Genomic DNA, 72,089 nt, shown 5'->3' with positions numbered 1-72,089 from the left:
GTTTTAAAAACTTACATACAAGCTAAGACCACATACTCTTGGAACAAGGTTAGCTGGATAGTTGGAAGTAGGATTTATTTAATTTTAAATAAATAATTTCGAAAAATAAATAATTAAAAAATATTTTAATATTCGAAAAATAAAAAAATTAATTTCGGAAATAAAATTTAAATTTCGAAATTTAAAAAAAATATTTAAAATTAAACCTACTTTTTTTTTTTAAAATTTGCTAACTACTTTTAAAAATTAGATGTTATTTTAAAAATAAAAATTAAATAAAAATTAGAAAAGATAAATGAAATATCTTTTCAGATTTTAAATTTAATTTAAATAAATAAAATAACAAAATTTAAAAGTTAGCAAAATATCTTACATCTATTTAAAATTACATGATTATAAATATCTTATTTTAAATTTAAATAAGGTCAAAATATCTAAAAAGATTTAATTTTTTTTAAAAAAAAATATCTTAAAAGATAAGATATAATTAAAATATTTTAAAAGATAAGATATCTTAAAAATATCTTAAAAATTTTATAAATATCTTATAAAATCTGACCTTAAATTTTAAAAAAAAAAATATATATATAATCAAATTTAAAAATAAGATAGATTTTTAAGCAAGAAGATAGATACTAATTCTATTCAAATTCAAATTACACTAATATCTTGAATTAAATTTAAAAAATATTAAATTAATTTAAAATGATAATTAGAATTGAATTAGGAATAGTAATAGTATAAATACAAAACTATACAAAAAATTGGAAGTTAATTCCATGACAAAGCATGAAAAATCGAAGAAAAACAAAAAAATTCGAAACTGTACGGACAGATTTGCGATCGCAGGAAAAAATCAGCACAGCCCCGATTTTTTCAAATCTTCAAAAAATCATAACTAATTCAAATAAAATCCAAATTAAGTTCTGTAAAAGGCTAACTTGCTTAATTTTTTCCATACTATCCAATAAAAATAATTCCAGAGATAAAATCGCAATTATTGTTCACGAAAATTTCACAAACATCAATCAATCATCAAATAACACTCAATACAACATGATACCATCCAAAGAACATACAAACAATCGTTTTAAAGTCCAAATTTCTTGCAAGTAAATCAATTACCATGGCTCTGAGGCCAGTTGTTGGAATTATTTTACCAGGATCTTAGATCTACTCACAAGTATGTTTATTAACATCCTAAATATGAACTTTCTAAAACGATAAATTAAACACATATAAAGTTTAAGAAACCTTACATTGGGTGCAGCGGAATATAATGACTCCTTCCGTTCAGATATCCAGCCCTTGATTCCTTTCTGTAGCAGAGCATTATCAATATCTGAACCTGGATCTCTTTCTCTGAATCTTTGATGCTGAAACTCCTTTGCTGACGATCTTTCTTCACGATCTTCCTCACTATGATTGAGGTATCACTTGATGTGTGTGGGCACTACTCTAATCACTAAGGATTTCGAAATTTGAGAAGAAGAAAGGGAGAGTGGGTTCGACCAAAGATAGGGAGAGAGAAGGCTCAGTTTTTCTGATTCAGAAAGTGTCAGAAAAAAAGTGTAATTTTCCTGAAGCCTTCACTATCTATTTATAGCATTCCACTAGGGTTAGGTTTGAATTATTTGGCATTAAAATAATGAAAATATCAGTTTAAATTTCCTACAAAAGTGGCAGGCCCTATACTAGTGGATTTGGGCCTCACTTTTTGCAATTTTGCAGTTTTACCTTTTCTGCATCTGATTTTCTCAAAAACGCCAATTTTCTAATTCAACCATTTAAATGCCAATTCTAACTATTTAATAACTATAAATAATTATTAAATAATATTGTCATTTATCATATTTATTAATTGAACCATACAAAGTATCATAATTAACAAACATGCCCCTATAAAATCTTTCTTTACAATTTCGCCCTTACTTAGTGAAAAATTCACAAATAGACATAGTCTAAATTGAGAATTATAACTGATTAATCAAAACCAATTATATGAGTCTTACAATCAATATTATCTCAACTAGTGCGGGGACCATGGGTCTATATAACCGAGCTTCCAATAAGTAGATCAAGAATTTAGCACTAAAATTCACTAACTTATTAATTCTTCGTTGAATCCACGCATAGAACTTAGAATTGCACTCTCAGTATATAGAATGCTCTATATGTTCCACCATATAGACACATCATTAGTTATCCATTGTTATAATCCTAATGTGATCAATGACCCTCTATATGAATGATCTACACTGTAAAGGGATTAAATTACCGTTACACCCTACAATGTATTTATTCCTTAAAACACTTGACCCCGTATAAATGATATTTCAGCTTATGTGAAATGAGTACTCCACCATTTATGTTCGTTTGGTCAAGCTCGAAGGAGATCATCCTTTGCTTACTATTCGCCAGATAGAAGCTATAGATTCCATGTTTATGTTAGCGCTCCCACTCAATTGCACTACCGTGTTCCCAAAATGTACGTATCACCCTGAACTAAAAGTAGGCTTAACTAACAAATCAAAGAACACGAATAGCCTTTCAAGATTGAGCCTAATCATAACAGGATTAAGAACATTTGATCTAGGATCAACTAGGCGATATTGACTTGAATAGATTTTACGGTAAGTTTAATTAAATCTAAGTCAAAGTTCAATATCGGTCCCTTCCGATGCATACTCCATGCATCCAACCTGAGCTTTACTTTAAACAATGCTCTGGAAAGAACATAGCACTTCTCCAAATGCAAGTAAACTCTGTTGTACATTATCATATCAGTAAAACCCTATGTCTGATAAATCTAGGAAACTTTATTCACATAGTCATGTTTACTTTCCAATGTGTTGACGGCACAATAAACAGGATCAAGTATGTGAAAAGGGTTTCAGATGAATTTATACATTATGTACATATAATCATGAAATAAATCATGTGAACCATGCAACATTAAATGTTATTTTTGATCTATATTAATAAGTAAATCTGATTATATTGAAATGAGTTTTATTTAGGGCATAAAACCCAACAGTTCCAACTTGCCTTAACTACTAGGGTTACTTCCTGTATAACAAAAGAGTAGTTGCCCAAAAGTATAGAATCCAGTATCCCAAAAGAGTAGACATATAGAGAGGAATTTCACATTATCAAGGATTTTGTGATTAAAGAAGAGTAATGGTGGAGAAGAGGTTGTGTTTAATTCAACCTGTCATATCCCATTACGAGGAGTTTACTACTATTACACTTGATTGGTATATCAAGGTGTTAATGATTATTTGAAATGCACTCTTTGTTTTATATTAGTGCAAGTGGGAGTTTGTTGGGTTTTATGCCCTAAATAAAACTCATTTCATATAATCAGATTTACTTACTAATAAAGATCAGAAATAACATTTTATGTTGCATGGTTGACATGATTTATTTCATGATTATAGGTATATAATGTATGAATTCATTTTAAGTCCAGAACATATGAGTTGGTTAAAGATTATAGTGTTGTCAGCACAGTGGAATATAATCTTTATTGTATGTTCAAAAGTTGATTCCCTGATTTGTCAGAACACTGGATTTAGACTGACATGGTATAATCAGCGATAGGTATTCTTACACCTTGGAAAAGTGTTATGTCCTTTCCAGGACATTGGCAAAGTTTACCAGTATCGGATGTATGGAGTATACATCGGAAGGGACCGATATTGAACTTTGATTAGATATGTTAAAATTTACCGTAATATCTATTCAATTCAATATCAACTGTTGATCCTAGATCACATGATCGAAATCCTGATATGGTTAGGCTCAATTTCAAGAGTGTTACTCGTGTTCTTTGATTTGTTAGTTAAGCCCAGTTTTGTATCAGGGTAATACGTACATTTTAGGAACACGGTAATGCAATTGAGTGGGGGAGCGCTAACATAAATATGGAATCTATAGCTTCTATTTGGCAAATAGAAGTAAAGGAAGATTTCCTTCGAGCTTAACCAAACGAAGATAAATGGTGGAGATCTCATTTCACTTAGGTGAAATATCATTTATACAGGGTTAAGTGTTTTAAGGATAAAATACATTGTAGGGTGTTACGGTAATTTAATCCCTGTACAGTGTAAATCATCTATATAGAGGATCATTGATCACATTAGGGTTATAACAATGGTAACTAATGACGTGTCTATATCGTGGAACATATAGAGCGTTTCTATATGACTGAGAGTGCAATTCCAAGTTCTAAGTGTGGATTCAATGAGGAATTAATAAGTTAGGGAATTTACTTGGTAAATTCGGTTCGACTTATTGGAAGCTCGGTTATATAGACCCATGGTCCCCATACTAGTTGAGGTCATACTGCTTGTAAGACTCAGTTAATTGATTTTAATTAATCAATTATAATTCTAAAAGTTAGACTATGTCTACTTTATGAATTCTCACAGTTTAAGGATGAAATCGTAAAGAAAAGGGTTTCTAGGTTTAATTATTAATTAAGAGACTTTGTATGTCTAATTAATAATTATTTTAAATGACAATATTATTTAATAATCTATTTTAGTTATTAAATAATTAGTTTTGGCATTTAAATGATTAGAATTGGAAAAATGGCATTTTTGGAGAAATTGAAATAAAATTGAGGAAACTGCAAATCCAAGTGAGGCCCATATTTCCTCTATGGCCGAGCACTCCCTTTGTGTTTCCCAATTATTATTTTCAATTTTAATTGCCATGTAACTGCTAATCAAAGCCTAGCAAAAATAGGAAAGTGGTGGATCACACTAAATAAGGCAGTTAATTGATTACACAGTAAAAGAGGAAACTGTTTTATTTGGAAAGTTGTGCTCTCCCTTTTCCCTATATAAAGCAACCATGTTCTCTTCTCTTGCATGTCTTTGCATAAGCCATAAGCCACAAAATTCAAGAGAGAAAAAGAGAGAAAATTTCGAAATCCTTGTGAGATGAGTAGTGCCCACACACATCAAGTGGTATCTCAATCATAGTATGGAAGACTATGGAATTTCTGCATCAAAGAAGGAGAAAAGAAGATCCAGGTTCAGATCTTGGTGATGCTCTGCTACAGAAAGGAATCAAGGGCTAGAGATCTGAACGGAAGGAGACATATTATTCCGCTGCACCCACTGTAAGGTTTTCTAACTTTATATGTGTTTATTTTCATTGTTTTAGAATTCATATTAGGTTGTTAATCCAACATACTTGTTAGTAAATCTAGATCCTGGTAAAATAATTTCCAACACTCAAAACCTCTGGACGGAGAAGAACTTGGAATACACCTGGCTGTCACAGAACATGTTGTAAGTGTCGTACTGATCAGAGAAGAAAACAATATCCAACACCAGGTCTATTACATCAGTAAAAGACTCATTGAGGCAGAAAGGCGGTATCCATTGATAGAAAAACTCACTTATTGCCTAATCCTAGCAACGAGAAAGCAAAGACCCTACTTTCAATCTCATCCTGTTCTGGTATACATTGACCAACCATTACGCCAAATATTGCAAAAGCCGAACGCCTCTGGACAGTTGCTCAAATGGGTGGTGGAGTTGGGCCAGTATGAGATTATTTTTCAACCCGAACAACAATTAAGGGTCAGGCCTTGGTAGATTTTATAGTTTAATGTGCGGGTAAAGAAGAGAGCATTTGAAAAAGTAACCTAGAGCCATTACAAATGCTTCAGTCGAGTATTAGTGAAGACAAGCCGACTTGAAAGCTACATGTGGACGGGTCAACTATAGATCAACTATCGGGTGCATGAATCGCCCTTTTCACGCCTAGGGGGCAACACTTGTACGTTGTAGTCAAATTTGGATTCAAAACATCTAATAATGAGGTCGAATATGAAGCTTTGATCACCGGCCTAAAACTAGCCCAGGAGATGAAGGCCGAGCACATTGAGATCAACAGCGATTCACAGCTGGTGGTAAATCATGTATTAGAAGAGTACAAGGCTCGGGAGGAAAAGATGATAGTTTATCTGAGCAAAATACACGATCTACTCGCACAGTTCAAAAGCTATGCTCTCAAGCAAATTCCAAGGGAAGAAAACACAATTGCTGATGCATTGGCTCGACTTCCGAGGGGCAATGTAAATGATAAAGCAAATTTGATTCCTGTCCAGTTCTCGAAGAACCTAGTATCACCGGCACGAAAGATGTTGAAATGATTGATACATCCCCGAATAGGATGACGCCAATAACAACCTACCTCAACACTGGAGAACTCCTAGACAATAGAACCATGAAGCTTGGAAAATGAGGAGAAAGGCTGTGCGATACATCATAGTAGAGGATTTTCCATGCCATTACTTAGGTGTGTCACACAAGAAGAAGCTGCACGACTTTTATCAGAAGTACATGATGAATTTTATGGCAACCACGTAGCCCGACAGAGTTTATCCAAGAAAATTATAGGGCAAGGTTATTTTTGGCCGACAATGATTGAAGATTCCAAGTCCTACGTTAAGAAATGTGATAAATGCCAGATATTTTCAAAGATACCTCGGGCACCGCCCAATGAACTGACTCAGATGAAAAGTCCCTAACCTTACGCTATTTGGGGAATTGACCTGATCAGAAAGTTACCCAAAGGCAAAGGCAGAGTGCAGTACGCAGTGGTTGCAGTTGATAACTTTACCAAGTGGACGGAGGCTGAGCCATTGGCAACCATCATGTCCAAGAAAGTGCAAGACTTCATTGTGAAGAACATAATCTGTCGGTTCGGATTACCGTACAAGATAGTCCCAGACAATGGCAAACAATTTGATAGTCAATCCTTCATTGATTTTTGTGCGAACCATGGGATCATAAAAAGTTTCTCAGCAATGGTGCATCCCCAAGCAAATGGTCAAGTTGAAGCAGTCAAAAATACATTGAAGGACACCATAAGGAAGAAGGTTAAAGATGCCAAAGGAAACTGGCTGGAAGAACTTCCTGAAGTTCTATGGTCATATCGCACAACTGAGAAAACAACAACCAGACAGACTCCATTTGCCATGACATCTGGATATGAAGCCATGCTGCCCATAGAACTCGAACCACCGTCCCACAGAAGATTAACATATATCCAAGAGGCCAATCATGTACTCCTTGCAGAATCACTTGATAAAGTTGAAGAAAAACGAACCGCAGCAAACTTAAAACTGATAGTCCATCAGCAAAAAGTAGCTCGGTATTTTAACAAACAAGTGAAAGCACAGAAATTTTTTGTGGGAGATATGGTCCTAAGAAGAGTATTCCTGAACACCAAAGACAGTACGACAGGTCCTAAGAAGAGATATGGTCGAAGTTATAGAATTAAGGGCATAAAAGTTGGGTAAGTATGATGAAAAAATGTAACTCGTTCTAGTACCAAGGTATTAGAACGGGGAACATTTAAGAAAATACTACCAATAGAAGTACCAGGTCGGATGACCATATCAATTACAAAATAAAAGAACATTTTCTCTTAAGTGAATGGCCTTCTGGGCGGACCACGTCCAAAGGTTCGGATAAAATTTTCAAGTACTCAGGTCGGATGACCACCTTTGAAAGTACGATTTTTCTTTTCTGCAATTTTTTTTGTTCATGTTAAGCTAAAGATCAAGTCAGATCAGCATAATAGCTTTGATGTAAGTTACCACGGTAACAAACATATTTTTGACGAATAAATGAATAAAGATTTTTATTTAAATTCAAATTGACTCGAGTTCATTAGCATGTTATTAATTTACCATCCAGTGCGTACAAAAGGTTTGGTCAAATCCAAAACCCTGAACAGACAAAAAAGCATACTTGTAAAAAAAAAAGGGACCAAGAGTCATAAGTCTGCTCGGTCACTTGGGGGCACCTATACCTGTACAAAGCATTTGGTAAAAAATAAAACAAACACAATTGCATGATGATTATAAATAAAGGATGAAATTCATTAAGAATAGCAAAAGATTTCAAACTCAGGATTGAAGGATGCCCGGTCTGCTAGTTGTTCGAAAAATGAAAAATATATTCCAAGTTTAGAGACCGCTTGGTCGGTCATCTTGTCTTAAAAAAGGCCTTATGGACGAACAGAAAAAAAAAACAATAAAAGAGAAGCACTTAAACGGTAGGAGTCCCAGGCTCTTTGTATGGGTCAGGTGGATTTGAAGGGGCCTGAGAACCGTCATTCTGGTCGGAAGGAGCCTCAACACTCTGATAGGTAGGTGAGGTGGAAATGGTTGCCTCAGGCTCCCCGTAGGCCGCCTGAGCAGCGTAGTAGTCGAGAAACATGTCTTTGGAAGTACCCAAGTAATCAAAGTTTGCCTTAGGATTAGCTCTCCAAAGGTCATAAAATATCTCAAGACCAGCTGTCTCTAAGGCATTTACCTTCTCCCCGAGCCTCACCACCTCAGATTTTTGCTTCTCAACCTCAGCCCCAAGCTCCTCCTCCTTAGCTTTCTTCTCTTCCTCCAACCTACGAAGAAGGGTCTTGAGACCCTCTCTTTTGTCTTGGAGACTGGTCACTTCCCGAGTTAAGGAAGCAATGTCCGCTTCGAGTTGCTCGGTGGATGGCATGTCCTGCAGATCTTTGGTCAGTTTGGCCACTTTGGTCTCAAAAGCAAGGAGCTTCTTATTAACCTCTCCCAGCTCTATCCGCACAGCCCCAAGTTGAACCCGGGCTTCCTCAGTGTCCTTCTTGGCCAAGTCCACTTCCGTTCGCATTGTGTTGGAAATGGCAAGGTTCTTAGCAGCAGCCAACTTAGCTCGGGAATAGGCATACGCCATCTTCAGACCAGTCTGTGCAGAAAGAAGACATTAAAATCCAAACTAGTTAAAGAGAAGTGAAAGGGAAATGGTAGAAAAGACTTACCCGTCAAAGCTCTTTCAAAACTCATCCCATGACCAGCTCTCAGGACAAGTCATTGTTTGCCCCAGCTAGTTGCTCGTTCACCTCAGGGACCGACCAAATCACATAGTGGGTGAGCAACCTCTGCCTTTTTTAGTCTTCTGGTGCAGTACAAGAGGTGAGGTAGGGGCCTTAACCTGTTCAGATCTGCTTTTGATCAGCTCAGATCCACCCTTCGCCTGTTCAGGTCTGTCCGAACTACCTCCTCGAGAATCTTTGGACTTAGTCACTTTTGAGACAGGAGGGTCAACGACAGTTTGTTCTTCAGAGAGGTCAATTACCACTTCAGCTGGTGCCTTATCTCTGGATGGGGTCTCAACGCCTTTGGCCTTCTTTGCCGGAAGGGACAAGCTGGAGCTTCCCCCCACTCTCTTCTTCAAAGCCTCAATCATTTTTTGAGACATTTCTGGACGAAATAAAAATAACATAGTCAAAAAAAAGCATAAGAAATATGAAGGCATGATAATCAAGAAACTTAAATGCAAGATGGAGTACTCTGCCCAATGGCAGGAGCATTTGCCCGAACAAGCACGAACGTGGCATCGTCATCTGACGAATCATCCTGCTCCTCTAGGATGGCTTTCCCATTTCCTTCTATAAGGGTGGATGGCCGAGCAGGTACACCGGGCTCTCTGATCTTTGTTTGTATTTTTAATGGGCCTTTGCCTTGTCGGGAGGGTTTTCTTCTGTTTGAGTGGCCTCTCCTGCTCTGAATATTCGTGAGCCCCATTCTCTTGCTCAGAATATTCTTGAGCATATTGTTTGGCTCCAGCTCCACCCTTCAACTTAGCCTCACGCTTAATTTGAATAAGCTCCTTCTCTTGCTCAGAATATTCCTAAGCATAGTGCTTGGCTCCTGCATCATCCTTCAACTTAGCCTCACGCTTGAGTTGAATGAGCTCCTCCTCTTGCTCAGCTCCCTCAGCCCGACCAACAGTGGACTTTTTCTTTCTCCCCTTCACAGGCTGAGGTATAATGTCTGCTGGATGAAGCCCGTACTCCACAAAGTTTGTCTCAGAGGTCAACAAAGTGATATTCCGAGCAGCATCTGACAGTTGGAGAATCCTTTGGGCTCTGTCCCTAAGAGTCAGTGTAAGGGGTGGACGGTAATATATTGGGATCTGTTGAAACCGAGTATAGGTGGTGTCCATGCCTTCCACGAAATAATACTCGTCAACAAAACCCCTGAGCTTGCCAACGACCTTGTCCACGGTGCCTATCAACCACTTGAAATCTGGCTGAGAGAAGTAGAAGTACCCCAACCTGCTTTGCTTGGGGTAGACTTCAGGTCAAAAAACCAACTGATCTCGTGCGGAGACGGCACACCCCATTTTTGAATGGCGTATAGGATGAACAGGGCACACAAATACTTAATGCCCTTGGGAATGAACTGGGTCGGACAAAGGAAAAAATAATCTGCCACCTTCTTGAAGTATGAGTGCAAAGGCAACATTGCCCTTGCTTAGTATGGGCAACTAACCAAGCAGACATCCCTTTCTACGGGTTCGTGGCTCAGTGATTTGATGAAGGGACGTAACACTCAAGTCCGCCCAGATATCCAGCCTTGTCCAAGGCCCTCATGTGTGCCTCACTGATCTTGGACAAAGGGCTCACCCAAATGAAGCGGTCGTACCCTTCTCTGATGATCTGCTCAGAGTAAAAATGGTGTTGCCCTCCAGTTTTGGAGTAGGAGAATGATCACTACTCACCTCCCAATCTTCAAAGCTCGAGTTAGAAAGTCCGTCACTAGAAGAGGTTGATCCTCGTACAGAAGTTGGAGCAAGTCCTTGTCGATTCGGTGTTCACTTCCCCAAAACTCACCAGGGTTCATCTACAAAAGACAACACACGAGATGAGTGTTTGGCCGAGATATCGAACAGTAAACAGACAAATATGCCGACCAGGAGTACTCAACATATTAAAATGATGAAAAATGTACAAAAACACGTCAAAACCCAGAAGTTTGAAATTTTTGGGTTTACGGTTAAATTTCACGAAACTTCGAATGAACAAGGTGAAAGACAAACAATGTTTGATTAAAGGCAAACATCGTAAATCGTGAAGCGGTACAGACTATTACAGAGAAAATCACAAAGTTTTGAGCCTAGATTTTCTATTTATCTTCTACAACAAGTCGAGAATGTATGTATTAAACCCAGAAATTAAACATGCAAAGTAAAAGAGAAGGAAATTGAAAACTTACTCACTGTTTGATGCCTAAGTGTAATCCAGATGAAGCTGCTCGGATGCCTTTAGTAGAAATCTCACGACAGACTTGAAGTAAAAATCCTTTTTGCTCTGAGTTTGTTTAGTAGAGAAGTCAGTAAAAGTAAAATTATGAAAAAAGCTCAGCCTTATTTATAGGCAACCTAGTGAAAAGAGGTAATTATTTCAAGATGCCTCAAACGCTTCGGTTCCCTCCCAAAAGCAAATATTGGGAAATTAAAATTAATCAAGTGTAACCATCAAAGTGTGATGAGAAAAACTGGGTTTTGAGGCACTAATTAAGTCAGAGCATTAATTAGCCAAAAACTAAAGAGACGCTTGGTCACCCTCACATCGAATCACGAACAGACGCACCTAACATGTGTCACCCATTAAAATGCAAAGGCAGCTCGGATGAAGTCTACGCGCAACTTCAGAAGTCCCGTACAGACTTGGGGGGCAAATGTTATCCCAATTTTGACACTCTGATGTGGAATCACATACTGGGGACACATGGAATCGACTTCACCTATCTGTTTGAAAGAGATATGCCAAACAGAACATCGCATATATCTGCACGGACGAAGCCTTCCTAGTCGGGCAGTGGACAGTCCGAACAGCGTGCAAACACTTATCAACCTCAACACTTGCATCGTTAATCACAAAAGCAATCCCTATAATTCTGGGATCATATCACAGAGATATGGCAAGCTGTCTAAATCTCTTAATCAGTGTATTGTATATTTAATGTGTAATCTTAACCATTACAGCCGTTGTAAACAAAAGGGAAACTTTTCCCTCAAAGCTTATAGCCCTATATATAGTGATCTATTCTCACTGGGCGAAGGGTGGAAAAACTAATCTAAGAGTATATACTCAGAGATATCTTTGTAAGAGCTCTAAGAAAGGAATCATTGCATTATTTGTTCTTAAGTCAATACAAATCAAGAGCAGTAGGCTATTACCGAACTGCTCGGGGTCGAACCTCTATAAAAACTCTGTGTCTTTATTTATTTCACTATATTACATCTATATTATACTACTTGTTGCTTACAATTAAGACTCATTGTCGTTGGCCAAAAGTGAGGTCAACAAGGGGTAAATACCATTTTGGACCCTGTGTTTTGCAAAAGTTACCAATTAGACCATTTGTTCTGTTAAATGACAAAATAGACCTTATATTTTCCAAAATAGTAAAAATAAGACCCTGAGCTCAATTTTTAATAATTTTATTTTTTAATATATCCAATTTTAAGACAATTTCTAACACGAATAAATACAAAAAATATAACCAGTTTTGTCAAAACATCTCTAGATCAGATTATTATTAAGTTTTATCTTGACGAAAAATAAGTTCAGGGTCCTATTTGTACAATTTTAGAAAATACAGAGTCTATTTTGTAATTTAACAAAACAGAGGGTCCAATTGGTAATTTTTTTTCAAAATACTGATCTAAAATGGTATTTACTCAACTAATAATAGCACTAATTTTTTCTATACCACTCTATTTTTCAATATTTTATTTATTTTTTCCTTGTAAATTTAATTTTTATTACGTACCTTACTTACCTCCACTAATAATAATAATTAACTATTTTTCTATTTTTAAAATAATCAAACCAAATACTTATAATTTTAAAATAGGCAAGTATAATTTTAAGATTTTAATTTTTTTTAAAATATAAATAAATTTTTGTTAAGATAATTTATATTTTTAATTAAATTATTTCAAATTTGTCTCAATTAGTGTATTAGTTTAAAGATTTAACTTTAAAATATTGATTAGTTTATAACCATTTCCCATCTATTTAAGTTTTATAATTAAAAAATATAAAAGATAAACAAAATATCACAACTAATTATTCATATATGTTTTTAATTATTTGAATTTACTTTGATTAATTTTTGTCTAATTCAGTAATTTTTTTATAGTTAGTTTTATTTATATTTATAAACTTACTTTTATAATGGTCAATAATTTTTTTTAGGTAATGATCAATTTTTAAATAGTTTTGTTGAATAATTTTTTAATTACTCTTACATCAATTACATCAACTTTGGATATAGAGATAACACAAAAAGGGATGACTCATTTCATGAGTGATAAAAGAATCACAACAAGATAGAATTAAGGTCTAAAGGAATAAAAAAGAGAGACTATTTATCTTTCTTTTTTTTTTAATTATGTCTGCTTTCTTTTGGCTCTTCACTTCACATAATATTTGAAAAAAATTATATAAAAATTAGCAAGGTTAAAATTTAATACAATTTTATTACTAAGTTATTATCAAATAAAAATATAATTTATTTCATATATATAATTTTAAATTTTTTAATCACTCGCGTTGCGTGAATTGTTTACTAATTATTTATAATTGGGAGTTAAACTTATGTATTTATAAAGCAAATTACTTAATTTAAACTCAAGATTTATTCTATCAAAATTGCCCATAATAAATGTACTTTAAAAATGGGTTCCATTACCTCTAAAAATTATTAAGATAGTACATTAATATCTTCAAATTCATTTTTCCTCGCTATCTTTTCTAACATGATCATGATGATCCTTATTTAAAAGCCTAGTTTAAAGTTATGTATAGATTATATTATATATGGTAGTGATAACGTGTAACGCCCTAACTATTAGGCACGCTACGCTAATCAATAATAAAACTCTAATTCCTTAAAAATGGGATTACTAGATAGATATGCGCGAGAAATTTAAACTTTTATCTAAAACAGAATGAAAATAAAACTTGTAATAACTTTAAACTTTACAAACAAAAGTGACATAATTGGGATCCCAAAAATATTTTACAAAATATTACAAGTCCTTTTCACTAGCCGACCCAAGCGGGAAATCCGAGTTACAAAAGTACATCACTGGTAGACTCCAACTCGCTTGGTCTAGTGTGGCCTGAACATGTACAAGAATCGCCAAGCTCCCACACTCATGGTTGATCACAAACCGATTTACCCTTTCCGGCACAGTAGAGCACCCGTGAGCCAAGCCCAGCAAGACAGTAAATACTATTAGCAATTATAATAAACATAGCACATATATAATAATGCCATTCATATTTGTCTATTTAACATAGACCTGTTACGCTCACACACCCAATTATGTCTATGTGACGTAGACCCACGTGTTACGCTCACACGTCTAGATACAATAAGACCTTAGTAGGGTTTATCTCGGTTATAGTTACCGAGTCCAACCTGATTATGCCTTGAACGCACAACCCTTAATCTCTCTATATATATAACACATAATTAATGGTGCCACCGCACTATTTCTCTATTTGATATAAACCTGCGTGTTACGCTCACACGCCTATATATGTCTATGTGGCATAGACCCACGTGTTACACTCACACGTCTATTTATGTCTATGTAACATAGACCTATATGTTACGCTCATGCGTCTATTTACATTAAGGCCTTAGAAAAGTTTATCTCGTTTATAGTTACCGAGTCTAACTTGATTATGCCTTGCTCGCATAACCCTATTCATGTTTATATGTAATCCATATATTACGTTCTTTCGGTGGTTTATCCTAGTGATATATACCAGGTCTAACCTAGTTATGTCTTATACACATAACTCTTAACATAAATGCGTACACTCAATACATAATATAACATATAGAATCTTAGGGAAATAACCCTAGCTTGCATACTAAATAATCACTCCTACAACATATTATAGGATGTTGAAAATAACACCTATTAAGGGTAATAACCCTAACTCATGTCTTCACTTAATCAACAATATTACCATACATCATCGCTTTCTTACCTTCATAATATTCTAGGGTAATAACCCTAGACCACATTTAATTGAACTCAAGGTGCTAGTTTATCGAGTCCAGCTTAATTATGCCTTAGGCGCATAATTCTTTATTCTAACATATTAAGCATGGCATAACATTCAACATCATTAAATAACTAGGGTAATAACCCTAGGCCATATAACCGCTCACTTTACGGTAATAACCTTAATCTTGGTTCTTAATTAATCACAACCATAATATACAACATGAGCGCCACCACGCTTAACTCTACGTGCAAACTACTGTCTTACCTGATGTCCCGTAAACGTGGAGATTCCAAATCCGTGGGTGCTCCTGACCAAGTGTTGGTAATTTTAGTCACAATTCCTGGGATTCACAAGTATAGGGTTAATCCCTAAATCCACTTTCACATAATATCAAATTGGCATTCACAATACAGATAAACATATAGATCTTGGAACGAGCTTTCCAACGATATAAAGAACGTCCAAAACGGAGTCCCGAGTAAAAAGTTATGGCCAAAACAAAATTCAACTTTTCTCCAATACAGTCCAACCGGAATTCCGGTTTGAACAGCCCTGAACCAACCGGAATTCCAGTTGTCTGGGCAGAAACAACACGGAAAATCTAAATTTCTAAGCCCCATAACCTACTCAAATCTTCCCCAATCACCACAAAACTTTCCAGCGCATCAACATATAATATAATAAACATATTTTACAGCTCAAACACAATAGTTGCACCAAGAATCAAAAAGTACCATTAAAGCCACAAGCTTGAGTTCCATGAACTCAAGCTTGCTCTACACAACACCATCCACTAAAAATTGAGTTAGAAACTCACAAATAAAACTCATCACCAACCTGTTTTCATCACTAAAAGCATACTAAACAATCAAGATGCAAACAACATTAAAACTAATATCAAATTCTTACATATATGCATGCTTGAACAAAAATCACAATTTAACATATTTTCTTTAACAAAATTCAGCAAAAACTCAATTAAAAAGGCAGAGAAAATTACCTCAAATCCAAGCATTTAAAGTGCAACAAGAATTACTTCAAAATCACCACTAAATCCAAGTGATTTTCTCAAAATAAAAGTTTCAAAGCCAAGAGTAAAAAGAGAGAGGAAGAAGTCGGTTCTTAGGGCTGGGAAGAATATCAGAATAAATCATTTTCATTACTCAAAAATTCATTTTGTTGGACAATAAATCAAGTGGTCAAAATGACCAAATTGTCCCTAGAGTCTCATAACACACATACATGCATTCAAGGGCATTAAAGTCATTAATAACATAACAGACTATTTAAATAATTTTTAGAATACTCATATATCAATAAAATGCCAATATAAAATCCTAAAAATATATTTCGGCCCCAAACCCGGTTCGATTCGAAATACCCGATTGTGACTATACCGCGCTAACTTGTCAGAAAACACCTGCAAAAGGACACAACAAGTATACTATATAATAGTATAGTCCATAAGCACGAAAATAAATTAAATTTACAGTTTTACCCTTCTCGGGTCAAAATTACGAAAATGCCCCTAGCTCACCAACGGGGTCTTAACACTACATTTATGAGATTAACTCGCATATAATAAATTATATAATAATATAATTCACAAATAGTACACATTTAGCTAGTTAGGGTTCGCTAATCCGTTCTCTTAATCTTAGGGTATTACATAACGGGTCTTTCTAAATTAAACACTAACATCTTAACAAGTTTTCACGAAATAGGGGCACAATAATTGAAATGTAAACAAAAGCAAAAACCTAGAAAAATGATGACCAGGTCTTTGTGACCTGATATTCGCTAACCAAAACGCTTTTCTTACTAACCGTGTTATTTTTGATAACATCCTCATTGCTCAGGAACTTATTCACGCCATTAATCATAAAAAAGCAGAAGAAGTTAGGTTGGGTAGGGCTTAAAATTTATATGGAGAAGGCTTTTGATAAGGTGGAGTGGGAGTTTATTGAGGCCATTCTTCATCATTATGGTTTTCTAGATAGGGTGATTGGATTAATCTTAAAATGCCTTAACACTGTTACTATTAGATTCAACATAAATGGTACTATTTCTGATTCAATAGTGCCTTCCAGGGGTATTAGACAAGGGGATCCACTCTCGCCCTATCTCTTCTTACTTTGTTCTAAAGGTCTTTCTGCTGCTTTTAGGCTCGGGGAGAAATACTTTGGGTTTAAGGGGATATCTATATCTCGCAACGCTACCCCTGTTTCTCATCTCTTTCTTGCCGATGATTTTCTCATTTTTTCCACGGCTTCCCAGCAAGCATGCAGATCTATTAGGGAGGCTTTTGATATTTATAAACTGGCAACTGGCTAGGAGGTTAACTACTTTAAATTGTCTGCACTTTTTTTGCCTAAGCATGTTGGATTTCTTTTATAGCACCTTAAGGATGGAACCTAAGCCCTTTATTAGTAATTATCTTGGTGTTCCTCTGTTCTTTGACCAATCCAAGAAGATTAATTTCAATTTTCTCTTAGATAGGGTTTCTTCATATCTCAATGTTTGGAACCATAAAATTTTTTCTAGAGCAGATAAAGAGGTTCTTTCAAAAGTTGTTATCCAAGCCATTCCTCCCTATGCAATGTCATGATTAAGAATCCCTGTTTGTCAAAAAATTGAAAGTCTTATGGCTAACTTTTGGTAAGGGTCAATTGTGAAAAATACTAAAACACACTGAAAAAATCGATTTTTTCTTTGTAATTCAAAATTTTTGGGGGGTTTAGGCTTTCCATCACTCATTAGTTTTAACCAAGTCATGTTAGCCAAACTAGCTTGGAGAATTCTCTCTAACCCTCAGTCACTCTTAGCATCCATTTTAAAAGGAAAGTATTTTAAAAATAATTTCATTCTTGGGGCATCTTAAGGACATTCTCCTTCTTATACCTGGAGAAGTTTACTTTGGGGAAAAGATCTTCTTAAAAAGGGCCTTGTGTGGAAAATTGGTAATGGGTGTACTATTACGACGATAGAGGATTTTTGGATTACAAATAATAAAACTATTCACTATAAGAATAATTTTCATCCCCCTCTAAATACTGTTAACTATTTTATCAACCAGTTGGGGAACTGGGACTTGGAAAAACTTAACAATCAGTTTGATAATGATACCATTTCTCAAATTCTTCAAGTACCTATTGGGGATATTTCTAACCCTGACTGTTTCATATGGAATCTTCAGTCCTCAGGTGTGTTTTCTGTTAAATTTGCCTATCATTATGCTAATGTGGCTTCTCTTCCCCCTTCCTCTTCAAATTTCCTTTCAGTTAAAAAATGGTGGACTACTCTTTAGAGCCTACATATCCCTCCAAAAATAAAACACTTTATTTGGCGCGCTTTTCATCATGTTCTTCCCACTGCTTCTAATCTCTTTTCCAAACACATTATCCCTAGCCCTAGCTGTTCTTTTGTGTAACTGTCCCAAGAAAACTGTGACACACTCCTTGCTAGATTGTTTCAGAGTTAGTAAGTTTTGGTGTGAGTCTCCTTTTAAAAGTTTCTATCTAAATAATCAACTTTGTGATATTAAAGTTTATTTTTTAATGCTTTTGAGGTGCTGAATAAGGATGATTTGGGGTTTGTGTTGGGAATTTTGTGGGTCATATGGGATAGTAGGAATAAAACTCTTTTTGGTAAAGACTTGCTTCTAATAATACTGTTGTGTGGTTAAGTTCTTATCTTGAAGATTACAGGATTGCCCAAGTAAAGGCCCCTACTGTCACTCAACCATTGTCTATGGGGGATCATGTTACTGGGGTAGCTGATCGGATCTCCTTCCAACTTTACACTGATGCAGCAACAGATTACAAAAGGAAAAAAAATAAGATTGGGAGCAGTAGTTAAAGATGATCATGATAATATAATTGCAGGGTTGGCCGTTCCAATTTCAGGTTGTTTGATTCAACTCATGCTGAAGCTTTGGCTCTCAACTCTGCCTTAAGATGGTGTTTAGCAGTCAATCTTCGAGTTTCAAAAGTGTTTTCAGATTCTAAAATTCTTGTCAATAAGATAACAAATTGTGATCATAATCTTTCTCTCTCTGATTTAGTGAGAAATATATATATGTAATCCCTTATCAAACTTCCCCAAAGTTTCAGTTAGCTTTATCCCTAGGAATAATAATACTGATGCTCATAGGAGTTAGTGTGGAATGGCTCTCTTTCACCTTGATTGTACTGTAACTTGTATCTTCACTGCTTCTTCAATGAAAGTTAAAGTTTTTCAAAAAAATAAAAAAATAATGATCAGGTTCTCCCCAACTGCGTTAATGGTCACTGTTCAGCTATCGGCATCAATTGGAAAAATTGAAAGTGATGTATGAATATGTAATGTAATCACTCGCCCCTTTTCTCTATTATTGTCTAAATTTGGTAACTGCCCCTTCTCTTACCTATTGATCCAGCAATAAATGTCATCTATATATATATACTTAATCAATAGTACCGTTTGTTATAAGGGAAACAATAACCCATTTCGTGAGATTTACTTACTACTTTATTCAAGTAAGAATTGATAAAAAGGAAAAAAATAACACTTTTTAATAATTAAGTAAAATTCATTTCATATTAAATGTTATGTTTTTTCCTCCAAAAAAAAATATATATTATGAACTAATCCGTAGTACTTTATTACCATTCTCGCCGTTTACATAATTAATAATAATGACCTCTAAATCCTTATTAATTATTAAAGTACAAGAGAAACTATATAGCTAGACATCATTTCAAAGTTGGCATGATATATTTATGAATATATATATATATATATGGACAATCTGAATATATTATCATAGTACCATTATTTGTGCCAATTAATGCTTTCAAATCGATCACTCACGAGATTGAAGCTCAACCATTTTTGTTTGTTACATATCTAGATCTATCTAACCGATATAAATCTTATGCAAATTATAATGTGCTTTGGGTTAATTTTGTTTTTTCTTTTAAGCTGCGTGATACCTTGAAAATTGTTCAGCCAAGTAGAATTTATAGTTTAATTATTCAGTTGGAAAAGAAAATGTGTTAGAAAGACGAAGCTGCAGGTTAATCCAATTGGTCAGATCGATATTGACCATATTTCATTACATCAAGAAGCTATTTTAAGTTGATCGGGACAGAATCTTATGTTAGCACCGAAGTAGAGATGAATTGATTAAGGCAGTACATTATTCTGTCCTTACATTTGTGGTAATTCTTTAATAATGGCAAAAAAAAAAAAAAATGCCCATCCGGCGATTTATTGCTATTAGGGATGCATATATTTTTTTTTCATGGGAATGGCCCGACCCGTTTTTAATAGGGCGGCAATTTTTGGGGACGAGATTATCTTTCATTTTGAATGTTAAACGGGGCACGGACGGGGTTCACATTCCCTACCTTAACGAGGATTCGTTTAGTATTTTATTTTACATTTTTAATAATATTTTTATAATTTATAATTTATATTTGCATTTGTTAAGTATGTTAATATCTTTTTATGATTTTTAAGTTTGATTTTAGATAACAATTAGTTTATTCAATAATAATTAATGTGTAATATTTTAATTTTTATGTATTTTAATATTTTTATATATTTAACATTTATTATAAACTTTATTTTTTTTATTAGAGGATTTCTCACCCCGTCTCCGCCCCGATAAAAAATATGCTAGGATGGAGATTAAAATTCTTAATGAAAATGGGATTGGAGGAGTACTCTCTACTAATTCTTCGCCCCGTGTACATTTTTAATTGCTATTTATGTATATATATATATATATATATTTATATATACAATGTTACGTACCAAGGCACGTATGCTTAGTTTATTTTAAGTTATATATATATATTTTTTTTAAATATTATATGTAAATTTATATTAAATATATATAAATTTAGATTGATAATTGTACAAAGCATGATAGTTATTTTAAAAAAAATATTTTAAGTGAAATATTTTATAAAATTTTAAAAAATAAAAATTAAACTGAAACTGTTAGTATAGTAAGCAATAATAGTGTAAGTATAAAATTGTGAACAAAATAATGTGAAAAATGTTGATATTCTTTTGACAAGTTGTTTAGTTTTATTTATTTTTAAGATATTTGACAAGTTTGAAAAATATTAACAATTAAATTAAGTGAAAATAGATATAAAACTAAGAATTTAGGTGGCGTTTGGTTGGAGATAATGAAATAAAATGGAATGGAAAAGAAACAATTTTTATTCCATTCTTTTATTTTGTTGCATTTTAAAATATTGGAATGGTATTCCAATGGAATGCTATTTCTACCATTTTAGTGGAATAGCTATTCCATTTTAAAAAGAAAAGAATGACCATTCAAATTTAATGATTTTTTTATCAATTTTTTTTTATGCATTTTAAATTTTATTCCATTCTATTCCTATTCCTATTCCCCTTCTCATTCCTATATTTTCATTCCTTCTAATCAAACGCCTCCTTAGTTTGAGCTGAATCCCATTCTATTTGTCTCCATAATATATTATAAGTCGATGCTAAACAACAGCTAAGATAATCAATTTCAAATTTAGAGAAATTCATAACATGACTTAGCTGCATAACAATGTAGCTATTAATATGGATAGACAATAGTACAGAGCACTAGAAATGAGTCAATATATAGTTCCACCAACAATTGGATTAATTATTCCAATTACACATTTGGTAAATAAACATCAATAGTTTGGTAAATAACCATTTGGATCAAATCTCTCTGCATCAAACTCTTAGCACCTCGCAAGATGTTGTTCATGTAAGATCTAATAAATATTCATTAATGTGATATACATGAGTTGTGCAAGACAAAAGTTGTTAGCCACATAACATCCAATGCCTACTCTTAAGTAAAGACACCATGTATGTAGGCAGGCAGTGCTGTGAAATTAGTATAGAAATTTATTGCCTCAAAGATAAGAAATATACCATGATGTTCTCTTTCTCTTTTTTTATCTGGCTTGCCTACATAATTAACTGTCATATGTATTTGTTCTTAAAAAGGTAAACATAAAAGAACTTTAATAAATAACTGAGTTAATGTGAACACAACAAGAGTGTTTATATACTACATATAGAGCTCGTTTGGAACGTAGTATTAAGTCGTATTGTATTATATTATATTCAATTTCATTATATATCATATTTTTGTATAATACTATGTTAAACTTTAATTTATACTAAAATATTATATAATTAGGTGTCCATAAAAGTTAATACCACATATAATTTTACATAAAAATATTACATAAAATACAATTCAATATAATACAATACAATATGACCTAATACGGCGTTCCAAACGAGCCCATACAGTACAATAAAGCTTTAGAGATGCAATTTCCTTAACAGCTTCAAAAGTTGTCAAAAATTTCACAAAACAGCATCGTGCAAGAGAAAACTACATCCATTTCATTCCTGCAACATCAATACTATAATAGCAGCTACAAGGCATATTAGTAGCCTTAACAAAATAGTTTCAAGATGTGGTGCAATGTATTTTTAATATTTACATAGACACACAAAACAACAATGTGTGCCATGGAATTTACATGCTGAAAAATATTACAATAAGTATTTTATTGTGGCTATCTAGAACTCAGAGCAGCTATGAATGATTTATAATATCAAAAAAAGAATGAGAATTGGTGCACTCTAGCAAACCTGGCAAAGTTACTATTACTCCACTTTCAGCAAATAGCTTAACCTGAAACTTCTGAACTGCACTTTTCACTTCTTGGTGTACCTCTGCCTAGGGAACCGCCCTCACAATTTCGCTCGAACTGCAACTTGAATCTTTTGTGAAAGAAAAACTAATCGCTCCCCCATAATCATCGAACGAAATTGGTGACTTATTAAGCCCAATGCCCCTGAACTTATACGACTCAACCTTGTTCTGTTGGTAAGTATAAACTCTATCCCCAAAATCATCGTCTTGACCTAAATCATATAAGGATAATCAGATTATCAATTAGAATCAAGGGATTGATTGATACAGAGCTATGTCATGGAAATAAAAATATTCCATAACCTCCATAAGAAAGTTTGGGTTTGTGAAACAGATTTACCAACAAATTTACCAAAACTATTCAGACTCAAAATTAAATAATAGACATTTAGCATTTGTACCCAGATTTCTTCTCTAGTGTTCAATCAACTTACCTCAATTTTATTTCAAGCTCCATTAAAATTAAAAACCAAATAATAGACATTCAACATTTACAAAATAATTATTAAATTATAATAAGATATTCATATGTATATTTAGGTCCAAATGCTGTAATAGTTTGCAATGCATGAGAAAATTGTATTTGTTGTTACTAACATTATGATGTCTTCTCTTCTTTAATCTTGAAATCATTAACAAGAGAAGTGTGTCTGAGTTAGATTGACAAGGGAAACTAATTTTAGAAAATTAAATAAAAATTGAGAAAGCGACCGTACCAAGTAGAATCTGATAGCAGTGTAATAGAAATCTCAAAATGAATTAGATTATCCTTTACTATGGATTAAGAACCACTTTCAATTAACCTAATTTATCCACTGGTATGGACATGTTACTCAAATACATAAAATAATTTCTAAGTTCTCTTTTTACCTTGAAAACCTTCATTGACAATGGAAGAAACGGGGATGGTATCCAACATCTTCTCCAAGGTCAATTGAATATTTCTTTTCTTTTCATTTTCCCCCAAGTTTCTTTCCATATTTTGAACCGAGAAAACTGATAATCTCCTTGTTCCCTAGTACTTTCAGTTTTGCGATAGATCCTCGATGACAAAAATTTATCGTTGTTTCGATTGGTTATTAACCCATTTTGTAGGAAGAAAATTCGTAACATTAAGAGAAAAAATGACATAAAGTGCTCAAACTGAGTATTTCTCCGATTGAAATTTCGTGGCTCGGGTGCGAAGGAAATGGGAGTGAAATTATAAGGTCATTTTAAATCATGTGGAGAAAGGTATAACGTCAAAGTTTAACCTTTACTCTATTTTTATTAAAAATGAGAAAAAATAATTAAAAAATTGTTAAATTTTTTTTAACAATTTTATCCTTTTTCCTTGAAGCATTTATCTCTCATACTAAGAGAAATGCTAACCATGCTGCTCATGATTTAGCTAAACATACTTTAGAGTTGGATCAAGACGTTTGTTGGATAGGGGAAATTCCCTTTCCTATTTTCACTACTGTTGTAAACGATTGTTGATTTATAATATTAGTGAACCTTTCTCAAAAAAAAGAAGAAAAATTGTTAACCGTTAATAAATTGGGATTTTTACACTTGGTGCCACTTTTTGCTAATTTTTTTTTTATATTTTTATCAATATTCGGTTATTTAAACATTTATAAAAGTTTTATTTTTCAATTTTATATTTTCAAAAATTTCATAATTACAAATATGCATATTCATGCTTATGTCATGGGTTTTCCCTCTTCTTACACGCCACCCCTGCCATTACTTCTCCTTTCTTATTTTTTTTTTAATTTTTTTTTAATTTTCTGTTACTCTTTCCTTGGTTTTTCTGTTGCCACAATCCACGATCATCCCGTTCGAAGCCCTAACCTACGATTTTTCAACCTCCCATCTATGCCACTATCCCCACTATCTTCCATAACTTCTATTAGATTTTCCTCCCACATTTTCTTCTCTTCTTCTATAAATGGCCGCCACTAGGTCGGGTTCGAAGTCAACTTCCCCAGCTAAAAAAATTTCAAAAAATACTAAGAAACCTCCTTCGAAGTCTTCTAAAGTTGATCGTAAAATGGGTTTGAAGCGCATTGCGAAGAAGGGAATGGGTGATGTTGCGGAGCCATCTGGTTCTAAAAAAAGATCTCTTCCAGATAAGATTGAGTCTCGCAAGGCAAAGAGAACAAAATCTTCAAAATCTGCCAATGATGTAAGTTGGGTTATGTTGTTTTTTAATTTTTTTAAGTTTTTTTTCTTGTTGTTGTGTTTTTTCGTATGATGTTTTGTGTTTTAAATTCTTTCCCCCTTGTTGTTTTAGTTTATCTCCGATTCTGATTTGGAGGATGAAGTCCCTGATTTGGAAGTGAAGCCTGAAGTTAAATCCAAGGTATGTTTACCTTGAATTTTTTCATTTTCTTAAGTTGAAAATTTTTAATCACCCTTTGTTTTCTTTTTATTTTTGTTTTACCTGTTTATAATGACGGTTTTATGTTTTGTCTCATTTTTTGTTTGTTTCTTTTATTTATTTTTGTTGATGCTGTTTTTGTGTTGTTTTTCAGTTAATTTTTGGTTTTGTTTCTGCTATTAAACAGATTATAGCATTACTGGTATTGTAGTGTTTCATTGCCTTGTTCTCAACAATTGCTTAAATGTTTGTTTTTAGTTGTTTTCATGTTGCTTAATATAATTTCACGGTTGACAATTACTATTGTAATTTCATGTTTTGCATAGTGTTGTTAATATGTTGCTTGGAAGTTGTTCATCTTTTAGGCTGACCATGTTGGAGTTATTTTTTAAATGTTGTTTTTTGGTTTTTTCATGGTTGCTTAATTTTTGTTTGTCTTTTACTTATTGCTTGCAAATTATTTATTTATTTGTTCAAATTTGTTGCTTATGATTTTTATTGTTATACCAACTTTCAGGTCCATCCTAAGAGTTCAGAGAAGTTTGAAGACTTTGACATACCCAAAAAAAATTCTCCTAAGTTGTCTATTTTTTTTTATAGTACATTTTTGTTTTTGTTTCTTGTTTTGTATTTTGTATTTTAGTTTCTTAGTCTTTTATTGTTTTCCTCATGTTTTTTGTTAGAACTGTTGCAGGAATGGGATTACATATATGACCAGAAGAATCTATTTCTTGTGAAAGCTGTCTCCACTGCTTCATACAAGGTTATAGATAATATTAAGCCTTTCACCTAACTAGCTTGAAATATTTTCAAAACTTGTTTTGGGCATTTCATTCAGCTTCTAGAGTTCAAAGTTTAACCGCAAGTTTTTCATGGTTGTTGTTGCGGGAGGTTCAGCAGCCTAATGATGCTGAATTGTGGGTTATGATTCGCGGTGTTAGGATTAGGTTTAGCATTGAGGAGTTTGCATTGATAATTGGTTTAGATTGTGAAGGTGATTGTAGTGTGTTGGATTTTAAGCAAGACGTTAATAGTCTTTGTTTGAAATATTGACCAACTTCATCCTTTATTACTAAAGAATCTGTTAGGGAATGTTTTACCACAAAGAGGTGGGGTGATTCTGATGAGGATGTTGTTAAGTTGGCAGTTCTTTATTTTGTAGAATGGTTTTTGCTTAGTGGTACTAAGCATGAAAATGTTCATCGGTCCATTTTAGATGTTGTAGACAGTGGGAAGTATGATGAATTTGCTTAGAGACGGAGTTCTTTTGAATTGACTATTTCGTCGTGGAAGGGTAAGCTTGACAGTTGGGTTGAAAGTGCTAGAAAGGCGAAGAGTTTAGGAAAGAGGTTGAGTGTTTTTTACACTTTGATTGGTTGTCCTCATGTATTTCAAGTTTTATTTTATGAGTGTTGTAAGTAGATGAATGGTAAGTATTGCCAAAAGAAAAATTCTCATATTCCAAGGATTATTCAGTGGACTTGTACCAGCCATCCGACTTTCAAAATTTTGAAGACTACTATTTTTGATGTCTCCAAAGACAAGGTATTTTTGTTTGTTGTTTTTTGGTTTTTTATTAGTTATTTTGCTGTTGTTTTTTATTTTAAGGCACACTCTTATTGATTTTTTTTCTCAGCTGCAACTAGCAAATATGAAACCCACTGCTGCTGAGTTTAAAGCTTTGAAATTGAGTAGTTTCAAGTTTGATACTGATTACAATTCATACAAGAGTATTCCTATTCCGGAACAACCTTCTTTGGTTAAGAGTGACATTTCTATCAAGCTTGATGGTTTTTCTAAAAAGTTTGATAGTTTGGAGATGAATATTGATTTGTTGCATACTTCCCAAACAGAAGATTTCTTCTGATTTGGTTGAGTTGAAAGAGTTTGTTTCTGCACAGTTTGTTTCCTTTGCTGCTCAAATGGCTTCAATGCAGACATAGTTTTATACTATTTTTGCTAATTCTATTGCTAAGGTATGTTAGTTTTTTATGGTTGTTTTCTAGTTTATTTTTAGTTGTGTGCATCTGTTTTTTTATAATATTTTTATTGTAGGACAAAGGGAGTGACTCTTCCAATGATGATGGTGGAAGTGATAATAAAGAGGATATTGATTCAGATGACATTGAAGAAGCAGATGACAATGAAGAAGAAGATGTAGCAGGTGTAGATTTGGATGAAGGTAAAGGTGATGAAGAGGAGGAGGGTAGTGACGAAAAGGAGAAGGATGATGATGATAATGAAGATTCTGAGTCCAAAGGAAAAGATAATAAGGGCAGTGATAATGAATGCACTAATAGTGAGAAGAATGTAGATAATTAGACAATGTAACTAGGTTTTAGTTACTTTGTATGTTTTATTTTGTTGTAAGTTCATTTAGTTAATTGATTTGTACTTCTATGTTGTTGTTATGTCCTTTTGTATTTTATAGTCTTTTTTTTGTTTTAATTTACCACTAATATTCATACTCGTATTCCTTATGTTTTTATGATGGTTATATTATAGATTATGGTGTTTGTATTTAATGTTGATCTTCTTATTTTTTCTTACGGTTTTTATATTGTTTTTTAGTTTTTTTTAGTTGTTTCTTAGTTTTTTAACTCTTTTTTTAAAAAATAACTTTTTTCCCCTTTTTTTTGTTTGTCTTTTTTCTTTATCAAGAATTTTGTTGATTTCAATGACAGAGCCACTCAAATAGATGTTGAGGCTACTGTTCAGTCGAGTGTGAAAGCATTTGACATTATGGTAATGTTGATTGTTTGATATTTTTTGGTTGTTTAATGGTTGTGATTCTTTAGATTTTTTTCTAATTATTTTTTAAGCTATAAAAACAGATGTCTTCAGGGGGAATTTGTGGTGATACTGGTAACCAGGTTCCATTTTCTGAAAATGTTGAGCCTACCGATGGTCATGGTGTTTGTGTTGAGGTATGGTTGTTTTACCGTTTTTGTTAAGTTGCCCAACACTTTTTGTATTAACACTAACTTTATTTTTCTTCCCCTATTTGTATTTATATTTATTCTTAGATGGGTACAACAGGTGTCAATGTTGATTCTAATATTTAACTTGTTGAAGATCATCCAATTGTCGTTGAAGAAACTCCTCTTCTTGACAAGAGGAAATCTAAGAAACCAATAGCTTTGACGTCTCCGTTAATGGAGTTTGACTCTTCTCGATCTGCCCATTTGTTTTTTTTTTTTTTTGTGTTCGAAATCTGACATTGATTATGGGTTTGTTGTTATTTTGAGAACATTTTATCTCGAATGGTTGGAAGGTTTTAGATCTAAATTTGTTGTTTGAGATCTGATTTTTTTGTTTAAATTTGATGTGATTTTTTTCTGGTATAATTTGAATATAGAAAACAAGTTTTGGTGGTAATGGTGGTGGGTGATGCTCCTAGGTGGTGGGTAGAAGATGTGGAATTTTTTTGGATTTTTATTATTTTTTTATAAGTTAAATTAATTAATTTTATTTTTATTTAATTTTTAAAATAATTAATATATATTTTAATTTTAAAATGAATTATTTACAATTTTTAAATAAAAATATTATGTGGACCAATCTTAATATGTCACGTGTGTACAAAAATGTACACATAAGCAATCAATATTGGCAATTAACGATAAGAAATGGATGACACCTTAAATTTGCTAACAGTTAAGATGTTTAGAGGGTTTTACCACTAAAATTTGAGTTTGAAAGGTTAAATGCTAATAAAATCATAATTAGGAGGGTTTAGCCGCAAAAAATTCCTTGTAATATATAAAGATATGATATAACATGTTTATTAAAAAAATACAGCACCCATTTATTCTCTCTTAGTACAAAAGCGAAACTTCATCCGCAGTTCAACCTTAACCTTTATTTTCAAAATATTTAATCTAATGGTTGATTTTTTTTAAGGGAGGAATTCCCTCAAGGGAAAAGAAGAGAAACAAGATTACCAATTCAAATATCAACTTCATCTAACCTCAAAACTAACTTTTGCAGTTCGTGCGCAAAGGTGTTAGCCGTACACTTAACGTGGGAGATTGAGGCATTCAGGTGAGATAAAGTCAAACGAATCTGCTTGATTAGGTGTCCAAAGAGGGAGAAATCTTCTTTGTTGGTTTTCAAGGCGCTAGTGATCATTTTGCAGTCATTTTTGATTTGATGGATGGGAAAACATTCTTGAAGGCACCACTGTAGAGATGTGAGTATAGACTTTGCTTCAAGAATTGTTCCATCTCCTCCTCCACTATGAGGCAACACTATTGCTTCCACTACTCCTCCTTCGCTGTTACGAATCACTCCTCCAAAACCTGTTTTATAATTGATGTGCAGACACGCCACATCCGTGTTAAGCTTAAGGAGGTCGTGGGGGGGGGGGGAGGGGGGCTCCAAGAGACCCTGGTAGCTTGTGGAGCATCTAGACGTGTTGTGTGTTTGGTTGTAGTTTTTTGGAATTCTGTCAAGAAGTTTTTCGCAAGAGCAGGTATGGCATGTAGCGGGTCCGTACGTTGATGCTTGATCGCCTTATTCATGTTGTGCCAAACAAACCAAGAAATGCAAAGAAAAAGGTCTACATCTCTTTTGTTCCTGCTAGTATAAATATTATAAGCAATTTCATGAAAAGAAACATAATTAGGAAAAGAAAGATAAAGATAAAACATACTACCTTTCCAGATTCTTCGAATTCTCTTGCAAAGGAATAAAGCATGAGGGATAGATTCTTCTTCTCTATTGCAACAATCACAAATAAGGGTGTAGGTAATCTTTCTTAAAAAGAGGTTTTGTTTAGTTGGAAAGGTAGCAGTGGAGGCTCTGTAAGTGAATTGTTTTAGTTTAGAGGGGAAATCAAAATGCCAAAAGGCTTTCTACCAATGCGAAGGGGAAGACGGGGTGGGATATCAGTTGGGGAGGTATTGGAGTAACTTAAGTAATATCTCGATTTGGCCGAATAAGCTCCAGATTATATAAGCTTCCAGATAGACTTGTCTTCCACGGGCTGGAGAGAGGGAGGGGGATTGAAAGGATGTCATTGACAATGTGAGGTGGGTAAGATTGACTTAGGTGAGAAAAGTCCCATGTCATGTTCTTAGTAACGAAGTACCAATATTAATTTCTCAAAATTTCTCTAGATGCCATAATACCTCGGGCCCCAAGAGACATTGAACTATGTTCCTTCAGAGATCAAAAGGAGAAAGAGTTTTTGCTATACATAGACAAAAATGTACGACACAAAAGAGCCCCATCTTTCGAGGCCAACATCCACCCAAATTTACATAACAAAGCCATATTAAAGTCTTCAATGTGCCAAGAGAATATCAACAACTGAATGCTCAATTCTAGTTGAGAAGATGACTTCAAGAATGAAAGTGTGGAGCTCTAAGAATCTATCTTTTGCTGGAAGAACTGTGTTGATTAATGTTATTTCAAAATTTGCTAACTACTTTTAAAAAATTAATGTTATTTTATAAATTAAATATTCAATAAAAATTAAAAAAGATAAATAAATATCTTTTTCAGATTTTATGATTTAATTTAAATAAATAAAATAACAAAATTTAAAAGTTAGCAAAATATCTTATTTCTATTCAAAATATCATGATTATAGTTATCTTATCTTAAATTTAAGGTCAAATTAAAAAAAATATATTTAATTTAAAAAAAAATTTAATATCTGACCATAAATTTAAAAATAAGATAAGATATAATCAAATTTAAAAATAAGATAAAAAATCAAGCAAAAAGATAGATTTTTACTTGTTTTTCAAATTCAAATTACACTAATATCTAAGATTAATTTTAAAAAATTCAAATTAATTTATTTCTGATATTAGAATTGAAAATTAAAAAATAAAAATCTAAATACAAAACTACACAAAAAATCGAAAGTTAAATCCATGAAATAGCATGAAAAATCGAAGAAAAATGAAAAAAAAAAATACGAGTTGTACGGACAGTATGCTGTGCATACTGTCCGCCCGCGCGCAGGGAGGTGCACTGCCGAGAAACCTCGGCGCAGGGATGAAGCTGCAGCATGTCCGCGTGCGGAGAGGGGGTTTCAGACAACCCTGGGAGTGTTGCTCGGACAAAATCTTGTCCGAACACGCATATGACCGAGGATCACTTAGTTCCGCGCGCGCGCGGGTGAGTGCTTCATCCCGATATTTTTCGAAACTTCAAAAAATCATAAATAATTTAAATTAAATCGAAATTGAGTTCTGTAAAAAAGTAAATTGCTTAATTTTTTCGATACTATCCAACAAAAATAATTCCAGAACCAGAATTTCAATTATTTTTCACGAAAATTTACAAACATCAATCAATCATCATATAACACACAACACAACATGAAACAATCTAAATCACAAACAATCGCTTTAAAGTCCAAATTTCTTGCAAGCAAATCAATTACCATGGCTCTGAGGCCAGTTATTGGAATTTATTTTACCAGGATCTTAGATCTACTCATAAGTATGTTGTTTAACACCCTAAATATGAACTTACTAAAACGATAAATAAAAACATATAAAGTTAAGAAAACCTTACATTGGTTGCAGCGGAATAATGTCTCCTTCCACTCAGATCTCTAACCCTTGTATCCTTTTTGTGGCAGAGTATTATCAAGATCTGAGCCCGAATGTCCTTCTCTTTGTGTGTGATCATTCACAGTCTTCCAATCTATGATTGAGGTACAACTTGCTGTGTGTGGGCACTTACTCTATCACTGAGGGTTTCGAAATTATGAAGAGGAAAAGAGAGAGGGTTAAGTTCGGCTATAGAGAGAGAGGGAATGCTCAGTTTTCTGAAAAAGTAATTTTCTGACAAAAAGCTTGTTGAAAAACTTGTTATTTGACTGAGCCATCACTTTCTATTTATAGGCAACTACTAGGTTTAGGTTAGTAATTATTTGGCATTAAAATAATGAAAATATTAATTGGAAAAAGCTATCCAAGTGGTCGGCCATAGGTGTTAATGGGCCTTACTTGGATTTTGCAGTTTTCACAATTTTTATTTCTATTTTCTCAAAAATGCCAATTTTCCAATTCTAACCATTTAAATGCCAAAACTAATTATTTAATAACTAAAATAGATTATTAAATAATATTGTCATTTAATTTAATTATTAATTAGACATATAAAGTCTATTAATTAATAAATAAACTTAGAATCTCTTTTCTTTACAATTTCACCCCTGCTTAGTAAAAATTCACAAATTAGACATAGTCTAACTTTAGAATTATAATTGATTAATCACAAATCAATTATTGAGTCTTAAAAGCAGTATAGTCTCAACTAGAATGGGGACCATGGATCTATATGCTGAGCTTCCAATAAGTGAACCGAATTTACTAGGTAAATCCCTACTTATTAATTCCTCGTTGAATCCACTCTTAGAACATAGAATTGCACTCTCAGACTCATATAGAGCATATTATATGTTCCACGATATAGATATGCTATCTCATTTAACCATTGTTATAATCTTATTGTGATCAAAGATCCTCTATATAGATGATTTACATCGAGATGGGATAATTTTACCGTTCTCACCCCTCAATGTATTTTGCCTCTTAAAACACTTAGCTACCTGTAAATGATGTTTAGTGATCTAAGAATTAGTCACTTAAACAAGAGCTCATCCATTTACGTCTATTTAGCTAAGCTCAAAGGGAATCATCACTTGACTTCTATACACCAGTAGAAGCTATAGATTCCATATTTATGTTCAGCACTCCCACTCAATCATACTATCATGTTCCCAAAATATACGTATCACCCTCACTACAACATTCAACACTAATAGCGGCGGACCCCTCCGCCGCTATTAGTGTCCTTTCTGGCCGCTAAAGGGCAATAGCAGCGGACCTCGGCCGCTATTGGTCCGCCGCTATTGTTTGGCTGCTATTAATAGTATTAGCGGCCAAAAAAGGGGTCCGCCGCTAATACTATTAATAGCGGCGGGATCCCGCCGCTAATGCCCTTTGTCAGTCTCGAGTTTCGAGACTGACAAAGGGCATTAGCGGCGGGGTCCCGCCGCTATTGCTCCGCCGCTATTACCCCTCAGAATAAAAAAAAATTAATAAATATTTATAAAAATTTATTTATATATTAATCCTATATATAAATAAATAATTAATTATTTATGTAAATATTTAATAAATAAAATCTAATTAATATAATTATAACAATTTAATAAAATTTATTGATAATTTAAAATTGTCTCCAAGGTACTTAACTTTAACATATTAATCCTAATAAAATATTTTCTCAAAATTAAACTAAATTATTACAAAACATAAATAAATTATTTATTAACATCTTCATTTAGGTCTCTAATTATAAAGTCTTGATCCGGATTGTTTTCGTTACGAGTCCCCGAAGCCCGTGGCGGAGAAGGCACATATGCTTGGTCTGATGATAAACCCAGCGTTAAATTACCGAGCTCAGCTTGGTTGAAAAGGGGAGTTGAATAAAATTGGTTCTCTTGCGATGAACTTCCAAATAATCCAAAATCAACAAAGTTTGAGCCGAGCGGAGGAGACTCTGATGGTGTTCGGTATAAGAACTGATTTCCCAATGGCGGAGCAGACTGTTGTTGCTGCTGAGGAAACTACTGAGGAAAAGATTGGGGTTGCTGCTGCAAAAAATTTTCAAATTTCTGCTGTAACAAACTTTGGAATTGTTGTTGCGAAGACAGTTGTTGTGGTTGAGGAGGTTGTTGTTGTTGTTGCGGAGGAGCGGCATAACTCTGAGAAGATGAACCACCAGGCGACTGCGACTGACTATACGTTTGAATGAAATTGTCAAAGCGTTGGTTAAATATATGAGGACGTTGTTCAGGCGTCAAATTACCCCCCAAGTGGCACGCATAGCAGAGAATATATCTGCCACAGTGCTCATCATTTCAGTAGTTGGTGCGGGAGGCACCGTCGATTGAGTTTGAGGGATTGGTTTCTTTCCTTTGCCCTTGAGCCTTTTACCCACGCCTCTTTGATAGTCAGATCTTTGGCCTAGAACTGTTTCCAAAACGTCAAACTGATAACCAGTATCAGATTCAGATTCAGTACCAGTATCGCTCTAGGATTGCCGTTCAAGTCTTTTCCTATCAAGCTCCTTGATCAGTTCTGTAAAGCCCGCTTAGTTAATTTGGAAATTAGCAGTTATTTATGTTAATCAGGAAATTATTTATAGCTATTTAAATAATTTATCATTGTTAATTATGAAATTCAGATATGCATAATTATGTCATCAGTAGTTTTTATATTTCGCATTTCCGGTGTCCGGTATTTTGGAACGCGGCGTTTGGCTCAGTAGAAATCATAGCTTAGTATGTTAGTATTTTGGGGACGGGTTTTAGGCATTGGGAATGTCGGGAATGGCCGGGAATTTAGAATGCCCCAAAAATACCCCCCTTTAGTATGATTTTCATGGTTTATGGTGGAGGGGCAAAATGGTCTTTTTGCCCCATTAGTGTTTTGTCTTATGTGAGCTTTTTATTTGATAAATTAAATGTTAAATGTTTATTTAATTATGTGTTTTGTGGGCTGAATATAAGGAAATGTTAAAGCTTTTATTCATTTTTCCAAACTTAGAAAATAAATCACTTTTTATTCAAAGAAACTCTCTCAACTCTCTCTCTCTCTATTCGGCCATTAGAGGCAGCTCCTTGGGTGTTTTTCCTCTTCAAATTCTTGTAGATTTTAGCTTGTTGTGTGTCTCCAATCAAGGTAATTCTTGTCTTGCTCTTCTATTTAGTTTTCTTGAGTTTTTTGTGAAATTGGATGAAATGCATGTTGGATTTTATGTTGTTGTTGCTGCTGTAATCTGATGATTATTTTGAGTTTAAGCATGTTAGTTTAGGGTTGTTTTGATGCTTAATTACTAGGTTGAGCATGCTAGAGGTTTATATGTGAAAATATGTGATTTTGAGAGAAAATGCCATGTTTTGTTTCTGTGAATTGCTGGATGTTTCTGTTTGTTTTCAGAGGTATTTTTATGCTTAGTTTAGTAGAATTAAGCTTGTGGATTGCTTGTTTATGTGGTTTTGCTCAAGCTTGAGTTTGGAACTCAAAGCTTGAGCTCCAATGGCAAAATTTGTGTATGTGGTTTCTGGGTAGGTTTGAGGCATTGGAAATGTTTATTAGGGTCTATTTAGCAGGTCTGGAAAGTTTGGGACCATTTGGGTTTGATTTGGTCAAGTTAGGAGATTTTTAGTTGGTCGCTCGCGAGGAACCGAATTCGGTTGAGCATCCGGAATTCGGATGGGGTCCCGAATTTTCCCGAACCGAATTCGGTTGGGCAACCGGTCTGCCGGTTGGGGATTTTTCAGAACCCTAGTTTTCCTCGTTTTTGGGTTTTTAGGGGTATTGCCATGCTTTTTATCGATAGGGAAACTTTTAGTTTCACGTTTTAGTCCCCGGGAAGTGATTTAGCGTGTCACTTATAGCGTTGTGATTTCTATGGTTTAGGAGCCAGTAATCCGCCGTTCAGCTTCAGTTCCAGTCAGGTTGACCGGCACACCTGAAATCGGAATCCAGGTAAGATTAGTATAAGGTATGCATATGTAGATTACATGTTTAGCGTGCATGTAGGGAGCCTGCTAGATTACATTAGATATGTATTTAGGCTTCGAACCATCCAACCCTGTCACGTCGGTACAGGCTGGAGTATGACCGACGGCGGAGTATGACCGGTTCGACCGATCAGCCGACACCGGTTGGTGGTTCGGTCTTATTGACCTATCCCGTCGGTACAGTGGAGTATGACCGGCGGCGGAGTATGACCGGTTCGACCGATCGGGAGGATACTTGTCAATAGTACCGTCCCCCGAACGTTCAAAACTCGGTACCATGTTGGACATGGCGGTAGTGCTCGCACCATGTTGGACATGGCGATGGCGGGACTCGCATCGTGTTGGACACGGCGGTCGGTTTTATGTATGTTATTATTATGCTTTTCTTACTGAGTCTGTCGACTCACAGTTTATGTTCATGTGTAGGTAAAGGCAAGGTCATGGGCCGATGGACCGTGACCGAGCATATGAGATTGTACATGTCGGGGCGGTTAGGCTGGAGCGTACGATCCTCGGGACGACGGGGCGAGATTTTGTAACTGTCGTTAGACGACTTTATTTTGATGTAAAAGTTGAACAGTAAAAACGTTTGTAAATATTTTTATAAATCGGGATCCCGAGACTTTTTGCAAAATGGTTTATAAGTTTAATGAAAAAGCAAAATTTTAATTAATCACGTTTTTCCATAAACCTCGTTGACTAGCAACGAGCTGCACAGTACGTTTAAAAATCACGTAATACGCCTAAGATAGTTAGGGTGTTACAATTTGGTATCGTAGCCGCTGTGTTGTCTTCCGAAGATCGTCACGACATGTACAATCATCATCGCCAGTTAGCTCGGTTCACGGTTCGGTAAGCCTTTATTGCTTTAGTAGTTTATTTTATTCGGTTATGAAAAAGAAAAGCTGTTAGGAAGCATGTTAGTAGCCTGATAGTAGAATAGGCGCATGTTTCATTTCTAATTTCCAAATTAAGCGGCATTAGTAAGCTCGCCTTGAATACGACCTGATATGCCAACTCTTGGTTTCGCAGGCGGTTCTAACTAGATGGACGCCAGGCGGACTACCAGGAGTCGGGGCAACTCCGTGGGGTCGAATCAGGGAGAGAGAGCTCGGTTTCCCCCACCTGCTAGGGGCCGAGGTAGAGGTCCCCGAGGCAGGGCTCGTGGTCGGGGTGATGAGAACCCGCCACAGGCTGCCCGAGCTCCCCGCCCGATCGGGGAGCCCCGAATCGGGAGTTGCGGTTTGCGGAGATGCAAGCCGGATCGAAGAACAAGACCTCGAGATTCGAGAGGTTGAGACGGCGGGGTGCTCTGCGGTTCCGGTGCCGGTAGTTCCGGTGGCACACCCCCGCCGCCTGTGCCGAGATGGTGGTGGCGGCCCATAGATTGGAACCGTTGTATGAGCGGTTCGGAAGCAAGCACCTCCGGTATTCCCGGGAGGTCCGGATGTGTCGAAAGCCGAGCGGTGGCTTACGGTGATCACCGGGGTCGAACTTTATGGGTGTCACCGGTAACGACAGCAGTGGTGTGCGCCACATTCCGGTTCCGGGAGGATGCCCCGGTATGGTGGGACATGGTGTCTCAGATTCACGATGTCACCACCATGACCTGGGAAAGGTTCCAGGAACTCTTCAACGCGAAGTACTATAATGAGGCGGTCAGAAGCGCCAAGAGGAAAGAATTCGTTCACCTGACCCAGCGGGAGAACATGAGTGTCACTGAGTATACTACTCAGTTTGACCGGTTGGCGAGGTTAGCCTCGGGAATTGTGCCGACCGACTTCAGCAGGAAGGAGAAGTATCTGGACGGGTTGAATCCCAAGATCAGGCATGACCTGATGATTACCACTGACGACAGCACCACCTATGCTCAGATGGTGGAGAAGGCACTGCGAGCTGAGGGCGCAGTGGGGTGTATGTCAGAATCAGCTAGTACTCCGGTTAGTGGCGGAGCTCCTACCCCTCCTGCATCAGGCTTCAGCAGGGGGAGTAGTGGTTCGGCCATTGATCAGAGGAAGAGGGCACCCATCGCTTCGGCGGCTCGAGCCAGAACAAGAGGTTCCGGGGGAACCAGAACAGAGGGAGTCGTCCTGGTGGTAATGAGACCCGATTCTCCTACCCCGAATGCCCTAGTTGCAAGAGGCATCATCGGGGAGAGTGCAAGGGGCAGGGATGCTTTCATTGTGGCATGCCCGGGCACTTCAAGAGGGAATGTCCCCAGCTCCGGCCAGAGGCACCGAGAGCTCCAGCGATACCCACTCCAGCCAGGGTGTTCGCTATCACGCAGCCGATGCGGATGCCGGCCCATCGGTTGTTACAGTCGGATTTTTATTAATGACTCGCTTTATTCAAAGGTCGTTTGATTCTGGGGCTACACGTTCTTATGTGGCGGCCAGAGTCTTTAGTAAGTTGGGTAGACCCTTTGATAGATATGAATCAGGGTTTGGAACCCTGTTACCTGGCGGAGAATTGGTTATCTCCAATAGGTGGATTAGATCTATGCCGATCAGGATAGACGGTAGAGAGTTAAGCGCTGATCTGATAGAGATGAGCTTAGTCGAATTTGATATTATTTTAGGAATGGATTTCCTATCTAAATATTCGGCGAGCATTGACTGTAAGAGGAAGATGGTGGTCTTCCAACCGGAAAGTGAAGAACCGTTCGTGTTTGTGGGTTCGGTTCAGGGATCTCGGATCCCGGTGATCTCGGCTATGTCAGCGAGAGATTTATTGCACGGTGGGTGCTTAGGGTTTCTGGCCGTGGTGGTGGACACCACTCGGCCAGACACCATTCGGCCAGAGGACATCAGAGTGGTTCGGGAATTTTTGGACGTTTTTCCCGAAGAACTTCCAGGGTTACCACCTCATCGGGAGATTGACTTCGTGATTGACTTGGCACCAGGGGTGGATCCGGTTTCCAAAGCCCCGTATAGGATGGCTCCAGCTGAACTTAAGGAATTGAAGATTCAGCTCCAAGGGTTGCTTGACATAGGGTTCATTCGGCCCAGTGTGTCACCTTGGGGAGCCCCGGTTTTGCTCGTGAAGAAGAAGGATGGATCTATGAGGATGTGCATCGACTACAGAGAGTTGAACAAGCTGACGGTGAAGAATAAATATCCATTACCTAGGATCGATGACTTGTTCGATCAGCTTCAGGGGAAGACGGTCTTTTCTAAGATTGATCTCCGTTCGGGTTATCATCAGTTGAGGATCCGAGAGGAGGACATTCCAAAGACGGCTTTCCGCACTAGGTATGGACACTACGAGTTCCTGGTTATGTCATTTGGACTAACCAACGCTCCTGCAGCATTCATGGACCTGATGAATAGGGTATTCAAGGATTTCCTCGATATCTGTGTGATTGTGTTTATCGACGACATCCTCGTGTACTCTCAGTCAGAAGAGGAGCATGAGTTACATCTTCAGATGGTACTGCAACGACTTCGAGAACATAGACTCTACGCCAAGTTCAAGAAATGTGAGTTCTGGTTGTCTCAGGTGTCCTTCCTAGGACACATTGTGGGTAAGGATGGGATCAAGGTGGATCCCGGAAAGATCGAATCCGTCAGGGATTGGCCGAGACCGAAGACAGTGACAGAGATCAGAAGCTTCTTGGGGTTAGCTGGGTACTACCGTAGGTTCGTGGAGGGGTTCTCCAAAATTTCAATGCCCCTAACCGAGCTTACAAAGAAGAATCAGCGATTTATCTGGTCAGATAAATGCGAAGCTAGTTTTCAGGAGCTGAAACAGAGGTTGATTACTGCTCCGGTACTAGCTTTGCCTTCGGACAAGGAGAAGTTCGTGGTCTATTGTGACGCATCCAAACAGGGTTTGGGATGCGTATTGATGCAAGCCGATCGGGTTATCGCTTATGCCTCCCGTCAGTTAAAAGATTATGAGCAGCGATACCCGACTCATGATTTAGAATTGGCCGCAGTGGTTTTTGCACTGAAGATTTGGCGGCATTACTTGTATGGTGAGAAGTGCGAGATCTATACCGACCATAAAAGTCTCAAGTATTTCTTTACTCAGAAAGATTTGAACATGAGACAGAGGCGTTGGTTGGAACTAGTGAAGGATTATGATTGTGAGATCCTTTACCATCCCGGGAAAGCTAATGTAGTGGCCGATGCCCTGAGCAGAAAGGGTCCCGGGCAAGTAGCTAGCTTGGTTCAGATCTCACCTCAGCTAGCAGAGGATATGGTTAGATCCAGCATTGAGTTTGTGGTAGGTCAGCTTCACAACTTTACGCTGCAATCTGATCTGTTGGAAAGAATAAAGGTTGCTCAGATGACAGATCCGGAGTTAGTGAAGATCCGAGATGAGGTATTGGCTGGTCAGGCCAAAGACTTTTCAGTGTCAGACAGTGGAATGCTTTTGTATAAAGCCAGGGTTTGTGTCCCGAACAGCGTGGACTTGAGGAACGAGATCTTTGAGGAGGCTCATTCTACCCCGTATTCTCTGCATCCCGGCACCACCAAGATGTACCAAGATTTGAAACCGTACTTCTGGTGGAGCGGTATGAAGAAGAATTTGGTAGAATTCGTATCGAGATGCCTCACTTGTCGGCGGATCAAGGTGAACATCGAGACCAGCGGGGTTGTTGCGGCCTCTAACCCTACCGGAATGGAAATGGGAGGATATTACGATGGATTTTGTGGTCGGGTTACCTAGGACCACGGGTATGTATGACTCCATCCGGGTAGTGGTGGATCGATTTACGAAATCGCTCATTTTCGCGGTTAGAACAACGTTTACGGTGGATCAGTTGGCAGAGTTATATGTCAGGGAGATAGTGAGACTGCACGGGGTACCGAAATCTATAGTTTCGGACAGGGATCCGAAATTCACCTCCAAATTTTGGCAGAGTTTGCAACGGGCAATGGGTACGAAGCTAAAATTCAGTACAGCATTCCATCCTCAGACAGATGGTCAGTCCGAAAGGACAATTCAGATATTGGAGGATATGCTGAGAGCCTGTGTTATGGACTTTGAGGGTTCATGGAGTAAATACCTACCGTTAATAGAGTTCTCGTACAACAACAGTTATCAGAGTACGATAGGGATGGCACCCTATGAACTGTTGTACGGCAGGAAATGTAGATCCCCTATCCACTGGGATGAGACAGGGGAGAGGAAATACCTAGGTCCAGAGTCAGTTCAGCGGACCAATGAGGCGATAGAAAAGATAAAAGCTAGAATGCTTGCCTCACAGAGCAGACAGAAGAGTTATGCAGATCCGAAACGCAGGGATGTTGAGTTCCGAGTAGGGGACCATGTGTTTTTGCGAGTATCTCCGATGAAGGGGATTAAACGTTTCGGGAAAAGAGGCAAGTTATGCCCTAGATTTACAGGACCTTTCGATATTCTCGAGAAGATAGGTCAAGTGGCATATCGGTTAGGATTGCCTCCAGCTTTATCAGCAGTGCACAACGTATTTCATGTCTCAATGTTGAGAAAATACGTTTCAGACCCCTCTCATATACTCAGTTATGAGAGTCTTCAGCTTCAGTCAGTTATGTCTTATGAGGAACGACGGTGCGGATCCCGGATAGAAAGGATAAAGTCCTTCGGAATAAGACCATAGCGTTGGTCAAGGTTCTCTGGAGAAACAGTAAGGTGGAAGAAGCCACCTGGGAGCTTGAGTCGGATATGCGAGCTCAATATCCAGAGTTATTCAGGTTAGATTTCGGGGACGAAATCCTTTTAAGGGGGGAATAGTTGTAAAGCCCGCTTAGTTAATTTGGAAATTAGCAGTTATTTATGTTAATCAGGAAATTATTTATAGCTATTTAAATAATTTATCATTGTTAATTATGAAATTCAGATATGCATAATTATGTCATCAGCAGTTTTTATATTTCGCATTTCCGGTGTCCGGTATTTTGGAACGCGGCGTTTGGCTCAGTAGAAATCATAGCTTAGTATGTTAGTATTTTGGGGACGGGTTTTAGGCATTGGGAATGTCGGGAATGGCCGGGAATTTAGAATGCCCCAAAAATACCCCCCTTTAGTATGATTTTCATGGTTTATGGTGGAGGGGCAAAATGGTCTTTTTGCCCCATTAGTGTTTTGTCTTATGTGAGCTTTTTATTTGATAAATTAAATGTTAAATGTTTATTTAATTATGTGTTTTGTGGGCTGAATATAAGGAAATGTTAAAGCTTTTATTCATTTTTCCAAACTTAGAAAATAAATCACTTTTTATTCAAAGAAACTCTCTCAACTCTCTCTCTCTCTATTCGGCCATTAGAGGCAGCTCCTTGGGTGTTTTTCCTCTTCAAATTCTTGTAGATTTTAGCTTGTTGTGTGTCTCCAATCAAGGTAATTCTTGTCTTGCTCTTCTATTTAGTTTTCTTGAGTTTTTTGTGAAATTGGATGAAATGCATGTTGGATTTTATGTTGTTGTTGCTGCTGTAATCTGATGATTATTTTGAGTTTAAGCATGTTAGTTTAGGGTTGTTTTGATGCTTAATTACTAGGTTGAGCATGCTAGAGGTTTATATGTGAAAATATGTGATTTTGAGAGAAAATGCCATGTTTTGTTTCTGTGAATTGCTGGATGTTTCTGTTTGTTTTCAGAGGTATTTTTATGCTTGGTTTAGTAGAATTAAGCTTGTGGATTGCTTGTTTATGTGGTTTTGCTCAAGCTTGAGTTTGGAACTCAAAGCTTGAGCTCCAATGGCAAAATTTGTGTATGTGGTTTCTGGGTAGGTTTGAGGCCTTGGAAATGTTTATTAGGGTCTATTTAGCAGGTCTGGAAAGTTTGGGACCATTTGGGTTTGATTTGGTCAAGTTAGGAGATTTTTAGTTGGCTGCCTGCGAGGAACCGGAATTCCGGTTGAGCATCCGGAATTCCGGATGGGGTCCTGAATTTTCCCAGAACCGGAATTCGGTTGGGCAACCTGGTCTCGGTTGGGGATTTTTCAGAACCCTAGTTTTCCTCGTTTTTGGGTTTTTAGGGGTATTGCCATGCTTTTTATCGATAGGGAAACTTTTAGTTTCACGTTTTAGTCCCCGGGAAGTGATTTAGCGTGTCACTTATAGCGTTGTGATTTCTATGGTTTAGGAGCCAGTAATCCGCCGTTCAGCTTCAGTTCCAGTCAGGTTGACCGGCACACCTGAAATCGGAATCCAAGTAAGATTAGTATAACAGTATGCATATGTAGATTACATGTTTAGCGTGCATGTAGGGAGCCTGCTAGATTACATTAGATATGTATTTAGGCTTCGAACCATCCAACCCTGTCACGTCGGTACAGGCTGGAGTATGACCGACGGCGGAGTATGACCGGTTCGACCGATCAGCCGACACCGGTTGGTGGTTCGGCTATTGACCTATCCCGTCGGTACAGGCTGGAGTATGACCAGCAGCCGGAGTATGACCGGTTCGACCGATCAGGAGGATACTTGTCAATAGTACCGTCCCCTGAACATTCAAAACTCAGTACCATGTTGGACATGGCAGTAGTGCTCAGTACCATGTTGGACATGGCAGTAGCGGGACTCAGTATCGTGTTGGACACGGCAGTCAGTTTTATGTATGTTATTATTATGCTTTTCTTACTGAGTCTGTCGACTCACAGTTTATGTTCATGTGTAGGTAAAGGCAAGGCTGTAGCTGATGGACCGTGACCGAGCATATGAGATTGTACATGTCGGGGCGGTTAGGCCTGGAGCGTACGATCCTCAGGACAGCAGGGCTGAGATTTTGTAACTGTCGTTAGACGACTTTATTTTGATGTAAAAGTTGAACAGTAAAAACGTTTGTAAATATTTTTATAAATCGGGATCCCGAGACTTTTTGCAAAATGGTTTATAAGTTTAATGAAAAAGCAAAATTTTAATTAATCACGTTTTTCCATAAACCTCGTTGACTAGCAACGAGCTGCACAGTACGTTTAAAAATCACGTAATACGCCTAAGATAGTTAGGGTGTTACAAGTTCCTCCTATTTAAATCAAAATTATTAGAATATATAATTAATATAAAATATAAATTTTAATAATAAATCATTTTGTTCACTTACATAATCTTTTGCAGCTCATTCATAAATGAAAGTGCCAGACGGCTTTTTCACATGGATCTCCTTCCATGCTTCAACTACATGCTCTCCAGGAGGACCCCCCTATACGAACATAAACAATTAAATTAGTTTATTATAAGAGAAAAACATTATTAACAATTAAAGAATTAATACATACCATTCCGTGGCGTATGGAAGCCAACGATTTTGTGCCTTGCGTTGTTGGATATTTCATTAGTTGCCGATTCGATTTATTTTTAGTTGAACGATTCAAAAATGGCTCGCTAACGAACAATTCGCAAACCAGTTTCCAAGTATCGGTATTCAAGTAGTCAGGGGGGAATTTGAGAACTGTCTCCTAATCTTCTGGTTTTTTGTAATGTTGTTTAAAATGCCTGTGTCTGAGTGTCTTTCGCTCACTATACCGCTCCGCCATCATCGAATATAAAGTCCCCATAAGTAGGTCTCGGTGGGGATTCCCATCGATATCAAAATAGTACTGTGTAATAAAATAATTTAAAATTATATTAATTTACAAATGAGGACATAAAATTATTACAACCATTAATAATTAAAAATCACTCACTCTTATTCGATTGAGCACTTGATCCTTATATTGTTGGGGTACATCAGAAAAATTTAGATGACCACCCGGGCACAACATGCTTACTTGTTGGCCAAGAAATCAAACATAGTTGCTTGCTTTAGTGCCAACAACTTTGCCAGTTTCAAGATCTACCTCCACTGGTAAGGGCTTACCAGCTTCTCTCCTTTTTTTTTCGAGGTTAGCGTTTTGCTGCAACCCCACGACCCTTTCTGACCGGAGGTGGAACTATATTTATTCGAGAGAAAATTATTATTATTATTAGTAAATCATACATTCACTATTTATATTCAGAACAATGTTAGATCTGAAAAAATATGAAAACCTGATTCGTAGGACGACGGTACCCTAGAAGGATCAGGGGGATCCCTGCCATCACCATCTCCACCATGGTATGTCGCTAACGTAGCTGACATTGTACTTTACTTTGAAGACGGAAAAAAATGTAAGAATTCACAAAATGTGAAACACATAATTGAAAGTTCACACAAATGGTAATGCGAAAGAAATTAAAAATTCATTTAGTTGTAAAAAGTTTTAGTAACAAATGTTTACAAAATAAAAGTTACACCGACGAATCACTATCATTTCCATCATTCACCAAGTTTACATTTTCATCCTCCACATGTTCAACTAGTAAATCATCTACTTCTTCAGCAACATAGTTTTCATCAAGTTCATCATTCTCTATCTCAGAATCCACTAACTGATCGGACGATTCAACAATTACTGGAGGTTCGTTCGATTGCATAATCAACTCTCCAAGATCAACTGTCAACACAAAATTGGAAGAGTTAGAATCACTAACAACATCAACATCAGTCTCATCTTCATTGTCATTAATGTTCCAAATTTGTCGATGGCTAATATCTTCAACAACCTTCCAATCGCGACCTCTGAGTGGATCTTCAAGATAGTAAACTTGCTTCGCCTGGTTAGCAAGGATGTACGGTTCATCTTGATACCAATATCCACGAGTATTTATACTGGTTATATTATTTTCAGTGATTGTTTTCTTTCTTAATGGATTAGTGTTATACCATTTACATTCAAACAATGTGACTGTATATGCACCAGTATAAGATATAGTGATTACATCTTCAAGTGTGCCGTAGTAATTAAACCCTTCAGTTCCAGCAACAGTAAAACCACTTTTTTGTGTCTTCCGCTTTTGGTCTCGCTTCGACGCAATAAACCGAACACCATTCACTACACAACCTTCGTAAAATGTTGCTAAGTAATCGGACCCAGAAGCTAGAGCGAGTAACTCATCACCATTTTGTAAAGTTCCAAGCTTCTGCAACTCATACATCTAAATACATAAAATGTATTAATATGAGAGGAATATAAATGGTTGAATTAAAACTTTACAATTTTGTCATTATACCTTCTTATGAAACCACGGATGGAAAGTTTGCCTATGCAAGACATCGTGATTACCATTAGGATATTCATGCCTGATCTTGTCGAAATGTTCACTGTGAAGTATGATAATGTCAAGGTACGATAGAGGGAAATAGAGAATAAAAACTAAAAATTTAATAAAATAATTTATAAAAATGTAACAAACTTACTCTATGTAAGCTTGGATTTCAAGAGAATTTTGAAGAATGTACCACTCAGCTTTTTCACGACCGATATGATCAAGAGGCTTGATAATTCCGCTAGTTAAAGGACGAGATTGAGAATTAAAAACTGAGAGATAGCGACACACAGAAGGCGCATCTTCATTTCGATCAAGCCGATTAAATCTTGTTTCACACCCTTTAAAGTACATTGAACAAAAGGTTACTGCCTCATCAACAACATAACCTTCTGCAATTGACCCTTCAGGACGTGCCTTGTTTCCCACATAATTCTTCAATTTTTTCATGTACCTTTCAAAAGGATACATCCATCTCATAAAGACCAGGCCACCCAATATCGCTTCTTCAGGCAAATGCAATACCAAATGTATCATTATGTCAAAAAAAGCTGGAGGAAAAATCAATTCCATCTTGCACAATAACAGAATTAAATTATTTTGAGCATCCTCCATATCTTTTACATTTAGAGTTCTAGAGCATAACTGTCAAAAAAAATTACACAGCTGAGTAATAGTTGTTGCAGTGTCACGAGGTAGAAATTTACGGACACCAACCGCTAGTACTCGCTGCATAATGACATGACAATCGTGGGATTTTAACCCAATAATGTTAGACTCATCTAGAGAAACTTTGCTCTTTAAATTTGAACAGAAGCCATCGGGAAACTTGATTCCTTTAACAAACTGACAAAAAAGTTGTCTTTTCTCACGAGTCAAAACATAAGGAGCATGCGGCTTCATTAGCCTGCCATTCCCATCTTCATAAATCCACAACGATCCCCTAATACCCATCTTCTTTAAATCATGTCGCGCATTGGTTGTGTCCTTTGATTTATCATTATCCAAGATGGTTCCTAGGAGACTATCACACACATTCTTCTAAACATGCATGGCATCAATGTTGTGTTTTAAAATATTCGTGCTCCAATACTCCACAACTCGTAGAAAATACTTTTTTTCCTCCAATTACAAGTTTCTGCAACTCTTCTACGTTTCACGCCCCCAAAATTTTCATGATGTCCGGGAATTTGGGGTTCGAGATTATTAACTTGTGATAATATCTCTTCACAAGTAAATCGTCTTGGAGGAGGTCTTCTTTCAACTTTACCATCAAATCGAGTATCCCTTCTCATTGCATGGTTACTTGGCAAGAACCTTCTATGACCAACATATGATGTCTTCCCGATCACTCGAATGGACGTCGTGTCTTCATTACAAGTAGGGCAAGCTTTATAACCTTGACCACTCCACCCATACAAGCTACTACGAGCAGGAAAATCATTCACTGTCCACAAAAGCGGAGCACGCATGGTGAACATCGAGTTGGTCGAACTATCTCTCGTTGGTACCCCATTATTCCACAACTCCTTTAATTCATCCACCAAAGGTCTTAAAAATATATCCATGTCTTTGCCAGGGGATTTTGCACCAGGAATTAGGGTAGATAGCAAAAAATAATTATTTTTCATACATAACCAAGGTGGTAGATTATAGTTAGCCAACACCACTGACCACATGCTGTATACAAGACTCATGTTGCCAAATGGATTAAACCCATCAGCAGCTAACCCAAGTCGAACATTTCTTGGGTCCCTTGCAAACTCGGGATGTTTTGCATCAAAGTCTTTCCAAGCTAAACCATCGACCGGGTGTCGCAAGACCCCATCATCTTTTGATTTTCCAGTATGATGCCATATCATGCTTTTCGTTGTAATCCTCGAACTATATAATCTTTTAAGTCGAGCTGTCAACGGAAAGTATCACATGACTTTGCAAGGAACTTTTTTTGCTTTGCCGTTCTCGGAAGTAACCCAACGACTAGTTCCGCAAACTGGACAAGCCTCCTTGGATGCATTCTCCTTATAAAATAGGAAACAATTATACAAACAGAGATGGATAGAGTCATAACCCAAGTCTAATTTCTTCAATCTCTTTTTTGCCTCGTAGTAAGTTGCTGGAATATTATTTTCCTTCGGAAATGCAAACTTTAAAAGCTTCAACAATTCTTCAAAGATGTTATTAGGAATTTTTCCTCTAACTTTTAAATGCAATAGCTTTGCTAAAAAGTTGAGAGACGAAATCGAATCACAACCGGGATACAATTCAGCTTCAATTTTCTCAAATAAGTCATCAAAATGAGGGTTTGTGGTTGGTTGTTCATTTTCTCCTTGTACATCCTCAAATAAGTTTTTAAATTTAAATAAATATAAAATAATTAGTTTTTCAAATTAATTATTATTATTTAAAAACTTCATATTAGTTATTCAAATTTATACTAGTTATATGCTTAATTCCTAAATTTATAAATGTTTGTTTATAAAACAAATTCATTAAAAGTTACCATTTTCTTATTTATTCATAATTTTTAATTTTTTATACTACCTCAAAAATGCAATAACAATTATTTTTTAAAAATTTAAATAAAAGTTTTATTCAAATAATTTAAATTTTTATTTAAATTAAAAAAAATAAATCAATTATTCTAATATATGTCTTTTTCTAATTTTTTAAATTTTTTCATAATTCTAAATTTACTAAACTTTGTTTTCAAATTTTTATTTAACTTACCAACAAACTTTTTATTTTAAATAAAATCTAATATAAAATAAAAAAATGCACATTATTAAAAATATACATTTTTTTAATCTGAAAACAAATAGTATACAATATATATATCACTGTTACAATATATATAAATTATATAAACATTAATATATACCATATATTTTATATACACATATATATAAATAAAAAAATATCAATCTTATATGTATATTTACAATTTCTACACATTAATAATAGACATATATATATAAATAAAACATATATATATGTACAGATTAAATATACAATATATATACTACAAAATATATTATATACATTATATATATAATATACAGTATCTATATTTCATAAAATAATACAATACAATATATATAATAATTATATACACAAATTATGATATATATATATATATACAGATAACAAAATTAAAAAAATCAAAACTGATATACCAAATTATATATATACAAATATATATTGTGTATATATAAACAGATTTCTATTTTTATATACAAATATATATATATATACACAGATTAGGAAATATATACACAGATAAAAAAATTAAAAAAATCAAAACTCATATAACCAAATATTGTATATACATAAATATAGACAGATTTATATATATAAATATACCTATTTTTATATAAAAAAATATATATATACACAGACTTTTATATATAAATACTCACAATTATAAACTCAAAAATTATTTAAAACCTAAAATATATAACATTCGAAATTTAAATACACATTATATATACAAATCTAAAACCTAAAACTATATAATAATAAATCTAAAATAAAAACAATAATTACCAAAAATCGCCGGTGGTGGTGGTGCGTCAACACCGTCGGGGTGGTGGTGCGTCGGGGCAGCCAAGGGGGGGGGGGGTCGGGGTGAAGGGAGGAAAGGGGGGGTCGAGCTGAAGGGGGGAAAGGGGGGAAAAACGGTTTTTGAATTTCGGAAAGAAAAAAGAAAAATGGGGGAAATGGGTCTGATGGGGTATTTAGAAAGGGTGTAGCAGCGGACTATTAGCGGCGGAGATCCGCCGCTAATAGTAATAAAATAATTAAAAAAAATACTATTAGCGGCGGACCCCCGCCGCTAATAGTCCGCCGCTACTATTTTGAATCGTATAAGCGAGAATTATCCCGTTCATTTATTAGCAGCGGTCTATTAGCCGCGGGGTCCGCCGCTAATACTAATAGCGGCGGAGCAATTGCGGCGGGCTCGCTGCTACTAGTATTAGCGGTGGAGCAATTGCGGCGGACGACCCGCCGCTAATACGTTTAAAAAAAAAAAGAAACTGGCCAACAATAGCGGCGGACCCCACTTCCCGCCGCTAATACCCTGTTATTAGCGGCGGAGGTGGTCCGCCGCTAATAAGCCCGCCGCTAAAAGTATAAATTGTTGTAGTGCCTGACCTAAAAGTAGGCTTAACTAATAAATCAAAGAACATGAATAGTACTCTGAGTTGAGCCTAAGCATATCAGGATTTGGATTCTTTTAATCTTAAGATCAACTACTGATATTGACTTGGAAAGATATGACGGTAAGTTTATAATATCTTAACTAAGTGGCAATATCGGTCCAGTCCAATGTATACTCCATACATTCGAAACTAGTATACTTTACCAATGTCCTGGAAAGAACATAACACTTACTCCAAGTGTAAGTACACATCATTGTTGATTATCACATTAGTGTAAATCTAAAACACTGATGAAACGGGGACTTAGTCTTTTGATTCATATAATCACAATCACATTCCACTGTGTTGACGATACTGTAATTGTGAATAAACATATGATCCGGACTTAACAGATTCTATGTGTAAATGTAATAAACATATTAAACCATTAGCATGTAAAATTCATGCAAACATAAATCACTTCAAATTTCTTAATTGATAACTAATCAGATTGTAAAGGGTTTTATTTATGGCACAAAACCCAACAGTTTGCTGCTGAACTTTGGTGATTTCAGCAAGGGATTCAAGGAGGTTTAAGCTATGGTAACTCTAGTTATTTTCTAGTTGTGTTTTCTCAAGATTTTTATTAGTTTCAAGTAGCGATTTCACAAATTGGTGGCTGTTAGGGTTAGGTTAAGTTGTAGATCAAATTCTAGAGCTCATTTGAGTTGATTATAGCTTTTTGCAGCTGGTTCTGGTGTATGGGATTGAATTTATGCAAGTTTGAGCTTTGAGTTCAAAGCTTTGATCTCTAATGGCATGTTCAGCTTCAATGAGTTTTTTTTGTGAAATACTGGTTGGAAAATATTGTCGATGCATTGTTTAGGTACTCTGGAAGGTTTGGTTGCATTTGGTGGAGAATTGAGCAAGAAATGGAAAGTTTGGGGTGAACTGGTGCATATCGGCTAGCTAGTTTTACCAGTACCTCTAAAACCGGCTAGGCAGGGCCCCCAAACGCTTCATTTTCTTAATTTTTGTCCATTTTAGTGCCGTAGTTGGGGGTTTTCCTATTTCTAGAGTTTGAGTAACCCCTAGAGAGTATAACATAACCTAGGGTTGTGGGTTCGGGTTTTCAGGATTAGGGTTTTTTATCGTGTGATTTACCCAGTTTCATTTTGTGATTTGGGCATCCATCTAGCGCGAGACTTTCTGTTCAGGTCGACCAACACACTTGAATTTGGAAAGAAGGTAAGAACTGTATATAATGTGTGATATCAATATCTGAGTGTATGTATATGTTATGTGTATATGCATGCTTAAAATGTTAGTTGCACTACCAACACTTGTATAGTTAAGGTATAGGGTGTATTGGTATAGTGAATATTATTTGAGAGTACATTACAGTGATACCAGCACAAGTACGGGAAAGTACTGAGTGTGTGTGGTATATCACCCAGGGGTACTCATGGTATGAATCAAATCCTTCCAACACTCGTACAGTGAGGTACGTAGTGTATGTGGTATAGTGGCTATACCCTAGCATGGAACGTTCTTCCTCATCTGTTAAGCCTTGTAATTAGGTGTATGGGCGCCTAAATACAAGTCAAAAATTATATGATATGTTATATACTTTTCTTACTGAGTTTGCTGACTCACAGTTCTGCTTCCATGTGTAGGTAAAGAAAAGGCGAAAGCTGAACAAGAGTGAGCCTGAACTGAGATGAGGTTGTACATGTCAAAGCAGCGCGACCTGGAGTGTTCGGTCTCGGGACATCTGGGGATTTTATTTTTTAGTCGTTGTGCGACCTAGTTATTATATTTAGACGTATTTTGCATAAAAGATTAGAATCAGAATCTCGATATTTGTAAATTACTATGTAAATTATAAAGTTTAATTTTTATTATAAAAGTTTTAATTTGACACGTTTTTCGAGAAAAAGCTTTGGTTAGCACTGTAATTGAAAAATCACTATAGCGTGCCTTAGCATTAGGGCGTTACAATTTTGGTATCAGAGCCGCCAAGTTTCTCTACCGAAGCTTGCTAAGACATGCACAATCGTCATCAGAGAAAGCTCGGTTCACGGTTCAATAAGCTCGTAGTTGTTTAGTATTTTAAATGATTATTAAAGAAAGTTAGGAAGCATATTAGATTATAATTATTGATTTTAAGTGTGCTGCCTTTAAGTGCATAAGAGCGGTATAAAGTTTTATGATCGTTGTCTAACTAGCCTGGCTTATGGGTTCGCAGGCTAAGTCCTATAAGATGGACGCCCAGCGAAATACAAGAAATCAGGGTAAGATGGTTGAGACCGGAGGCGGTCAGGGAAATCAAAATCCCCAGAATCCTCGTGGTCACGGCCGTGGTCGTGGCAGAGCTTAGGGTGGTTGTCCTGTAAATCCTCCTCAAGCTCCTCCGAATTAGGAGCAGAGGTTTGTAGAAATGCAAGATCGAATTCGCCAACAAGATGAAGAAATTCAGAGATTAAGGCAGCAGGGTCTTCCTGTCGTGCCTCCTCAGCAAGCTCAGGCCGTTGCAGCTCTAGCGGTGCCAGCAGAACCACATGTTGCTGGCAACTGTATGGAGCCGTTATACGAAAGGTTTTTCAAGCAAGCACCTCCACTGTTTTTGGGAGGTCCTGATGTAATGAAGGCTGAGCAATGGCTCACAGTAATTGAACGAATTCTGAATTTTATAGGGGTGGTGAGAAATGATCGGGTGACCTGCGCCACATTTCAGTTTTAGGAGGATGCTCTCGTGTGGTGGGAGTTGATAACCATCACTCGGGACGTCACTATTATGACTGTTGGGAATAATTTTACCAGGATCTTAGATCTACTCACAAGTATGTTTATTAACATCCTAAATATGAACTTTCTAAAACGATAAAATAAACACATATAAAGTTAAGAAAACCTTACATTGATGCAGCGGAATAAATGTCTCATTCCACTCAGATCTCTAACCCTTGATTCCTTTCTGTAGCAGAGTATAATCAAGATCTGAGCCCGAATCTCCTTCTTCTTCAAGCTTTGATCCTTCACAGTCTTCCAATCTATGATTGAGTTACTGCTTGCTGTGTGTGGGCACTTACTCTTTCACTAGGGTCACGAAAAAGATGAAGGAAAAGAGGGAGAGAGGTTTCGGCCAAGGTAGAGAGTGAGGAAGGCTCAATTTTCTGAAGAGAGAAATTTCTGTGAGAAAGGCTTATTGAAAACTTGTGTTTTGACTGAGCCATCACTTTCTATTTATAGGCAACTTACTAGGTTTAAGTTTAGAATTATTTGGCATTAAAATAATGAAAATAATAATTTGAAAAAGCCTTATAAGTGGCCGGCCATAGGTGTTGTAATGGGCCCCACTTAATTTTGCAATTTTATCAAATTTTATCTCTATTTTCTCAAAAATGCCAATTTTCCAATTCTAACCTTTTAAATGCCAAAACTAATTATTTAATAATTAAAATACATTATTAAATAATATTGTCATTTAATTTAATTATTAATTAGACATATAAAGTCTATTAATAAATAAATAAACCTAGAAAACTCTTTTCCTTACAATTTCACCTCTTAGTGAAAATTCATAAAATCAGACATAGTCTAACTTTAGAATTATAATTGATCAATCACGAATCAATTAATGAGTCTTACAAGCAGAATGTTCTCAACTAGAATGGGGACCATGGATCTATATGCTGAGCTTCCAATAAGTGAACCAAATTTACCAAGTAAATTCCTACTTATTAATTCTTCGTTGAATCCACTCTTAGAACTTAGAATTGCACTCTCAGACTTATATAGAGCATATTGTATGTTTCACGATACCAATATACTATCTCATTTAACCATTGTTATAATCTTATTGTGATTTAAAGATCCTCTATATAGATGATTTACATCGAGATGGGATTTCTTTACCGTTCTCACCCCTCAATGTATTTTGCCCCTTAAAACACTTAGCTACCTGTAAATGGTGTTTAGTGATCTAATAATTAGTCAGTTAAACAAGAGCTCATCCATTTACTTCTATTTGCTAAGCTCGAAGGGAATCATCACTTAACTTCTATACACCAGTAGAAGCTATAGATTCCATATTTATGTTCAGCACTCCCACTCAATCATACTATCATGTTCCCAAAATATACGTATCACCCTGACCCAAAAGTAGGCTTAACTAATAAATCAAAGAACATGAATAGCACTCCTGAGTTGAGCCCAAGCATATCAGGATTTAGATTCTTTTCAATCTTAAGATCAACTACTGATATTGACTTGGAAAGATATGTATAACGGTAAGTTTGTAATATCTTAACTTCGTTGCAATATCGGTCCAGTCCAATGTATACTCCATACATTCGAAACTAGTATACTTTACTAATGTCCTGGAAAGAACATAACACTTACTCCAAGTGTAAGTACACATCATCGCTGATTATCACATTAGTGTAAATCCAATAACACTGATGAAACAGGGACCAAAACTTTTGATTCATATGATCACAATCACATTCCACTGTGTTGACGATACTGTAATTGTGAATAAACATATGATCTGGATTTAACTTATTTTGTGTGTATGAATGTAATAAACATATTAAACATATTAAACCATTAGCATGTAAAATTCATGCAAACATCAACCACTTCAAATTTCTTATATTGATAACTAATCAGATTGTAAAGAGTTTTATTTAGGGCATAAAACCTAACAATGACCTAGGAAGAATTCTGGGAATTATTTAACGCCAAATATTATAATGAAGCCGTCCGCAGTGCTAAGTGGAAAGAGTTCACCGAATTAGTGCAAACTGAGGGGATGTCGGTTACTGAGTATACTACAAAGTTTGACCGTTTGGCCAAGTTTGTCGTGGGTATCGTGCCAACTGACTTCAGTAAGAAAGAAAAGTACCTAGACGATTTGAATGTCAAGATTAGGCATGATTGGTGATCACTATCAATGAAGCAACCACTTATGCTGAAATAGTTGAAAAAGCTTTGAGAGCTGAGGGTGCTGTGAAATTTCTTCAGGCGCCCCGAGTGACTTCGAATGTTGGTGGAACCCCCACTTTTCCTACTCCTGCCTATGGTAGGGATGGTGGTGATTCCACCACAAATCAGAAGAGGAAAGTTACCCCAACATCTGCTGGTTCGTGGCAAAGCAAGCGGTTCCGTGGGAACCAAGGCAGAGGTGGACACTAGGATTACTCTTACCCTGAGTGCCCACGTTGTAAGAAACATCACTCGGGAGAGTGCAACCGGAAGACATGCTTTCTGTGTGGCATGGTGGGGCATTTTAAGAAGGATTGCCCTCAGGCAAAGAAAGAAGAGCAGAAGTCAGAGGCAAAACCTGTTCCTCCTCGGGTGTTTGCTATCACCCAAGCTGATGCTGCAGCCAGTCCTTCTGTCGTGACAGGTCAACTTCCCGCCAACAACTCCTTGTTTACAATATTATTTTATTCGGGAGCTACACACTCATATGTGGCTATGCAAATAATCGATGTTTTGGGTAGGCCTTGTGATATTCTTGAAAGAGGGTTTGGAACCCTAATGCCTAGCGGGGAGTTAGTTATCTCTATATGCCGGTTAGGATCTAGGATAGGGAGTTGAGTGTTTACCTTATAGAACTGGAATTAACGGAGTTTGACATTATACTTGGGATGGATTTTCTATCCAAGTATTCGGCCAGTATAGACTGTAAGTGAAAAATGGTGACTTTTTAGCCAGAAGGTGAAGATCCATTTGTTTATGTTGGATCAGTTCAGGGGTCTCGGATCCCAATTATTTCAGTGCTAAGGACTAGGGATCTACTGCACAGCGGATGTGTAGGATTTTTAGCAGTGGTCATAGACTCCAGCATACCTGAAACATTTGGGCCTGAGGTAGTCGGAGTGGTAAAATATTTTCTCGACGTGTTTCGCGAAGAGTTGCCGGGATTACAGCCACAACAAGAAATAGATTTGGTGATTGATTTGGCACCTGGAGCTGAACCTGTTTCCAAAGCTCCGTATAGAATGGCTCCAGCAGAACTCAAGGAGTTAAGTTACAACTTCAGGGGATGCTTGATATTGGGTTTACCCGATCCAGTGTATCGCCCTGGGGAGCTCCGGTTCTGTTTGTGAAAAAGAAAGATGGTTCCCTCAGAATGTGTATTGATTATCGGGAGCTAAACAATTTGACAATCAAGAATAAGTACCCCTTACCCAGAATCGATGATTTGTTCGATCAGCTTCAGGGAAAGACGGTATTCTCAAAGATCGACCTACGATCCGGTTATCATCAACTCAGAATCTAGGAAGAAGATATACCAAAGACTGTGTTTCGAACCAGATATGGGCACTATGAGTTTCTTGTAATGTCATTCGGATCGACTAATGCTCCTGCAGCCTTTATGGATCTCATGAATAGGGTATTCAAGGATTTCCTCGATAATTACGTCATAGTGTTATCGATGACATCCTTGTATACTCTCAGTCAGAAGAGGATCACAAGTTGTATGCAAAGTTCAAAAAGTGTGAATTCTGGTTGTCGGAGGTGTCTTTTCTAGGACATATTGTCGGAAGAAATGGGATTATGGTTGATCCAAGCAAGATTGAGTCTGTGAAGAATTGGTAGAGGATGAAATCAGTAACATAAATTTGAAGTTTTCTCGGTTTAGCAGGGTATCATCGACGTTTCGTCGAAGGATTTTCTAAAATCTCTATGCTTCTGCTGGGTGCACTGAGGTGGATTAATCGAGAAAAGCCGAGTAAATTCAAAGGGAGTTGTTACACAACTTGCATTGTTGCTTTGGTTTACAAGATATGGCAGGCCAAAAACAAACTTTTCTGGTGCAAGGAGTGCACTGATCCAAAGGTGCTAGTCCGAGAAACTAAATGGCTAGTGAAAAATAGGATTACTTGTGTAATGCCTAATTGTATAGATCAAAAAGATTTAGGTTGGTTTAGAGCGTTATAAGTGTTTTGTTACAAAATTGATGTATAGAATTATATATGCTCCATGAAAAGCCATAAAATGTAAACATAAGAAGTTTATTGTGCAATGAAATTCCTCATTCATCCAAAAAAAAAAAAAAAAATCTTCAAAGTGCTTAAGATTTAGGCCCCCTCTATTAAACCGAGGCAAATTGAGTAGCAATTTGTGAAAGCCAAGAAACGTTTATGATTTTTACTCCTAATCCATCAGAACTTACGAGTAATTAAGGTGGCGTTTGGTAACACGTTTGTTTTCTAATTTTAAAAACTAAAAAATAAAAGTAGATTTTTTATTTTTAAAATTTTGTTTTCGAAAAACAAAAATGTGTTCTATAACCACTTTTGTTTTTAAATTTTAAAAACAAAAAACAAAAGTATGTTCTGTAACTACTTTTGTTTTATAATTTTAAAAACACAAAATAAAAGTATGTTCTGTAAATATTTTTATTTTACAATTTTAAAAACAAAAAACATAAATTTTAATTTTTTTTTTTGGTTTTTAAATAAAAAAATTATGAATATCATTTATTTTTATTTTTAAAGAAATATATAAAAATTATAAAAAAAAAATCAAATAAAAAATACTCATTAACATCTTAAAAAAATTCAAGTAATTTAAAATCACGAAACTCATTATCTATGACATAAAACCGACAAAGTCATAATAAAATATGAACTAATAATTATTCAATCTTGAAGAAAAATATTAAAAAATTTCTAATTGTTAATAAGTTTCACTCATTATCTTCATTGTGGATTTGCTCTCCATAATCCATATATGATCAGCAATTTCATCATAGACATTCGCCATTTCACGAATTTAATCTCTTGAAATGCTAAACCCAACAAACGAGCCTTCAATACGCCAAAGTACCGCTCGATGATATTTCTCAAAGACGAATGTCGATAATTGAACAACTCCTTTTTTCCTGAAAGATTATGATCTGCATATTGATTCAAATGATATCTTTCTCCTCGATATGGAAAAAGAAAACCAGGCATATTTGTATATCCAGAATCAATCAGATAATATTTTCCTAAACAATGTTAATTGATATTAATTTTTTCATATAAATTATCTAATCAAAATTCAAAGATAGATAACTTCTTTAAAGTAACTTCTCATGCTAATTAGCCTCATGCCAACCTAAAAACAGTAAGCAATTGCTACAGCTAGCCATGACCCATACATCATTTTTTCCATTCTAAGAATACTTCAGATCCATTATTTCTTTTCATAAAATAATCAATAAAGATTCAAACAGGAGATACTATAGAACAGTCGTCCATATTTTGCAAGTACTGAAACAACATGAACTTTATTAAGACATAGCAAAACCTTGAATAAGCATATCAACATATCAACATGTAAATTTGAGTTAATAGACAAGAAATATAATTACACTAGAAATCATTGGGGTATCTTTGGATTAGTAATGTTAGGTAAGCTTGAGTTAAATAGTATAATTACATATTATAAAACACACAATTAACATTTTACAACACATACAGGTTATTGAGAGATTTAACCAAACAGTTCATATGCACACAAATTTTAAAAAGAACAAAGTATATTAGGGGTGGGCATGGCCTCCCGTTGTTGCCCCTATCTCCGTCAGCTAGCAACACTTAACAAACATCAAATAGAAAATGTCAAACATATTAACACAATTCTATTACTAGCAAATGTCAATTTATAACCAAATAAATCTTTTAGTTGTGAAATTCAGTTGTCCTCAGCAAAATAGATAAGATATCTCAATTTTATGATTTTATATTAGCCTAAAATAAGGCCTTCTACCTCTCATTCTATCAAACACATAGATTTCATTAACACTTACAGCTCAAAGCACAAAACGATAGATGAAAACTATGGGATTCATCGTTGCTCATAGTGAACTCTTTATATGGTTTTGATGAACAGAGAGATGGGAATAAAAACAAGACAACACTTAATGACTGCATTTAGCACAAACCCACATGTAAACAAAACACTAAAGACATATTTAAGAAAATATCTTATCCTAGTACCAAGATTTAGCTAGTGGTATTTTGATTAATCTATGGTCTGAACTGAAATCCAAATCTTGATAATGTCAATTAAGAAAGAAACCCATATGAGGAAAAAGCAAATGAAAGAGTATACCAAACTAACTTTCTATAATTATGCAGATCCAAAGCCACCATATAACACTATTTTGAATCTTTAGAAAAAAAAAGACTAACAAAAAGACTACACAGTACACAGTATGTGAATCAGCATATCTTTATTAAGTGCCAAATAAGAATTCCTTCACATCTACCTAAAGAAATCTATATATAAGCTATATGAATTCCATCTAATCTTCCTATCAAAACACACAATATTTGCAATCTCAAATAAAGTCAAAATAAATTAAACATCTTACACCAGGATAGGACCACGATGCAACTCTTATTCAACACATGAAGATCAGTAGCATAAAATATTATTCTTTTCAATTTTCCACCATCTAAATTTCTTTCCTAAACCATAAACATATTTTAAAGTGTGTATATAAGAGAATGGTCACAATTAAATATAAGAGTAAAGTCTCCAGTAATGAGTATTGAGTTTTTTTTCCCCAAATCCTTCTATTTTTGCTATCAAACCAAAATCATGGTAAAGAACAAATATGTTTATCCCAAATTAAAAGGAATGAAAAAGAAAATACTCATAGACAAGAAAATATCAAGGCTTCAGTATGTGGATCTACCAAAGGACTCATCCAATGAATGATTCAACAAAGAAAGCTATTTATAATTGGAAAAAAATTATTAAAAAATAATATGGGAGAAGTACATACCAACCTTGTTGTAGTCCGTCACCTGAGGAAGGCCATGAATATCCGGCATCGCCTAATAGAGCTTCCGTGCGTAATGCCAGAAAGACTTGGACCTTCGGCAATGACGGTGTCGCCGAAAACGAGTACTTCAGAAACGACACCCCAAGCTTCGAATTCGGCGAGAATACTATGAGGTAAAAAATGTAGAACCCAATTCAAAGTAAAATACTAAAGTCTCATTTCAAAGATTAAACCCTAAATCTCATTAAACTAAAAATCTTTCAGAGAGAGAGAGGTGGGGAGAGAGTGAGAGTGAGAGTGAGAGTGATATACATAGAGGAAGAGATTACCTGAACGGAAGCCATTGAAGATCATTGAAATTGCAGAAGTAATGGAGAGCGAGAGAGAAGCGAGAAAAGAGGAAAAAAGTGTTTTTAAATTTTTTTAAAATCATTCAAAATCTGTTTTTGAAAATTTACATAAATTTGATTTTAAATTTTAAAAATAAAAAATAAAATATTTTACCGAACGTACTTTTATTTTAAATTACTAAATTTTTTATTAAAAAAATAAAAAATCATTTTTAAAATGATTACCGAACAGCCCCTATTTTTCCATCTATTTAAAAAATTAATAATAAAAATTCAGAGATAATATACACTGTAGTATATACCAAACTTATTAAATAATAATAATATTACTATAGCATACTAAAAGTTTATATATTAGAACAAATAAATACTCCATATGCCCTTTACTTAGTGAATTAATCACTTGATCCGAATATTAATATTTATCCAAATCCATCAGCATATATATAATATTTAATTTTAGTTGATCGCTATAGTAAACAAATTAAAGAGTTTAATTAAAATATAATGAACAATATTATTAATTATTGGAAAAGAAGAAAAAGAAAATTATCAATCATCTTCGTCCTCATGATCCATCAACCTCCAAGAACCATCATCTTGTTGAACCATTCCTTTGTTTTTCTCACACCGCCATGAAATTGGCACAAGGTACTCTTCTTTTAACCCATCCATACTCTTGTTCAACAAAGAAATATCTCTGTTAATTTCCAACTTAAAACCGCTTTTGCTCCCTTGCGTGCCTGCAACTCCATGCAAATGGCCCTCCAAATTGTGCCAGCTCGAAATGCTTCCAGGGCTCTTAAGGTACTTAGACTTTCGAGTGTCTATCACTAGCTCTTTTCCCACATCCGAATACCCAATAAAGGGATAGTTCGGGACAATATCTGCCGCGTTTCTGATTTTCAAGGCTCGTAGATCGTTAAACGATGAAAAAAGCTTCTTAAAATCGTTGTCACCCACTCGAGGGCTGGCGAAGACAAAGACGGTGACCGGACATGTTGCTGTGTTGGTGTTCCACTTGTGATCGTGATTAGAAATTACTGTCGGTTTGTTGTATCCGTTGGCCAATATATCTACTGCGTTTAGAGTGGCAATTGCAGCGCCCAAGCTATGGCCGGTGATCGTTATGCTGGTTTCTTCGTTCTTATATAGATCGATTAGTCTTCTTATCTCACTAAGAACCTGATAATAAGGTTCACATTGACAAATAATTTTGGTGTTTATAAGAACCAAGCACATAGGAATTTAAGTATGTAAATATTCTATATGTGGAAACTATATTATTGTTAACACTTAACATCCTATGTTTATAGAAAAATATCACTTGTCCCCACAATCATGTCTCATTCCTGTCCCAACAAATTATATTTTTCAATCTCATTTAAAATGCCACTTGTACATTTAAAAATCTATGTCTCTTTTAATCTGTTTGTTTTCCTTTAATTTTCGTATATGTATATATATACATGAAATACTTTTCAATGGTATTATTCATTAATGGGTACTAAATAAATTTAATTATAAATATTAATTTTAAAAATATTTAACTATTAAATTTTAGTCCGATAATAAATATTAAAAAAGAAATTTAAATTTCTATGCTTAATTTAGTTACTTAATTAAAGAAAATATTAAAAAATACTTCTTTTTATACTATATCAAAAATATATTTATATGAAAAATATTTAAGTCAAAATCAATCCTTTTTAATCACTTTTTGCCAAATATTTTTTTTAGTATTATTTTTTTAGGTGATAATCAATTCAAGTTCATATAATGTAAAGATGAAAAAATTTTATAATTAAATAGAAAAATTAATATAAAAACTCAAATTTTTCTAATATTATCCTTAATATCTATTAAAAGTACTGTAGCCACATGGAATAAGAAGAATTCATTTTCACGTTACATTAAAAGAAATTTCACTTTTTTTTTTAATATTCTTTCCTTAATTATTTTTTTTTTTTTCCGAAAATGAAATAAGTTTTAAGAAGCAATCTAAGCCTAGAACTCCCACAAGATAATTATATGAAAAGTAATAGTTATATGTACACACACGCCAAAGATTATAGATAGATTAATTACCTGTTCTCTCGCACTAATTTGATTGAACTTGGAACGAGGATCATCAGAAGTATAGATGGAGTACCATCCTTGGTGAACCTTAGGATCACCATCATGATTCCCAAGAATCTTTGAAGCCGAAATCAAATTAAACTCAAAATCATTAATCCACTCCAATGTCTGAACCGTACCTCTCCAAGAAATCACAATATCCCTTCTCCCAAGTGCAGCCTTTCCTTCATCTGTGGCCACAGCCACGTACCCCATCCAATTTGACTCCTTGCTCCAAGCCTCTCTAGACAGAGACCTTATCAGAAACGCATCAGGCACATCCACATGAGAAGTCGCATAAAAGAACTTGGTCACTCTGTACTTATTGAAAGGAGTCCCTTTCACCAGCCCAACCTTGTCAAAAAAGTTCTTCCTCCCGAACCGGCTGCTGCCTGCGAATTTCGATGCCTTTTCAGTGTCGAAAGCATCGTACGAAGCTTGAGCCATTTCTCCATAGTGAATTATGTATCGCCGAAGATCGATGTTGAGAGGGTCCAATAGGTCTTTCCAGTTGTTTTGGCCGCTCAGTTGTCTCCATATGCTAGCTATGTTATCCATTTTATTGTAGTTATTACTGGTGTTCTTTGTATTCTTCTTTTTCTTCCCAAAGCACTTCGGGAGAACGAGTCCTCTCAGACTTGTTCTTATTGACGTTGCTTCAGTGTTCTCTGAATCCATTTTGGAAATGAATTTGTAGTTGCGTTTAGATTTCTTGATGATATTACCTAATACCTTCGCATTATCATGATAACCATAAAGAAATTGCGTTTCTGATTAAGAGAATAAAGACAAAATTTATAACGGGCGCTTTTCATGAAGATAAATCAACACTACCTAACATATATACCCACCAATATAGAAAATAGTAATGGGTGCAGCCCACTAAAATGCGTGATGCAACCCTCTTTCAGCATTTATAAAAAAATTAATTTTTAGTTTAATTTTTTTTTGATAATAGTGTACATTATAATTATAATTATTTAATACATTATCCAAAATTTTAAGAAATTTAGAATAATTTACAATATAAATTTTTCAATGTTCAAATTGTCTCTTTCTCAGCCTGTAAAATAAAAAAGTGGCATATACAATAGATTCTTTGAACCTTATTTTAAGCGTGTTAAAATTTTCCAAAATCTCAAAATTTTGTCAAATGTCTTAAATAAGTAAAACATAAATGACCATAAAAAAATCAAACTAATTTTTTTAGATATTGAAACAGTTTACCGAGATTTTTAAAAACCGATTATTTAGAGCTTAAGGAAAATATAAAACGATAAATAATGGACAAGTAGTTTTTTACGTGGTTTGACAGTTATTAATCTTTAGTCCACAACTCTGTTGTATTAGCCTTACCGGTGAGTGTTTAAGTATCAAAAGAATTTGCAATATGAATATTAACTCTGTATTCATTTTATTTCTCTTAGTGAAGAAGAAAGCTCATAGAAATTTTTTGCAGAAGTTCATGTAAGTAAAAACTATTCACCCTTTGTATATAAAAAATAGGGTTATTTATAGGCATATGTATGGGTGAGGGCATCCCCTCCACCCACCTAGAGTTTTGTACTCAACATGTTTCAAAGGCTAGTATTTACAACAAGGTGATATGACCGTTGGTTGGTAAGGAGCCTCCTCATCGTGTGGTGTTAGGCCGCTGCAATCCAACTTATGGGGCCAAGGACACGTGTTGCCCAAAGGTTTCACCTTGCAAAGTTAGTTTCTAGACAAGTCGTTGGAGAAAGAGGAGCTACAGAGCACTTACGTGCACTACCACAGTTTGACACAAGGGACAAGATTTGATTTGGTGTCAGAAGGTATGCAGCTGTTGCCTTCAGCTACTGATACGACACACATGGTTAGGTTCCAAAAACATCTGGCTATGGCTTTCCCAAATCAGACTAACCTACTATAATCTTGAAGCACTCATCACTTCTGATTCTTCTTCATAGCAGTTTTATTAATTAGAATCTTAGAGTCCTTGCCTTCACTAACAAGAAGAGCCTTGAGGTAGCTTCTGGTATATAACATCATCCGTGATGCCGAGAGGCAGAGGGAATATACTAACCATGCATAATCTAACATGGCACCCCTCCACAATTTCCCACATACATTTCATCCAAGAATACAGATAACATTTACCCCAAGCTCTCGGGACTCATGAGTGTTAGGAGCTTGCAAATTTCTCCCGAATGTTTGTCTTATTTTTCTGATTCGTTGACATAGTATTGGAATGTGGAAGAAGTCTTCGCATTGCCCCAAGCATCCGAAGGGTTATAACATTTTGTGGTATTGCTGTCAATTTGCTGATGTGTGGTACTTGCTTAGTGTAGTCATAGGGCTCACACTCTGAGTTTAAGCGCGTTTCTCGTGGGAAGCGAGTGACGACTATAATTGAAAAGACACTAGGTTTCTGGCACGTCGGGGATGTAGCCATGATATGATGACTAATAAATACTTTATTCTATTTCTTTAGGTGCATTAAATGCAAACCTTACCGTTGGATGGCGTAACCTTTGATTAATTCAATCTAGACCGTGCATTTAAAAATTATTTGAACAGTTCCCACCCATATAAATGAGAGCATGGGCAATTAGAATCATTTTTCCTTCCCCACCTTACGCAACAATCCCTTCCCTAGAGAACCCTGTCAAACGAACTCTTTGACCTAGAAACCCTCACCTCTTTCCACCTTTCTGACCTAAGAACATCACCCTCTATTCTCGACCACAGTGTGGTGTTACTTAACATTCATCACTCACCGAAACAATTAGCTTAATGTTTGAGCAAGGCGCAACTTGGTTACTAAGCAATCTATAGAACTTTAGCCGACAACGAAAAACCACTATTTCATCTTTTAATCCGTCTACAAGTAAGTTTTTCTTTTACTCAAAGCAATATTTCTAGACTTCATTGTGAAATATAGTTTCCAGGTATATCTTTCATCCTTCTTTGATTTTTCTATCAGTTTAAAAAGATAACTTTATTTCTTGGTCGTATTCTGGCTTATTTTTTACAGCATCTATCCTTAGAATTATGCTTACCAACGAGTTGTGACAATAGATCAACCTTCTACGAAGCCTTCTCAAACGAGGAACTTAAGGTAGAGGAATCGGTGACTTATAAGCTGCTGTGTAAGGCTTCATAGCCACGTTCTAAAGCATTCATGAAGTTGATGGCAGGGGTCAACCTCAAACCCCAAGTGACTTAAGGAACAAAAGGCTCTGGAATCACCATTTTTGTTAACAAAAGCGAGTAAGGACGAGGAGCTTCTCACCGTCGCCTAGTACAATCGTCACCCCAAACCCCTCACTGAGGAAGAGGAAATCCAAGTTAGGTTTGTGGTAGCATATTTGGATGCAAGCGCTTCCGGAACGAGTACTTCTAGAAGAGGTAAATCACCCTTTCACGTAATTTTTACCCCCAACCTATCTTGAATGTCGCTAATAAACCAAGGGGGTTTTGAGAATTTTTTCCTAAGCTTTGATCCTCGTAGATATCCAATGAAGGATTATTCGATAGAATAGATCATATAGTTAGGCACCAAAATAACTCAGATTCCTCCCCAAATGTAACTAAAGTGGGTCCCTTTCTTACCATTGTTTTCCTGGGCTTCAAGGAATATGATAACTTTATTGGCCGGGAATAAGTAACTTTATTTGCAAGGGGGGAACCTTATAGTTACACATTTCACGGTTGCAATCACTTGACATATCTATTAATTTAAGGTGTGTTATTTAAGTTGTTATTTCCTCCCTTTTTGACTGATTTAGTTACGGTGGTGTTTTGAATTTTCCAGAATGCTTGAGTCCGAGATATTGAGCAATTTGATGAGCACTATCCAGAAGGTTAATGTTGTAGGTGACTGTAAGAGGAAACAGATAAAGTCCCGTGCCAAAAAGGTCAACCATATAGTGGACCCTCCGGCACCCCCAATTGACTCCTTGGGGTGGAAGCAGAGCAGCAACTAAGACGTTAGCTTTGACCAATGTTTGCCTGAAGATAGGGAACCCATGATTCCCTCAGACGAAGAAGACTCTAGAGAAGTGTTAGTGTTCTCGAAATTGGCCACAACATTGAAACGCGCCAACACTGTTGGATATATTTTACCAGGATCTAGATTTACTACCATGTATGTTTCATTAACATCCTAATATGAATTCTAAAACAATGAAATAAACACATATAAAGTTAGAAAACCTTACATTGGGTGCAGCGGAATGTAATGACTCCTTCCGTTCAGATCTCTAGCCCTTCATTCCTTTCTGTAGCAGAACATAATCAAGATCTGAACCTTGATCTCTTTCTCTCCTTCCTTTGATGCTGATTCTCCTTCTTGGTTGGATTCTACACAATCTTCCACACTATGATTGAGATACCACTTGATGTGTGTGGGCACTACTCTATCACTAGGGTTCGAAATTGACGAGGAAAAGAGAAGGGAAGTGGTGGCTAGAAAGTTTTCTCTAAAAGGAATGAGATGCTTGTGTATTGTTTCCTGAAACCATCACTTTTTATTTATAGAATGCCATCTAGGTTTAGGTTAGAATTGTATGGCATTAAAATAATGAAAAATATAAATGGTAATCCCTATACAAAGTGGCCGGCCAATTAGTGGATAATGGGCCTCACTTTGCAATTTTGCCATTTTGTCATTTCTCAATCCCATTTTCTCAAAAATACCAATTTTCCAATTCAACCATTTAAATGCCAATTCTAATTATTTAATAACTAAAAAATAATTATTAAATAAAATTTTCATCTAATATATTTATTAATTAGACATATAAAGTCTCTTAATTAACAAATAAAACCTAGAATCTCTTTTCTTTACAATTTCGCCCTTGCTTAGTGAAAATTCATAAAGTACACATAGTCTAACTTTAGAATTATAATTGATTAATTAAAATCAATTAACTGAGTCTTACAAGCAGTATGGTCTCAACTAGTATGGGGACCATGGGCCTATATAACCGAGCTTCCAATAAGCCGAACCGAATTTACCAAGTAAATTCCTTAACTTATTAATTCCTTATTGAATCCACACTTAGAACATGGAATTTCACTCTCAGTCATATAGAACGCTCTATATGTTCCACGATATAGATACGCTATTAGTTATCCATTGTTATAATCCTAATTTGATCAATGACCCTCTAATAGATGATCTACATTGAATAGGAACTAAATTACCGTTACACCTTCAATGTATTTTATCCTTAAGACACTTAGCTCCGTATAAATGATATTTCAGCGAAGTGAAATGAGATCTCAACCATTTATCTATGTTTAGCCAAGCTCGAAGGATATCATTGTTTCACTTCTAAATTCCTATAGAAGTTATAGATGCCATATTTATGTTAGCGCTCCCACTCAATTATACTATCATGTTCCCAAAATATATGTATCACCCTGACCCAAAAGTAGGCTTAACTAACAAATCAAAGAACATGTATAGTACTCTTGAGATCGAACCTAATCATATCAGGATTAAGATCATTTGATCTAGGATCAACAGGTGATATTGAATTGAATAAATATTACGGTAAATTTTAATATATCTAATCAAAGTTCAATATCGGTCCCTTCCAATGCATACTCCATACATCCGATACTGGTAAACTTTGCCAATGCCCTGGAAAGGACATAACACTTATCCAAGGTGTAAGAATACCTATCACTGATTATATCATGCCAGTCTAAATCCAGTGAACTGACAAATCAGGAAATAAACTTTCGAACATATAATTAAGACTATATTCCACTGTGCTGACAACACTATGATCATTAACAAATTCATATGTTCTAGACTTAAATAGAATTCATACATTATATATATAATCATGAAATAAATCATGTGAACCATGCAACATACAATTTTATTTCTGATCTTTATTAATAAGTAAATCTGATTATATTAAAATGGGTTTTATTTAGGGCACCAAACCCAACAAACACTTCCCCTCATCTAAGAAGGGAGGACAAAAGTGTCAAACATTCTGCTCCTCGAGATTCAAGATCTGCCAGGGTGGGAAGCCTTCCTACTTGAAACTAATAACCACCACCATCCACTCAACCACCAATTGGTAGCGCCAATGACAGGAAAATGGTCCTCTTGGCAACTAATACTTTGACTTAAATTCAGTCAAAACAACAATACAACCAACATAAACCACCCAATAAATCCTTAGACAACCAAGCACTCTCGGCCTCATCTTCAGCTAACCCATCTAAGCTTGCTCAGGGCCTCTAAACTAACTTGCCAAACATCTCGCCTTTACCCTTTAAGTTTCTTATGAAGTCCGCTCATTTTGGGCCTGAGGTCTTGGAACAAGTACAAAAATCCAATGCATACATAAAATGTAGGCTTGCGGAAGAATGCACCGTTGTCCAGTCTAGGACTGATCAATTATCCGCGATTAAAAGGGCGAGATCACAGACAGGCATTCGCAATTCGAGGTATTTAGCACTCATAACGGACCTGTCAGCTATGGGCAAATAGTTAGTTGCTCGCCTTAGCAGGGAGTTGGCACCCTTCAGATGCGATCGAGGATATTACAGCTAGCTTGATGGAGCTAATGACTAAGAAATGGGCTATTGGCAGTAGTTTCAACCCTGTGCTCCTAGCCAATGCTTCAAAGAAAAAATGGTAGGGGTATTTCTCATATCCACTTTAATTTTACCTTTTTCTTAGTACAAAATCACACTATTTTCCCTAACTTTTTCAATTTATTTTATATGGCATTCTTCGCAGAGTGGACCTGCAGGGAGGTGTAGATAATGGAGGTCTAGCTTAACCTTTCCTTGACTACTCAGAAGAACTTAGAACTCTAAATTGAAGCCATCAAGAAAGAGGTTAAACAACATTATAAGGAAGCTAATCTAATAGGTGAGAAGAAGTACTTGTAAAAGTACAACAAGTATAAGGCGTCATTTACGTTTCATACTGAGGAAATATATAAGGCTCATCTTGAGGAGTTAGAGGCTGCCAAATCCATACTCAACGAGAAGCTCAAGGAAGCCCTGAAGGCCAAAACAGACCTTGAGAACTAGGCAGTAGTCAGGAATCTCAAACTCCAAAATAGAAATAACTACATCAAAGGGCTGGAAGCCAAGGTCAACATAACTGAGGGACTATAAAAGCTCGCAGAGGATCAGGTCACAGCTGTAAAGGTTGGCATCAAGGAAAAGGATAAAAAAATTGAGGCACAAACCAAAATCAAAGCTGGGTTGCTAGAGACCAAACTCTTATATCAATGAGGCTGAGACAATGCTTTGAAAGAGTTCACCTCCCTGTGTAAGGATCTTGACACTGCGAGGGAAGAGTGTTAGGAAGAACAAGAGTCTCACTAGTGAGCCCTTAACCGTTCATTGAACCTAGCCCATGTTCTCATGTTGACTCACCTTGAGGAAAGTACTCCCAACATCCACGACTATCTTGGTAAGGATGTTGAGGAATTTTCCAAAGAGTTGAGGTTTATAAGCGCAGTGTCAATGAGCATCTTAATACTTATATTGGTGTCCTTATTGCAGAGGATGATACAGTTGGAATTGCTACCCAGGGAACTGAGAATGTCTTAGTCGGAGAAAATCAAGCACTAGGAATTATGGACATTCCCTCAAGAGAGGATGTTCCTCTTCCTCAAAATGCCTTAGAAGTGCCACCCCAGGAACCAAATGCCAAATCAAACATTCCATCCTAGTAACAATCATAACTTGCTCTTTTTTGTAACACACTTATCTTTTCCAGAACAACTTTTATATTCGGATAATTGTTTTACTAAGCCCGGTCTAAGAGGCTCTTTGCCATAACTTAGAAGACTACTATTTTTTCTTTTTCACAGAGACAATTTAATGTGTCTGGTCTGCGGGGCACTATAATAGCTTTAGACCTTTGTATTCTATTCACTTCTTTCCTCGAGCTTTTATTCCCTTGTATGTGCTTGTTAGATCATTTTAAGGGCTATTATCTTAGGTTGTTTTTAAGTTTACGGTTCCAATGACCAACACTTAAAACCTTAGATTTCACTCAATACTTAATCCAACTACTGATTTAGGAAGCGTTCACAAACACTTGTTTAATGTTCTCAGCTAGGATTGTCCCGGTTGCAACCCTTTTTAGAATCTACAAACATAAGTTAATTAAATATCATAACAACACAAATTTTCTTTTAAACTGTTCCCGAACCATCCAGTGGTCGCAAAGTGTTAACACTTTTTGAATGTCTTGAATAGTCAATTACATAATTAAAATGATGCTTATTGAATGCTGGTCAGAGATTGTTTTATCACGGAAGGGTGAGCTTCCGTGTTGCCTGCGTTCCCTCACTCTTGCTCTTTGTGAAGTTAAACTCCGAGAAAAGTGGTTAAAGATGTTACAGATTTTAGGAATTATCCCTTGCTTAGGAATTAAGCTGAAACTGTGATATTGTTCAAGTGCATTTTCTCATCCTAGACTTCATCAATAAGATTCTTTCACTACGAAGGCTGTTCATAAATTTTGCGGGCCAATTTTACACACTATGGATTTTAGGAAATATTTTACAGCCAAGATAAGGCTAAAAATGCATAGGAGTGCAAGCAAGACTCTCCCGTTTTATTTTGAAACATTCACCAAATTTAAACTTTACGCAACCCACTAAAATTTTTCGAGAAGGAATTCAGGCGAATCTCTCCTTCATGGGAAATTTGGTTAAAAACGCATCTTATTTCAGAGTTTAGACTAATTTTAACCTCGAAAAGGAATCCAAGTGTATCTTTCCCTTAATTAATTTGGTTGAAAATGCATATTAATTTTGCTTTAAATGCGAGTTATAAAAATTTAACATGCATAAGAAAAATAAATAAACATAACACACTGTAAGTTTTGGGTGCATACACAACTAGACATAGTACCCCCCAAGTGAGCTAAGAAGTTTAGACGTCTCTAACTTTTTGGTCACTGGTTTAAACATAGCATGTGGCTTAAAAACGTAAAGCATAAATTCAAATATAAACTACTTTTATCTTTATTTCATTAAACCCAGAGGTTTTACATAAGGAGGGTAATTATACAAAAATTTACACAAAGCTTAAGCAATTTTAATCAGGGCTTGGTCACCTTGGCCAATTGGTAGTACCGATATAAGTGGTCTGCATTCTAAACATGAAAAACCTTCGATCTATCCATTCGCTTAAGCTGAAAAGTTTCCTAGCCTACTTTTTAAAGTCCCTCATATGGGCCCTCCAAATTAGGGCCAAGTACCCTCTTGCAAAGCTTGAAATACTCTCCTCAAGATGAGGTCTCCAACAACAAATGTATGACTCTTCACTTGAGAATTAAAGTTCTGGGAAAATTTTCCTTGGTACATTTTAAATTGGACCTATGACTTTTCGCATAGTTCTTCAATCAAGTCCAACGATTCCTGGAGCAGGGAATCATTTTGGGAAGGGTCATAAGTATCTCGTTGATGAGAGGGGATGATGGCCTCCACAGGAATTAATGCTCCACACCCATAAGCCATTGTGTATGGTGCGTGTCTTGTTGAAGTTCTCTCTGTGGTTCTGTAGGCTCATAGTACTCACGAAAGTTCTTCTGACCAATGAGATTATAGGCTTGGAAATTTTTCTTCAACATTATTTTCAAGCTTTTGTTTACGGCTTCCACCTATCCATTGGCCTGCAGCCGGGCTACAGCTGAGAAGCTCTTCACAATTCCATGTTGGGCATAAAAGTTTGTGAAGTGCTTGCTGTCAAACTTCTTTCCGTTATCAGAGGAAATCTTGAATTGAAGTCTGTATCAACAAACAATGTTCTTAATAACGAAGTCTAGGGCCTTCCTTGAGGTGAAAATATTCATTAACCCACTTGGTGAAATAATTAACTGCGACTATTATGTATTTGACTCCTCCTTTTCATGTGGGGATGGATCCTACCAGGTCTATCCCCCAAACTGCTAAAGGCCATGGGCTACTCATGGGTGTGATCTCAGTAGGTGGTGAACGTGGAACCTTAGCATATCTCTAGCATTGCTTGCACTTCCTTACATATTCTATGCAATCCTTCTTCATTATGGGCAAGAAATACCCTTGGCCAAGGATT

At 35.8% G+C, this 72,089-nt stretch overlaps 2 protein-coding genes across 5 annotated transcripts; both read right to left on the bottom strand.

The window, feature by feature from the left end:
* Positions 1 to 57,271: 57,271 nt before the first annotated feature.
* On the bottom strand, positions 57,272 to 60,096 carry LOC115696947 (uncharacterized). Of its 4 annotated transcripts, none has more exons than XM_030623845.2 (3): positions 59,874 to 60,083; positions 59,549 to 59,710; positions 57,272 to 57,663 (listed from the first exon to the last, which is right to left on the bottom strand). In XM_030623845.2, exons 1-3 carry the CDS (start codon positions 59,896 to 59,898, stop codon positions 57,467 to 57,469), a joined length of 384 nt encoding a protein of 127 aa, XP_030479705.1. In that variant the 5' UTR covers positions 59,899 to 60,083; the 3' UTR covers positions 57,272 to 57,466. The 4 variants fall into 4 exon arrangements, with proteins under 4 accessions (XP_030479705.1, XP_030479706.1, XP_030479709.1 ...); XM_030623846.2 differs by having other exon boundaries at positions 57,272 to 57,648; positions 59,874 to 60,071; XM_030623849.2 differs by having other exon boundaries at positions 57,272 to 57,648; positions 59,545 to 59,710; positions 59,874 to 60,059.
* Positions 60,097 to 60,315: 219 nt separating this feature from the next.
* On the bottom strand, positions 60,316 to 62,888 carry LOC115698152 (phospholipase A1-IIgamma). Its single transcript, XM_030625334.2, has 2 exons — positions 61,983 to 62,888; positions 60,316 to 61,079 (listed from the first exon to the last, which is right to left on the bottom strand). Exons 1-2 carry the CDS (start codon positions 62,688 to 62,690, stop codon positions 60,447 to 60,449), a joined length of 1,341 nt encoding a protein of 446 aa, XP_030481194.1. The 5' UTR covers positions 62,691 to 62,888; the 3' UTR covers positions 60,316 to 60,446.
* Between the last annotated feature and the right edge of the window lie 9,201 nt (positions 62,889 to 72,089).

This window comes from Cannabis sativa, chromosome 7 (assembly GCF_029168945.1).
Source record: "Cannabis sativa cultivar Pink pepper isolate KNU-18-1 chromosome 7, ASM2916894v1, whole genome shotgun sequence".
NCBI lineage: Eukaryota > Viridiplantae > Streptophyta > Magnoliopsida > Rosales > Cannabaceae > Cannabis > Cannabis sativa.
Note: the sequence above shows the minus strand (reverse complement) of the source record. Positions and strands in the feature narration are given on the sequence as shown.

Excerpts from the sequence above, each read along its gene's own strand:
- LOC115696947 (XM_030623845.2), bottom strand. The coding sequence starts at position 59,898 with ATGATCTTCAATGGCTTCCGTTCAG. Across the intron at positions 59,711-59,873 it reads CTTCAATGGCTTCCGTTCAG|TATTCTCGCCGAATTCGAAG; the intron begins GTAATCTCTTCC and ends TTTACCTCATAG. Across the intron at positions 57,664-59,548 it reads AGGTGACGGACTACAACAAG|ATCATAATCTTTCAGGAAAA; the intron begins GTTGGTATGTAC and ends ATCAATATGCAG.
- LOC115698152 (XM_030625334.2), bottom strand. The coding sequence starts at position 62,690 with ATGGATTCAGAGAACACTGAAGCAACGTCAATAAGAACAAGTCTGAGA. Across the intron at positions 61,080-61,982 it reads AAATTAGTGCGAGAGAACAG|GTTCTTAGTGAGATAAGAAG; the intron begins GTAATTAATCTA and ends CCTTATTATCAG.